General features: G+C 32.9%; 1 protein-coding gene, 1 long non-coding RNA gene and 1 other non-coding gene across 9 annotated transcripts in view; 1 reads left to right on the forward strand and 2 right to left on the reverse strand.

Moving 5' to 3' along the window:
* Window positions 1-719, reverse strand: part of LOC100809118 (MATH domain and coiled-coil domain-containing protein At3g58370) — a 3,825-nt gene extending 3,106 nt beyond the window's left edge. Inside the window, exons 1-2 of one of the 3 annotated variants that reach the window (XM_014773705.2) lie at window positions 588-689; window positions 247-376 (exon numbers count right to left, since the gene is read on the reverse strand). In XM_014773705.2, coding sequence (XP_014629191.1) covers window positions 247-376; window positions 588-648 — 191 coding nt within the window. In that variant the 5' untranslated portion in view covers window positions 649-689. Of the gene's footprint in view, window positions 1-246; window positions 377-587 lie in introns of all 3 variants that reach the window. The other 2 variants (XM_003520400.3, XM_014773706.2) reach the window with 2 other exon arrangements.
* Window positions 720-17,097: 16,378 nt separating this feature from the next.
* MIR10186D (microRNA MIR10186d) lies at window positions 17,098-17,224 on the forward strand. Its single transcript, NR_161676.1, has one exon. It is a non-coding gene; the product is annotated as a microRNA MIR10186d (primary transcript).
* Window positions 17,225-36,614: 19,390 nt separating this feature from the next.
* Window positions 36,615-44,968, reverse strand: LOC106798078 (uncharacterized). 5 transcript variants are annotated; one of them, XR_003266493.2, is made up of 4 exons: window positions 44,581-44,968; window positions 43,182-44,499; window positions 42,839-42,897; window positions 40,060-42,581 (listed from the first exon to the last, which is right to left on the reverse strand). It is a non-coding gene; the product is annotated as an uncharacterized lncRNA (long non-coding RNA). The 5 variants fall into 5 exon arrangements; XR_005890713.1 differs by adding an exon at window positions 36,615-36,964 and having other exon boundaries at window positions 40,513-44,499; XR_001387490.3 differs by having other exon boundaries at window positions 42,839-44,499.
* Between the last annotated feature and the right edge of the window lie 15,980 nt (window positions 44,969-60,948).

Genomic DNA, 60,948 nt, shown 5'->3' on the forward strand with positions numbered 1-60,948 from the left:
AATTTTTCTATTAACTTTTTTTACTTTTTCTTCATGTTAATCTACTTTCTAATTGCTTATTTTTTTTTTTAAAAAAAATCTACTTTCTAATTATACGCAAGAAACTAGGCAAGATATTTTTGGTCTTTTAAAGCAGAATAAAACAGATATTCATAATCAATCACTTGTTATTTGGGAAGGAATATTTCATTGCTACTAAAAATAATGGGACAAAGGGCAAAAATTTCTCAAGTAATGAAAACAGACCATTTGTATCCCCCAGCCTGGAAAACATTAGTCTCATACTTCTCCACTCCTGTGTTCATCAATTCGGAATATGATTCAATTTTGAACAAGTAATGAGCTGGTGGCAGATCTCTCCCAGATCTAGAAATACCTGCATATATAATTGACAATCAATGTTTTTGTCATGAACTTACAAATCATAATTAAGGTATGTATGTGTGTGTATATATATATATATATATATATATATATATATATATATATATATATATATATATATATATATATATGTATGTATTAATAACATAATAATTAATAAAAGGAAACTTGGGGTGAGGAACTGATCAAAAAATTATGCATACTACCAACTTTATTGTGAGAACTTGAAGTTGGCTTGCAGATCTCCAGATCAGACAACACCATTTTCTCAGATTAAAGTGTTAAAGTTGAGCAATTAGGAAGAGGTTGACATGCCATTATATAGAAATATTTTAGGAGACATTTGGCATTTGTTTGTTTGACATTTAATAAAAAATTATTACAAACATTAATGATCGTATAAATTAAGAATGACGAAATACTATAATTAAAGAATGACCAAAGACTTGAATTAAACTCCTAAAAAAAAGACTTGAATTAAAGAAAGACCCAAAACTATAGTTACAACTAATTCGTATAGCTGTACGCGTTCTCATTATGATGTATATATATCACCTTTCTTTATTATATATGTGTTTACACCTCTGGTTGATTTTAAGAAAACAAAAAAGAACTACTTAAGGCATTGATTAGGACACTTTAAGTATGTTGGGACTCTTGTACGTGTTAATTAGAATTTTATTTTTTCTTATATGAAAAAAATTACTGATCAAGTCAAAAATCTATTTTGTTTCAGAATTAATCTTTACGTACGTCCCCAAAACACTAAGGATAAGTTGCATTTGAACTTTTTATGATTATTTTAATAATAATAATAATAATATTAATAATAATAATAATAATAAAGATATTTTTTTTTGGAAATGATATATATATATATAAGAAATTTAAGATATACCATTATAATTTTTGTATTTTGAAATGACCTCTTCTATTATTTTTTTTCAATTAATTTGTTCGGTTATTAATCCTTGACTAAAATGGTGGATTAAAGTCCCTTCAGTCTTTTTCACTCTCAAACCTTCTTCTCCCACGACACTAAAAAAAAAAAAAAAAAAAAATCCTCCCACATTCGAGTAAAAATATAATCACACGTCCTCCCAATTTCTATTCAACCTCTCCTATTTCTCTCCCTTTTCTCCTCAGTTATCAATTCATCCATCAAATCAAACTCAAAGCCTTACCTGAATTCTTCTGCCAAACCATTTCTCTCCTCTTCTCCTCAGTTACCAATTCATCCATCAAATCAAACTCAAAGCCTTACCTGAATTCTTCTGCCAAACCACAACGCCTTACATTCTTTTCAAAATGTTGTTAATGCTATCCTTTGCATCACAACAACACTCCAAACACTAAATGGATCCTATTTGACAAAGGCATTTCCTACACCATCCTCAAAATCAATGACAACGGTTCTCAAGGTCGGTTCCAAGGTTTGCATGTTCCTGAAATAATTTTGGCTTTCGGGTTTTCACTATTTTGTTCTAAACTTCTAGAGTTATGTTTGAGTCTTTACCACAATTTGGTTTTCGTGATTACACTTATTATTAGAAAGAATATTTTTAATACCGTCTCTTTAACATTGATTTTTAATAAAATTGATGTTAACAAAAATACGATAACATATTTATAAATAACACGAGTTTATTATTGTTCCGTGAATGCTAATATTGATTTTTTTTTTAAATTGATGTTATTATGTGAATGTTAACATCGTTTTATGCATAAGATGTGTTTTTTCAAAAATTATATCTTCCTCCCACATGTTCAGTTTCGCGGCTGTCAATCTCCTTCCCTCTCTTACGCCCTCTCACATTGACGTGACGAAACCCCCTTTTGCCCTCTCGCACTGACGAAACCCCCTTTCATTTCTCTCGCCTCCCACACGTTCATTGTGGCAAACCATTTCTTGCCTCTCGCACTCAACAAACCGTTTCGTCTTCTCGCGACTTGAAGCCCTATTTAGTTTCGTGGCTTGTTTCCAAGACGACACTTCTTTCCCGAGTTAGTACCTCTATTCCTAATTGAAAATGTATTCTCTGAGCAACGCCTTTGCTTTTTCTCTGAGCTATATACTTGGGTGGTTGCATTTACATTTTAAAGTGTTTGAGGTGACACAAAGCACGGGCTGGAAGGGTTTTAAGCTAAACTAGAGTCGAAGGAGCTAAAGCTCATGGTTCTTTAATCTTAATCACAAATTTTGTATCTCTATCATATCATATCCATGGTTTGACGTATTAACTGACTCATATTCCTTCATCTTCCTGGATTCTCCACCCATTATGCTAGATAAAAACTAAAATGGGTAACTATAAAGTTTTTTTTTTTTTCCAGTCTTACTCCATACAAAAGTTGTATTGATAGAATACCGCAGCAACCGCCACAAGCACGACCCAAAAGGAATGTGCAAAGACCCACGTACCTGCTGGATTACATAGAAGAAACTGCCAAAAACCGTTAATCATGCATGTTGTATGTGCTTAGCAGTTTGTAATAGCATTGTTAGCAAATATTAGGCTGCCACATGTCCTTTTATATGTCCTTATATAGGAGTTTCATGTTAGACATGCATGATGTGCATGCTTAGCAGTTTGTAATAGTATTACTAGGAAATATTAGGCTGCCACATGTCCTTGTATAGGAGTTTCTAAAACTACCCATAACTGGCAGTATTTGTATTTAAAAAGCACATAAAGCCATGAATAAAGGCAGCAGAAAAAAACTTATTTCCGTACTCTTGTAAAACTCTTGCTTTTTATTCTTGGAGATAGTCTTGGTCTCGAATTCAAGACAACACCCTCTATCATTTTGGTCCGACCTGCCCCCTTCACCATGACCGAACACCACACCCGCTCCAAGACCACCGACCGCCTTGAGGAAGCGGTGCTCCGCGTCACACAAAACCAATCCACCTTCTCCGATACCCACCACAACTTTAAACTCCGCCTCGACGCGATCCAGGAGCAACTCAATGCTCTGCAACTACAGCCTCCACCTACTCCACTACCACCTCCACCACCACCAAACCTTAACCATCCACGTTCGCATATCAAACTCGAAGTACCCGGTTTTGACGGACATGACGCCACGGGATGAATCTTCAAGATATCCCAGTTTTTCGACTACCACAACACACCCGACGAAGAACGCATAACCATAGCTTCGTTCTACATGGACGGTCCGGCTCTGAGTTGGTTCCAATGGATGTTCAGGAACGGTCTAATCACGTCGTGGCAATCCTTCCTTCAAGCCCTCGAATCCCGCTTTGCACCATCATTCTATGACGATCCGAAAGGTGCCTTATTCAAACTTACTCAACGGAGCTCTGTAAACGAGTATCTCAATGAATTTGAGCGTGTAGCAAACCGCATTGTCGGCCTACAACCATCCTTTCTCCTTAGCTGTTTTATTTTAGGTCTTACGCCGGAACTGAGACGCGAGGTACAAGCCTTACAACCTCTTTCACTACCTTAGGCAATTTCTCTAGCCAAATTGCAAGAAGACAAACTTGAGGACCGCCGACGTAGCTATCGTCCTCGACTCCTTAACAACCCCCCACAACCATCCCAACCACCGCCACCACAGACAAACCCCCCACTCCCAACCCTTCTTCAATCTCCCAACCCAACACCCAAGACCCAGATCAAACGCCTCACTCCCGAGGAATTGGCTACCAAGCGCGAACGTGGCTTATGCTATAATTGCGACGACAAATGGAGCCCTTCCCATAGATGCAAAGCTCCTTTCTTTTTGCTCATTGCTGAAGATGATGTGCCTGACCTTGACCCTCCTCCCCAACCACTCGATGATCCCACCTCACCCACAACCCCGGACACCAGCCATGTCCAGATCAGTTTCAACGCCCTCGCCGACACGTCCGCACCAGAGGCTCTGCGTCTCTATGGCCACATTCACCACTCTCGACTCACAATCCTCATCGATGGCAGAAGTACTCACAATTTCGTCCAGACACGTGTGGAAAAATATCTTCAGTTACCCCTGACTGTCACCCCACCATTACAGGTCACTGTTGGCAATGGTACTACCATTCCATGTAACCAACTTTGCCAGCGCACTGCCTTACAGATTCAGGGACAAACGTTTTACGTTGACCTTCATGTCCTTCCCATTAGTGGCGTCGATATTGTTCTCGGTGTAACATCCCAATTTTCGTAAACTAGATTAAAAAAGATTGTTCTTTATAAATAAATAGAGTTTTAAAAAAAATGATAAGATTTTATAAATAAATAAATAAGGAGATATAATTATTAATTAAAATAATGATTTGAGAGAAAATAAAAAGGGTATTTTATTTATTTGTTTGATAGAAAATAAAATAAAGTGTTTTTATAAAATAATAAATAATAAATAAATAAATAGAGTAAATAATAAGTCGTAAATGACCCTAACTATAAATAGCAACATGCTAGGTCAGTTTTCAGACTGACTCCTCATTCTCCTCTACCTCACAATTTCGTTTCTTCTTTCTTCTCCCAAAACTCCCTCTTTTTCCCGCAGGCCACCTAACATGTCTCAGAAAAACGACGATCTCGGGCTCGTTCACCGTTGGATCGTTGTGCAATTTGAGCACTATGTTCGCAGCCCAATTCCGAGCATTCTCACCGATAGTAATTTTGATCTAATGTTTGAGCTAAGAGAAATACTTTTCGCATTGTAGTCTTTTTCTTTCCCGCAAAAACCCAAAACAGTCTTAGTAAAATTACGATCCCGGTTTCGGTAACCGTTGGATTTTCATGAAATTTGGATATGTTGTTCGAAACTCAATTTCTCACACTTTCACCGTTGGGATTTGCGAGATAATATTCGTGGAGGGAGAAAAATGAATCGCATGAAGACAATTAAAGTGGAGGCTTCAATCTCTTCTCCGTCTCTCTGGCGTTTGGGAATTCTATCGGAGCAGTTGGGGGAATAACTGGAGGGATCTCAGGGAACCGCTAGAGATGCTACTATCGCTGGCTGAAGACACGTGAGTCCGCTTAGAGGTAAGGGATGAGTTATTTACAATTGGGAATTAGTGAGAACATGTGTATGGATCCTTAGAGATATCAATTGGAATGAGTTTTGGGGTATTTTTACAATTTTTATTTTATCCTTTTAATTATTACAGTGAATTATATATGTTTGATGAATCAGTTGATGTCCCAATGAAAAATTGCTATGAAATTGATGTGTTCTTGTGTTGAGTGTGAACCCCTTAGAAAAATTAAGTTCTTTTTATTAACGTAAATTATATTTTAAATAACATTATTCAATGACTTATTTTATACAAATTATTATCTTGTTCTAATTTTTCTATGACGATGATCAACATGTTATGTGTATAAAATTATTGTAATACTAGAATAATAAATTAAAGAAAATTGTAAGGTTAATGTCTAGTGGTAATTTCTTTTGATGTAATATTAAATTAATTGTTATAGAAATCCTTTGATTGAAAACAATGTTGTTTAATTTACTATATACATACACATATATATGTTTTGTATCATGCAAATATTATTATTGTGTGATGTGTATGAGTTATAAGGTGTAATAAGTTATTATAATGGTATTATAATATTATAGTGAAGATTGAGTAGTACAAAGTTGAATGTGTCAATTTGCGAGATACATGTAAAAATGAGATGATTGATGTGATATTATGAGATGTTAAATTGTGGGCATGATATTTGATTGTGAATAAGTGTGTGTGTTTGACACTTGATGTGACAATAATTATATTGCGAGCTATGAATTATACAATAACCCGACCAGTGTTATCTTGAGAAAAATGTTGATGCACAGTGTTTAAGAGAAAATGTAGGTTTCCTATTCAGGAACCAGTGTTAAATTGTAGCATAATGTGTTAAACGTGTTTGAAACATGAGTGTGAGGTCGGGGGTATTGTATAATTCATGAGCAATGCTTATAAATGAAATATGTGATGGCAGATTGTGATATTATGAGATGTGAAATTATGAATGAGTTTTGGTTGTAAATAAGTGTGTGATTAATTCTTGATGTGAAATTATTTGTGTTGTAAGCTGTGAATTGTACAATAACCCGACCAGTGTTATCTTGAGAAAAGTGTAAATGCGCAATGTTAAAGAGAAAGCGTAGGTTTCCTATTTAGGAACCAGTGTTAAAGAGAAAGTGTAGGTTTCCTATTTAGGAACCAGTGTTAAATTGTAGCGCAATATGTTGTACGTGTTTAAAACACGAGTGTGAGGTCGTGGGTATTGTATAATTCACAAGCAGTGTCTGTGTGCTAAAATGATTTTAGGGGTTGGACCTGAATCAGGAGGGAGAGGCCCTGACGGACTCTTCGGAGTGTAGGCCTTGGGGGTCACCGGGTTTGAGTGCTCCTTTAAGCCTATGTTGATCCCATATGGTTGGAGCATTCTCGCAAAACATCGTGACCCTGACTGGTCTCCCTTTGATCTTACTTAGTGAGAGTGACCTGACAAACTCATTGTGTGGTGTGTCTTGTTATGTACTCCTAAGCGCCCCAAGGTGGTTTTTCACTGACATGGTACCACATTGCATATAGGCTTGAGTCTTAGCATAACTGTCTCATGTGCTTGCTAATTGTTTATTATGAAATTGAGGTGTTATTATGTCTTGATCAAAGCATGTGATTCTTGTGTAATGTGATTGATGATTGAAAAGTGTGATTGATGGATGAAAAGTGAACTTTGAATGACAAAGTGGTGGAATTACATGAATTACGTGTAAGTAAGTTTTATTTGGTTTATATGATATGTATATCTAATTGTCTTGTTTCTCTATTAGTTAGGAATGTGATAACTCACTCCCAGTTTGTTGTTTGTGTTTGGATCCTGTGATGATCTTGAACTTTGTGTTCGGGGGAGCAGATGACTAGGTGAACTGCTTTAAAGAATATTGTGCTGAAGGACGTCGAGACACAACGCTCTGATAGGATGTGACATTGGGGTATAGGGTTTTATATTAATTCTATGAAGTCTCAGATGGCCTTGTTTGAGCCGATGACTTTATTATTTATTTGGACAAGTTTAAAAATGATGTAGAAGAAAGTGATTGTGAACCTTTTATCCCTTTGAAAGACTTGTATTTAAAAATGTTTTAAAAAAATACTTTTAATTAATATTTGAATTTTTATTCCTTTGTTAGTATATAGATGAGGGGTAGAGGGTGTCACATTTAGTGGTATCAGAGCAGGTCGAACCTTTCGGCCAATGTGTTATGTGCTTATCATATTCTGTTGTGCACTCTGTGCGGTTACTTATGACTAGTTTTGTTGAACATGCTTGAATTATTATTTGTATTTTCTCCTACATGATTAAATGAGACTTAATAATAATGCTTGTATGTGCCTTGCATCCTTAATGTCTGCTATACCATAAATCCACTGTTGAGTCATGAGTTATGAGACTGGCCATCTCTATAATTTGTGAAGTGCGGTTGGACATTATGGCAAGCCATTGGTTGATGCAAGTAGTCTTGATATTGATTGATAATGTGTTAATGAACCTTTATCATCCTGTGTGTATGTTGTTAGTTAGCTTATTTCTCCTTCGATGTGTGGATTAGTGTTGCAAGAACCTTTTGGACCATATATATATCTTGGATGAGTGTGTCCTTCTTGATGTGTAAACGCATGACTACTTAACTCCCTTTATTTTGTGTGTAGTCGTGAATGTAGTAGTTGAAGTTTGTGATTCCTTAATACATCCTTATTAACTATTTAATTCTTACTTCTTATATGTATGTTATATACTTGTTATAGGAACCTTATAATTCTAAGTATATATAGTTGCAGTATGGTGTTCTGCCTTAATTGCATAGATAGTATGATTGTTTGTGATTTTTTGTTCTTAGTGATGCTAATATTCTATAGTTGGAAGACTCATATCAAGTTATATTTCATAAGGAATACTCTTTTGATCGTACCTTTTAATTCTAGTGCAACCTATTCTTTGTGTTGCATGCTTAAGTCAAGTAATTTGATTACACTTGAAAGCTTGAGTTTAATTCATTCGTTGTGTTATGACCCTACATCAAACAATTGGATTACTGATGTTTCTGTCATAATCAAGCGATTGTTAACAGCTTCATATGGGTGTACATTGTGGTCATGTTTTCGTTTCTAGAATTCTTTGAGATATTGTTGTTGATTCTGAACAAGTGATCTTTTTTTTATTCAAAATTATTGTCTTCTAATCAATCGAGTGTTCATCTTGTCATTAGTTGCTCATCTTCCAATCATGTCTTGTTAAACTGCTCGATTTGATGTCATGTGTTACTTTTGTTACGAATAGAGAGAGACTTCGCCCTTGTTAATCACGTTAAGATTTTTTGAGAGGAAACACTTGAGTATGCATTTTCCTTGTTACCCATATACGAAAGTCAAACTTAGTAAGTCATGTACTTGTGTTCCTTGAAGATATGCTTAGTTACCACCTAAGTGCAAGATGGAGAATCTTATAAGTGTAGTACTCATAAAAACTTGTAACCGTAGTTCGTGAGAAATATCTAGTATAGAGTTGTTCGAGAACATAATGTAGTTGGAAAAGTTGTGAAGAATAATTAAGAGGTTTAATGTGAAACCTTAAGAAAAGTGTAAGGTAGTTAGTAAGGCATTAATTGTTACGCATGAAAAGGTTTGAGAGTGAGTGTTCTTGTGTAAGGTAGGTGACCTAAAGGATTATGAATGATAGTTACATGATTAGCAAGATAAATCTTAGTTCTTTTTACCTTAATCTGGAAAAGTTTGTGGATGCTTCAAGGAATACCTTAGTACCTATTGTGGCCTCTATGTGTACCTGGTCATGACCACTATGTGTTCGTGGAATGCGTGACAGGATCTCCTACCCTGAATGTTGTGGTTTCAATTATTAGTGTTTAGTATGTTTCCAATTAAGTTGAATTATGGGGTATACCTTAAGGTTGTTATAGACCCTTGGGAATCATGTTCGTACTAAGAATTTCGTATGCATTTTAGTTAGATGAAGATGACCCTTAGAGTATGCTACATCTAAGTGAAAGATAACTACAAATCCTTCTTGGGCAGAAGTTATTTTGAGATGAGAGGAAACCTAAGATTAAGATGAAATGCTCTTAACTAGTAGTCGAACAAAAAGGTTATTTTAGGATCCATTGGATCAACCCCAACCCTTGTTAAAGATGACTCGAGTGAGTTTAAGCTTTCTAGTGAAATTTATATAAGGAGTAAAACTTAAGTTTGAACAATTTTATAGAAGTGAGAAGTGATTTGTTTTGCTTATTCAGTTAGTATTAAAGTTGAACCGTTATGATTTATTGAAGCAAGACTTATGAGTCAAGTATACGAAAGTGAGAAAGATCATGTTGAAGGAAGAGGCTTAGACTCGAGGGTAGGCAAATCATGTATTCTCGATAGTCATTGTGAATTAGGATTGGTAGAGCATGAGAGACTCGAAACTCATTATTTTTCTTGAACCGTCTGATGTTCGAAAAAGAGTCGACCATGTAATCAGTCCCGTCTCCTTGTGTTTGTTTGTTTGTTTCAAATTGTCATTAGCGTCTCCTATAGTATTATTATACTCCAAATAGTATGTCATTCACATTCTATTATCATTGAGATGTTACTCTTGCGACACAACTTAACTCATGAAAGACTATCATTGAGGGAACGAGAATCACCAGATTTATCGTCAAGTGTAGAAGACTCTTATGATCGAAGTCACAGATAAGTGTTTCAACAGAGCACACAACTTGATATTGAGAATTATATTTGTAATATCTATTTCTTGACCTTTCGGCAAAGTTTCGGGGACGAAACTTCTTTTAAGAGGGGTGAAATTGTAATATCCCAATTTTCGTAAACTAGATTAAAAAAGATTGTTATTTATAAATAAATAGAGTTTTAAGAAAAATGATGAGATTTTATAAATAAATAAATAAGGAGATATAATTATTAATTAAAATAATGATTTGAGAGAAAATAAAAAGGGTATTTTATTTATTTGTTTGATAGAGAATAAAATAAAGTTTGTTTTTATAAAATAATAAATAATAAATAAATAAATAGAGTAAATAATAGGTCGTAAATGCCCCTAGTTATAAATAGCAACATGCTAGGTCAGTTTTCAGACTGACTCCTCAGTCCCAAAACCCTATCTTTTTCCCGCAGGCCACCTAACTTGTCTCAGAAAAACGACGATCTCAGAATTGTTCACCGTTGGATCGTCATGAAATTTGAGTATTACGTTCGCAGCCCAATTCCGAGCATTCCCACCGTTGGGAATTTTGATATCATGTTTGAGCTGAGAGAAATACCTTTCGCATTGTAGCCTTTTCTTTCCCGCAGAAACCCAAAATGGTCTCAGTAAAATTACGATCTCGGTTTCGTTAACCGTTGGATTTTCATGAAATTTGGATATGTTGTTCGAAATTCAATTTCGCACACTTTCACCGTTAGGATTTGCAAGATAATATTCGTGGAGGGAGAAAATGGAATCGCATGAAGACAATACAAGTGGAGGCTCCAATCTCTTCTCCGTCTCTCTGACGTTTGGGAATTCTATCGGAGCAGTAGGAGGAATAACTGGAGGGATCTCAGAGAACCGCTAGAGATGCTGTTATCGCTGGTTGAAGACACGTGAGTCCGCTTAGAGGTAAGAGATGAATTATTCACAATTGGGAATTAGTGAGAACATGTGTATGAATCCTTAGAGATATCAATTGGAATGAGTTTTTGGGTATTTTTGCAATTTTTATTTTATCCTTTTAATTATTACAGTGAATTATATATGTTTGATGAATCAATTGATGTCCCAATGAGAAATTGCTATGAAATTGATGTGTTCTTGTGTTGAGTATGAACCGGCTCTTTTTACTAACGTAAATTATATTTTAAATAATATTATTCAATGACTTATTTTATACAAATTATTATCTTGTTCTAATTTTTTTACGACGATGATCAACATGTTATGTGTATATAATTATTGTAATACTAGAATAATAAATTAAAGGCTAATCGGACTTTTCATCTTATAGCACTGCAATCATAGGGTGTTGAAGTTGTTTTCATTATTCATTTTTGCTAGGCTGTGATGGTAAAAAATGGGACTGTTTCGAATCATTTTAGGTTCTCATCATAATTAATTTTATCAGCATTATAATCTCTATATAATTTCTCTGTCCATGTCCCTTTAAACCTTGATCACATTCTATTTAATAATAGAAAGGGTCACAATTGAAGGCATTTTGAAATTTTTAATTAATAATGACCTGTGATTAACTTTATTAGTTTTAATAGAGTCAATAAAAAAAACATGAGAATTAGCTGTCGCTAATGAATTAGTTTCAGGAGTTGGTTTTAACTTTTCAACTAATGCAAAGTCAGGTTCTTAAGCATATAATGTAGATCATATTTTTTCATCTTTTAGTGTTTTCCTTTTTGTCTGGCTGCCTAATGTTCATGATGCAGCAGCCACCGGCTGAAATTGATGTGGCTGTGAAATTGTTTGATTGGACATCATTGTTATTATAAAATGAACACCCTGCTCCACGTGTAAAGTTGAGTTTTATGGTCATACGAGCCATGCAAATAGGCTGTTCATAAGTAAAACTCATTAGGAAATGAGTTGAACACTTGTCCAAAGGGAACGTCACCCTCTCTGGAGCCAAACAGATTATGCTTAGGAAATAAGTTGAACACTTCTGCAAGGAATTACCCACAGCCTAAGTGATGAATGTTAGTTAAAAAATCCATTTTGCCTAAAAGAATTATACTTTCATAGTCACAAATAATAGTTAGGAAATGAGTTGAAATTGACTGTTAAACCACTACTAGTTAGAAGCCTAAAACTTAGGCTAATTGGAATGGATCCACTTTGCTAAAAATAGAAAGCACCTAACTGTTTATCCAAAGGTATTAAAAAGGAACAGAGTTTATCTCCTTAAGAAGATATGCCAGTTAACTAGTACATAAACTTCATTCTTAATTAGGTTTAATTAGGACTTGAAGAACAAAGTTTAAACCCATGTTATCCTATTCTAAAATGAAATTTAAACAAGAAAATAGAAAAATATTAACCAGTTAATTAGGTGAAGAAACTTTGTTCAAACATTAAGAATTAAATTGTCTCAAATCAAAATCTTTTAGGCGCAACTCTTGGAAGTTTTTATGCAAGTGAAAAACAAAAATCTTCGTATTAGTGTAGGCTCCAAGATTAGAATTAGTAGTTATATTGATTGGTCCTTGACTAAATTGGATTAGTCATTACTTGTTATTAATTTAATTAGAAATAAACTACGATTCTGTTAGTGCGTGAAATAATGAACCATTATTTGGCAATTTTAAACTCTGGTAGAGGCAATCTTTCCTACGTGTTATTAGTGACTAGAGGTGCCATTGATCATATTTATTGTATTAAATTTTATGTTTTTTGTAGTACAAAAACAGATTGTGATTTCTATTGAGTCGGGTTGTTTTAGGTTTTGCGAAGTTGTCAGAGATACAGAATTTTAAATGATTTGCATTAGTTTGACTTTGAACTAGTCTTTAGATATTTTAGTGATTTGATTAATCCTTATCTTATAGGAATTAGATATTGCCTTCCCTTAATGTTTGTATTTATCTAGCGTAAAATGTACGAATGTATTTTAAAATGAATAGCGTTGACAAGCTTAAAGTAATAAATCTCTACTTTTTTGTCCCACATACCATAAATGAATATTTCAAATTATAATCTTACAATAAATCTGTATTTCAAATTCTATGCGTCGATCAATTTAGTTAGAGGCTTGGTGAATGAGGGGAATAAAATAAGAAAAGCTAACATGCACCTGGCACTCGCCACTCGATTTTGAGTACCTAGTATGTAATGGAATGAAATTTCTTTTCTTTGATTTTATTCATTGCAGATTCTTGAAACATATTAAATCTATTTTGTTCTTTTTCCTTCTTTATATTATATGGTCATTTGCGGTCAATAAACTAAAGCAGAGTAATAACTCAAGACGTGCGTTATTGTTGTTTATACACACGATACTAATATTGTAATTGTAATTTGTATGCACTTTTCATTTTCCTCTTCATATCGTTATCACAAAATTTAGTTTAATCGTTGTATTGAATATTGAATTGTTTGTTTGGACAGTTTGGGAAGAGTTTTTTTTTTTTTTATAGTAGGTTCATATGTATAGGTTAAGTCTCTTTTCTTAAATTTGATGAAATTTTGGTACAATACATTTCACTTTGTTCTTTGAGTGCATACTTGATTGTGATGGAATTCATGTCACTGCTTTCATGTCATGTACTTAAAGATCAATGCAAAATGCTGCTGAAATTTTGTCAAATTTAAGAAAAGAGATTTAACCTTTATATATGAATCTACTATAAAAAAAATGTTTTCCTGAATGGGATAGGGTCACACCTTTAATGAAAAAAGTGAAGTTTTCATGCATGAAATAACTTTGTGAGTATCACAAAGTTATTAATTAGATGGATCGAAATTGGATGAGTGCAAGTCGCATGAGACCTACGTATGAGGAAGGTGTTACATTTATTGGAATTTGCCTTCGAAAGAAGTCAACTGAATGAGAATGAAAAATATTTTTGTCATTGTATAAATTGTTTGAATGTGAGACGACAAGTACTACACGACACACGAAAACATTTTTTATGTGATGATATTAAGAAGAATTATACGACATAGATATAACATGGTGAATTGACAAACATGCAGAGGGGATCCCAAATTGAACCAGTTGATCTAGAAATAGGAGATCGATTAGATGATATGATTCGTGATCTTGGACAAGAGTCTTTTCAGCAAGCACATGCCCTTATGTATGATACATTGAAAAGTGATTCAAAGAAGCCTTTGTATCCTGGGTGCAAGAAGTCATTGACACTATTGTCAACGGTGTTAAGTCTGGTTAATGTGAAGGTCAGATATGGGTGGAGTGACAAAAGCTTCACTTCATTACTTAAGGTAGTGTAGGAAATGCTTCCATAGGAAAACACGTTGCGAAAATGTTACTATGAGGCGAAGAAGATTCTATGTCCGATGGGTATGGAGTATCAGAAAATTTATACATGCCCTAATGATTGCATATTGTACAGACTTGAGTATGAAGAAATGCATAAATGCCCCAGGTGTGGGGTGTCATGATATAGAGTGAAGGATGATGATGAGTGTAGCAATGATGAAAGCACAAAGAAAGGTCCCCCAACGAAGATGTTATGGTATCTTCTGATCATTTCAAGGTTTAAGCGTCTGTTTGCTAATGTAGATGCCGCAAAAGACCTTACATGTCATGCAGATGGGAAAAACTTCGATGGAATGCTTCGCCATCTAGCTGATTCCTCCCAATGGAAGAATATTAATCGTTTGTATCCGGATTTCGACAAAAAGGCAAGAAATCTTCAACATGGACTTGCCACTAATGGAATGAATCCCTATGGTAGTTTCAGCACTTAGCACAGTTCGTGGCTTGTTTTGCTAGTAATTTGCAGCTTGCCTCCTTGGTTGTGCATGAAGGGAAAATACATGATGTTGTCTATGATGATATTGGGCCTAAGACAACCAGGAAATGACATTAATGTTTATCTCAATCCCTTGATTGAAGACTTGACAAAGTTATGGGATGAGGGGGTTGTCGTGTTTGATAGGTATCGAAATAAGACATTCAAGTTGTGTGCAATGCTATTTTGTACCATTAATGATTTTCTAGCATACGAGAATTTGAGTGGATACAATGTTAAGGGCCACCATGCATGCCCTAGCTGTGAAGAAGACATAAGCTACGTACAACTGAAACATGGAAGAAAAACAGTATACACTTAACATCGACGTTTTTTAAAACCTTATCACCTTTACCGATGATTGAAAAAAGCTTTTAATGGAAGTCAAGAGCATGAAAGTGTGCTGATACCATTAACTAATCAACAAGTTCTTCAGCGGGTTGAGGACATAAATACTATATTTGGAAGACCCAAACATATGGAAGAAGAGGTTGATATTAGTTGATCTAGATGTTAGACATTATATCAATGTTATGCATGTGGAGAAAAATGTGTGTGATAGTGTCATCGACACGCTTCTTAACATTCAAGGCAAGACAAAGGATGGTTCGAATAGACGTCAAGATCTAACTGAGATAGGTATACGTGACTAGTTACATCCAAGGTCTTATGGTAACAAAATATACTTGCCTCCAGGATGTCATACTTTGTCAAGAAAGGAGAAGACAATTTTTGTCAATGTCAGTGTTGTGTCAAAGTGTCACAGGGATACTCTTCAAATATTAAGAGTCTTGTATAGTTGAAAGATCTAAAATTAGTTGGCTTAAAATCTCACGATTGCCACGTCTTGATGCAACAACTGCTAGTCATGGCGATTCAAGACATTTTTCCTAATAAAGTGAGGCATGCCATAACTCACCTATGCTTTTTCTTCAATGTCATATGTAGCAAAGTTATTGACCCTTTAAAGTTAGATGACTTGGAAAATGAGGTTGCTATTATCTTGTGTCAGTTGGAGATGTATTTTCCTCCTTTATTTTTTGACATCACGATTCACTTAATTATTCATCTGGTGAGGAAAATTAAATCATGTGATCCCATTTTTTTACGGTGGATGTACCCGGTTGAGCGATACATGAAGTTCTTAAAATGATATATAAAGAATCTACATTGTCTTGAAGCATCTATTTTTGAAAGGTACATTACAAAAGAAGTTATTAAATTTTGTTCAGAGTACATTGAAAAGCCAAAATATGTTGGGCTTCCCGAGTCTCGACATGACAAGAGAGTGAGAAATAAGGGTTTATGAGGGCTGCATGTTATAAATTTAGGTCTAAAGGAATTGCCACAAGATCATTTGTATATATTGAATAACAGTAATGAAGTTTTGTCATCCATAGTTTGTCATGAAGCCTTAGTCAAGGAAAGTAACCCAAAAATGGCCAAGAATAGTGTGTTGAAAGAGCATAACAAGACTTTCCTAAATTGGTTTAAAGATACAATCTTTGGTGATGATAATGCTTCTAAAACATTAAGGAGGTTAGTAGATGGACCTAAAAGAAATGTTAAAAGTTGGCTTGGATACGATATCAACAAGCATTTGATCTCTACCAAATCACAAGCAACAAGAGTACAATGCAAAACAATGAGGTTAGTCTTAGGGTTGAATCCCAACACTTTGCAATTGTACATGATGACAATCTTTGCCCAGCGTTTATGCCTTACTTTGGAGTCATTGAAGAAATTTAGGAGATTAATTATGTTAAATTCACTATGTGTGTTTTCAAGTGTAAGTGAGTTGATAGCAATATTGGTGTGCGAATCGATGATTTCATATTTACTTTGGTAGATCTGAAGAAGCTAGCTTATCAGAATGAGCCTTTCATCATGATAGAACAAGCTAAACAAATGTTTTATGTTCAAGATCCTTGTGATGAAAGGTGGTTAGTAGTTTTACACGGAAAAATCATTGGTCTTAATCTTGAAGATGATGATTCATCCCTTGATACTTATCTCACTTCTTTTTCCATACAAATGCCTAACATCAACAGAGAAGAAGAAGTTGATGATGTCTATGCAAATCATAATGATCATGATGAAGGAGAATTAATTAACATCATATAATGTAATCTTTTTTATAGGTTAATTACCCATTTAGTCCCTATAGTTTCCAAAATTATCTATTTTAGTCCATATAGTTAATAAGTGGATTTTTTAGTCCCTGAAATTTATATTTTAATTCCCAAAAAGTCCATACCGTTAAAATTCTTTAACTAACAGAGTTAAAAATTTTAACGGCATGAACCTTTTGGGAATTAAAATGTAAACTTCAGGGACTAAAAAATTTACTTATTAACTATAGGGACTAAAAGGGATAAGTTTGGAAACTATAGGGACTAAATGGGTAATTAAATCTCTTTTTTATATTTACTTGTTTCCATATTTACTTGTTGTTTAACAGGCACATGACTACACTACCGAGCTTTTTTCCTCCTCCTGAGTCAGCATCTTCGTCATCTACGTCGAAGAGGACTAGAAAAGCAACACGGCTCAGATCATTGGCTACCAACCCGTCGGGATGGCGAGACTAGTGGTTCATGTGGATCCTGCCATTGGGAAAGTTTATGGTCCCCACAAAAAGAAATTAAGGACGTATTTGGGGATCGTCGCTCGAGACAAGGTGAATGTTACATTTGTTAACCGAAAAGAAGTTCCTGCAGCTCAAAAGAATTTGATTTGGGAGGACATTCAGGTATTTGAATTAAATGTTGAATGTTATTGTAATTGGTTGTACTAAAAATCTTAAAATGTTGAATGTTATTGACTAACTATTAAATTTATTGTTTGTATCACAAGCTGAATTTGATATTCCAGATGCGTCCTACCAAAGGACGAAGAAGAAAATCCTTAAGACAGTAGGAGAACGAAGAAGGTAGTTTAAGTTAGATTTGACCTCCAAATAGGCTCTAGCACAAGGCAAGGAGGAGGGCGATGACATTGTCTGTGAGAAGTACGATATCAACCAAGGAAAATGGAACCAATTTTGGCAGAGTCGTAGAGACCCTTCATGGGAGGTTAGTTGACTTGCATTGTTTATGAATTTGATAGTTATGCATTATTTTCAAATGCATTTTGTTGACAAGTTCCTGTCTAATTATGACAGGATGTTAGAAGAAGGCTTAGACTATTCAGAAACTAAACACTTCCCCTCACGTGTTGTCTCGTGGGGTTATGATTTACTAGAAGAAAAGTTAATGGAGGAAAAACAAAAGAAAAAATTGGAGCAAGTAGCCTAATCTGGAAGAAAAAAAAAAACAATCGTTGATCCTTCATCTCCCATTAGACAACACACGAAGTGGAAGATGACTCGCACAAAAAAAATATGATCAAATTACATTTGAGGTGGCACGCGAAATTGCAGATAGGATTGTAAGTAATTTTTTTATTTCAATGGTAAATTTTTATAATAACAACAGTAGTCCATAAACTCATGCAGTATTTTGTTGACTGCAGGATTCCTTTGCAGAGCAGTCAGCACAGGGCAACTTTGTCAACCATGGACATCAGGATGTATTGACTGCCACCATTGGGCAACCAGAGCACTCCGATCGTGTCCGTGTTGCAAGAGCCAGTGTGACAATTAGACAATACTTTGGACCAGCTTCAGCAAGCTCCCGCACGTCTATGTTGATCAACCCAGAAGAGCTACATCAATTAACAGAAAATATTATGGAGTAGCTAACACAAAAAATCAGGGATGAGTTGGAGCAATCAATCACTGAAAAAGTGACTCAACAATCGAGGTTTGTCTTTCTGTTGCCTGTGTCAGCATAAAGAGAAGTTGTGTCGATCCCTCGGGACAGGACCCAGACACAGGTGCATTAGACATGTGTGTATTGTATGTTGATGACAATCCTCCTCGCCTGGTTGCCCTTGGAAGAGTTTATGAGGGATTGACAATCGTCCACAACGTCCCTTTGGGCAATGATCAAGTGAAGGTTGGTGTTGGGGAAGTTCGAGATACTGTTGCCCGCGCCCCTGTACCTACTTAAGAGGTTCAATTAGTGGGCCAGATCCTTAAAACCTTTCATGCTTGGCTAACACTTCTTATACAACCTTTTTCAAAATATGTATTTCCTCTTGTTGTGTTTGTTATTATTAAAAAAGGATTTGTTACAAAAAAAAGTGTTGACTGTCATTGACTTATGTTTATTAACTGTGTAGAATAAACATGAACCTGAGGGACCGACGAAACCTATAGATAGGCTAAAACCTGATGACGATCCCCTATACCAGATGACATTGATGATCCCACAGCTTTTCCTTAAGCCTATGTAGGTGTCGTGGGATTCAACTATGTTTGGGGTGTATAATGATGATGTCCCCTTGTACACATAGCATGAAGATCTTTCTGAAATAACACGCGATGGTCAATGTCTCAACATCTTTGTTATGCAAATGTGGATTTTGTAAGTCACTTTATATTATAGTCCATTACATAACTGATTGCTTTAAATTGATGCATAATTTACTTTATTTAACAACAATAGGCATATGAATGATTTAAGTCTGTGATCGGGAAATGCCTTTGTGTATGGATTCCTTGAGCCATAGTCCATACAGAGATTTGGGAAATCGTAATTTAAATTTGAGGATTATATTAAGAAACGAATACAAAATTCACATAAAGATGTCTACCTAGTATCCTACTTGAATGGGTAAGTAAAAATGAACAAATCAATTTAAATAATGTATGCACTATAATAACTTAATGTTCTCCAATGTAGTGCACATTGGATACTGGTCGTTATATGTCCTAAGGACAATGTTGTCATCTGGCTTTGTTCCTTGCACAATACGCCTGACAACTACTTGAAAAAAGTTATTAATAGGTTAGTTGTATTTTGTAATACATTTACTTTATCATTAGTATTTGACATCAATATTTTGATTGTACAATATGCATGCATGTTTCTCTTAACCAATGCTTTGAAGGAATTCAACGATAATCAAGGAAGTAAATCCAAGGCTACTGCTAAATGGATTCTCATTAAAGTAAGTAATTTAAATAATGTTTGATGTATTAAAAATTACATTTATTATTGTGCACACTAATTTTTGGTTAACTTTGAATATCTTATTGAATTTAGAGTAATAAGCAAAGAGGAAACACTAAGTGCGGCTATTATGTGATGCATTGGATGTCAACAATAGTCCTGGGAGGTTTCTAGGATAATTGAGAAATGGTAATTGTTTACTTCAAAACTAATTTGGTTTGTTATACTTGTTATTATACACATGGATTAAGTTATGCTTTATTATATCATGTTGTATTTTACTAATCCAAGACCATTAGAACCAGAGAGAATAAAGATAATTCACATTTAGTGGACAAGATGTTATCTCAGAGTTAAAAATGAAACACTAGGTTTTCAAGGAATTTTATAATGTTAGTTATGTTTAATTACACTCGGTTATAGATGATTTTGTGTGTTGACATTATTATATTCTTTAACTATTTCTTATAATTAATAATAATTATTCAATAAAAATATAAAAATTTATACTATGAAAATGCCTAGATTGGTTTGTTTTTTTAATTTTCAATTTTGGGTAATATTAGAAAAATAAACATGATATTAAAAAAATGCAAAAAACATTGATTTTCCTAAAAACCAATGTTGTGCTACACCTAACAAATCGATGTTGGTTTTTGCTTATTTTACATTTTTTTGGTTTATTGCTTGTTATATGACATTGATTTTCTTAAAAATCAATGTTGTGCAGTGTATGTTAACATTGGTTTTGCATAACTAATGTTAACATTGATACTTTTAACGTTAGTGATTTTAACATCGATTTATAACCGATGTTGAAAGTTCAAAAGAACCGATATTAAAAATATATTTTCTAGTAGTGATTATCATTCTTTTATCACTATAGATTTTATTTTCTTTTCTTTTTTAGAAAAAACCTTTCTTTTGTTTTGGCATATAAATGTTATGCAAAGTCCGACACATGATCCCATGATCAACTCTTCTCTAATTGATTATAACATCACAGACACCGAAATAAGAATGGGTGGGAACTGGATCAACATAATCAGATAGGTATTTTTAGTTTAGTTTAAACAATTTTATTTTTTTGAGAGACTAGTTTTATTGATAGTTGTTTGTTCAGTTGGATATTCACGTCATGAAGAAAACATCAGAGTTTACATCTTTGCAAAAGTAATATGGTATTACTACACCTTTTCTTCAAGTAATATTTTTTAAGTTTTTAAGAACATGCACATTGGGGATTGTTTTATTAATATATTTGTTCCTTGGTTTAAATGTTGTGTTGTTGGTTTATGTACTTTGGTTTTATTTTTTAAAGAAAAAATACTATTGTTGTGTTAATAAAAGATTGAAGTGATGCAAATGATTATATTTTTGCTTGGAATGGAAGGATTTGTGTACAATTAATCATTTATTATCCCCGATTATAGTGAACTCAATAATTATCAGTCTTCTATTCTTTTATAAAATTTCTTAATTTAAGCTTCTAGGACATTCTTTTAGTTTGCCAATTGGGTTTAATTTTCAGGTAATTGGATGAGGTACTAGAGCAACTGACAAAGGCCATGATACATGAATCAACATTCACCTACACTTTATGCCACTAGAGATACTCTTTTTCTCTCTTGCTGAGTGTATTTCTTTTCAATATTGTTTTCCTTTTTTATTGTTTGTTTTACCTTTCTGTGTCATTTCTTGAAAACCTCAAACAAAATAATTTTCTATATGAATGTATTTAGTTCTGATTTGCACAAGGCTGGTGTTTGTTGCATATTTGTTCGTTCAAAATAAATAGTTATGGAGATGGGTTTTATGCACGAAGAGCATGAGAGTACAGTCCCTATCCAAGAAACTCCAACATCTGTACAAATTTGAAGAATAGCGAAATGGCACATAGACTCTCCTTTTTTAAGGTTATCATCATTTACACATTTTCCTTCAAGTGGTTTTTTTCAATTTATTAGGAACGTACATGCTAGGGAGGACTATTTTATTGGTTTGTTTGGTTACTTCTAGATTTGTTATGCAGAGGGACACACCATCCACGTATCGAAGTATTCAAAGAGAGAAATAAGTTTATCTTTACAAGGATAAACTATCCTCAAGAGATGAAAAACAAATAAAACACTAAGGGTTAACCAAGGAAACCAGGAATGAAGCAAGAATTCCTCATACATCTGCGATTAATTTTTTTTCAATCTTTAAGGACATCGTTTTTGGGGTAACCAAATTTTTTTGTATTCTATTGGTTTTGTTGTGAGGTTTAAAAGCTAACTACAATCCATTCATTCACTATTTGCAGGGGTGAAAATAAAACTACAAAAGCCTTTTATTGATCATAAATATGAAGACTTGAAAGGAAGTTTCTATATAACGCAAGGTTATGTCAAATATCCCATGATGAGATTTATTAAGGTGCCTTGCAGATTGGATATATAGACCACATTTAACAAATGAGAGAGGAAAAATCCACAAGAGCTTTAGAAGAATATATAATTGATGAGCTGCAATGATGCAACGATAAATTAAAACATTTAACCTTTAAATCAATTTATTCGTGCATATGTTTGTATATATTTAGTCTTCTTTTAATTTTGTTCCTATGACATTTATACTAATTTAATTTAATATGTTGCCTTCATTAAACTCTTAACAATGTAGCCAATATATTCGAGTCCTATAAATTGAATTTATCTTAATTATTCTAAAAGGTTGAGTTGAGTTGACAACTTCATGTTGTATCATATAAGTTTTATGCTACTTTTATGCATTCCTTTTTTTTATTACTATTTTCATGCATTCCTTGAGTATGGCTTGGTTTTCCTAATTCATGAAATTTCTATTTTTTTTATACTGTAGTTTTAAGTTCATAGATATTATTTCATCACTAATAAACAATTTGACACTGAAATTCAATCTAGATAGTTTAGTTTAGTGCATATATATGTCAAGGTCATAAGGACTCTAACTCTCTACTAGCACATTACTATTTACTAACATATTGAAAGAGTGAAAGCAGCATCATGGAAGCATTTCACTTGGTTGTTTGTTCAAAATCTTCACCGTAACATTTTTTTACTTCTATGTTGCTCATGTTTTCATTGTTTTATGTTAGATGTGAAGTGTTGATAACCTTTAATTTCTTCTTTGCATTGTAATTTTTATAGTTGCATAAAATTACACTTAACATGAAAAGACTTGAACAAAAGTTTGAACTCATTATTTTTATTTATTTAATTAATGAGATTTCAAAGACTAAAAACATAATTTTTTAAAAGTTTAAGGATTGAAAATCTTAATGAAAAAAAGTTGGGGAACCTTGATCAGTCAAGCAAACTTTTAGGAACTAAAAACCATAATGGGAATAAGTTTATAAAAATTGTTATAATAAGGCTCAATTTTGTTGTAATTTAGTTCCAAACATTGTAAATAAATAAAAAGTGTTATAATTTTTTATTTTACCATATCGTGTAAGACCTAAAATTTGTATTTCCCATTAAGATTAACTAACTTTTTAGCTCCTAGACTTTTTTGAAATTTGATTTTTAGTCCTTAAACTTTTATTTTACTGGTCAAGGTCCCTCAACTTTTTTTCATTAAGGTTTTTAGTCCCTAAACTCTTAAATAAATTCTACTTTTAATCCTTGAGATCTCATTAAATAAATAAAAATAATAGATTCAAACTTTGTAATGTGAATATATATACATACATACATACATACACACACACATATATATATATATATATATATATATATATATATATATATATATATATATATATCAATTTTAGCAAAATAAAAACACAATAGAGAAATATATATCAAGGTCCCTCAACGTTTTAAAATTTTTAATGAACATGTCGTCATCTAACCGACAATAGGAACTTAAAACAAAATTTTTAATATATCAAGGATCTAACACAATTTTTTTATTAAGAACCTAAAATAAAATTTGATCATTAAGGGATCTAAAACATATTTTACTCTTTTTTTCCTTACTTCAAGTTTTTTTCGTATATTGAATAGATTTTTTTGACTGATGGCTCATTAATTGGATGAATAAGGCATGACAGGTTCAAGCGGTATATCAAAGGTATAAAATTATAACACTCTTTGTCTTAGACTAACATTTTTTTGGCTTTTTATTTCGTTCTGCATGGCATGTCTTATGTGAGAAACAAGGAAAGATCAAATGAAGTGTACAAGAAGCTGGAAGATGGAATTGGCTTAGCAACCAAGATAAGGTCCCTCCAGTTGAGTTTGCAAAGCTATTTTTCGTTTATTGATCATACAATGATTGTTGTTCTTGTTTCTTTTTTGAAAATCCTTCTATATTTTCTATTTATAGTGGTTTTCTATTTATATATATATATGATACATTTGTCCTTGCCCTTGCAATTTGTTGGGCTAACAGTTGGCCAATAATTCATATATATGGACTTTGTGGGAATTAAAATTCTTCTCTAAAAATTGATTTGTGCTTGATAATTTTTTTATCTCAAGGGTATTGGTAGAAGAGGCAATTAAGATTTCTTCCATCTACAGTTATCACTACTAAAATAAATGTTTTCTACGACAACGAATCTACGACAGTTATAGAAAAACCGTCTTAAAAAAAGACAGTGACATTTTTATAAATAAGTGTAACTTTTCAAAGACGGTTATCTCAAAAATGTCTTTGAAAATGCATTACTACATCAGTTTCGTGAAGAACCATCTTAGAAAATGCATCTGACTTATTCAAAAGGCATGCGTCTCTTTCTCACTCATGCATCATCTCTTTCTCACTCGCGCATCGTCTCTCTCACTGGGCAAAAACCCTAAGCTCCAATCCCGCGAAGGGTCAGAAGCAGAGGCTCCGCATCCAGTCCCCAACCAACCCCTTCTTCTTGGGCTCCAACTACAACCAGCTTGAACCAATCAAAACCCTACTTTCTCCTTTCTCTCTCTCTTCACTGTAAATGACCCTTCTTTGAGAAGAACGAAAACGTAATTTTGATTTGTGTCGAGGAAAGGACAAGTCTTAGAACCCTAACCACACCCCACCTGTTTCTTCCCGTGTGTGTGAAAGCAAAGCAACACGACACGATGATGTTTTACTTCAAAGCGCGCCCCGAAGCGAACAATTTCACCATCTTCATAGGCCTTGACAAGTACGAGAACAAGGAACTCATCAAATACGATTTTCCCGAAGACATCTGGTAACCCTAATTTTCTCATCTCCAATTTTATTTTATTTATTCTTCATTTTTGCAAATTCTCTGCTCCTGACACAGATTATTCACAAGACATAGGGAACATCTTGTTTTAAGACATCAAATTTCCGTTAATTTTATGCCGGCATCAGACCTTGCCGTCGTTTGGGTCTCTGAAATCCACCATTTTCAAAAAAAAAAAAAAACAGTGAGAACTGAGTTTCTCTCTCTCTCTCTCTTCCTTGGAATTTTTCTTCATTTCGATTGGATTTCTATAACCCTAAAATTAACCTAATTGCAATCGCAGGCAGTATCAATCACATGTTCAAGGCCTTGATGTTATTATCTCATTGTAGTTTACTGATGTTTTTTTCAGTTGAAAATGCTCATAGATATCCAAGGCCTCAATCACAAGCAGTATCTTCCTATTAAGATAGATGAAGTGTAGCAGATGAAGATACACTAAAAGAAAGATACATGTAAGCTTTTTATGTTCCCTTATGTAAGCTAAAACTGGTGAGAGTTTATTTCCTTTTCTTATATTCCTGGAGCTTGTTGCCTTGCCATAATGAAATAAGCCTTTTCCTAGCAATAGCAAATGAGCTTCTATCATTTGCTAGATGTTTAACTCTATTGAAAGTATTGTGAACATGAGTAAATTTTTTACCCTACTTAAGATATTTTTTAAGCTTCTATTGTGAATATGAATTTCTTTATTATTATTGGGAAAAAAGTTTTGCCTTCCTGCCTAATCATCTCATTTCTCAATTTGTGTATTTCTGTGTCAGAATTTTAATGTTGTTAATCCAAATATTACAAGATTCATCCAGTCATATGAAGATGATATGAATCCATCGTGGGAACAAAGGTTGGTGAAGCGTTATTATGACAAGCTTTTTAACTAGTCTCCTTTGCAAACATCTTCAATTTTTATTCTAATATTATTTTTACTATAGGAGTGATAATTTTTATTTATTTATTTAAGTAATGTAATATTGGCATTTGATTAAATTAGTTGGTAAGGGAATGTGAACAATCCACATGTATGAGATTTAGAGATGTCTATATATTAGATTTTGCATCCCATTTACCCAATTTGGTCCCTCTTCCATAAAGCATTTTTTTATCTAAATTATATACGAAGTTATTATTGGCATTGCTTCTGTTCATGCCTATATAAGAATGACATTTGTGGGGTGAAGTCAAACTAACCTACTTGCAAATTTGTCTTGTATAATCTCAATATTTTTTTTTTCATTCTTTTTGGGTAAATTTGCTTTATTTTGATTATTTCTCCTAAGAGTTGAACTAAACCTATAATCTCTTTGCTGATGGCAACTAAGACTAAGTAGATATTATCATTATTATTAATTTCAAATATGACATGTACTTCGAGAACTATAATGCATTGTCCTATGGAATGTGAACTTGTTGGGGCCATTCTATAGAAAATTATGTTCATTAAAATTGATGTCATCGTAGCCTACGTAGTTATGTGTGTTTCTGCCAAATAAAATTTTAGAGGATTAGCTTGGGATGAGATAGGGAAGAACTTCAATTACCAGAGTCCATAAAATGTATTTTAGTGTATCATTTTTATGCTTTGAATTTTCAGAAACATGGCATCCACCATGGACTACTAATGTTCATTACCACTCACATTTCATGGGTTATAAATCTGGCTTTCCAGTTTCTTAGTATATGCAAAACCTTGTTCGGAAATAGGATTTAAGCTACACTGTACTGGAGTAGGTCATAAACTTATTGGTGTTAATTTTAAACTGTCAAAGTTTCATCTTAATGTAAGATTACTTTAAGTGATGTACAGAAGCTCGAGCCTTGGAAAATTGTTACATAAGACCTGAGTTGGAAACTACACAACAAAATAAACATAATTTGAAATTGTTACGTAAGACTTGACTAAGATGCTCTGTGAGTCTATGTGTATCTTAATGCTATTGCATTTAGTTTTTACTATTTAGATGTTGTTAAACTACTACATTTTTGGATTGGATCAAAATTTTGTGTCATAAACTTAAAGTAGTAGTCCTTCAATGTTGGTTAGCAGTCCTATTAGGAGTTTTACGGCAAATGAATGAGCTATTCTTTGATGATTATATTTTTGCCTGTAATTTCCCTTTATTGTTGTTGCTTCTAAAATTCTAACTGCATTTTTTATTATTTTCTTTCTATTTTTCCCCGTCTTTGTAAATTATGCCATTTGTTTATAATTTTTTACTTTAGCTATTACCTCATACATATTAGTGCTTATTTATTTCAAACCTCACACATTCTTTTATTTGATACATAGTTTTAAATATTCTTTTTTCTTTTCTTTAATTTATTAGCTATATATCATTGAGTTAACATAGTAAACCTTTAAATACCATTACATTTTCCTTTAATATGTTATGGGACAATGATTTCTTTGGTTTTTTTTTTTCATTTTACAGCTCATTGTTTCATTGGCTGATTTATATATGATTGCGGTGCCATGGTTAGGTTGCACACAAACTATGATTCTAGACTTTCAAATTACACTGCATGAATCAAATAGGCGATGAACTATGCATTCATTGCTAGAGCCATATAGGCATAAGGGGAGTCATGGCTTGTTAGGACTTATTTTTATGCTATTTTATTGATTCATTATTGTTGTACCAGTTTGTTAGTCTGTTAAGTTTTATTAGTCTTTAATTAGTCAATTAGGATTTTGACTAGTCTATTATTAGCTAGTTCATTATATTTTGTTATTCTTGTTGTTATTCTTGAGTTGGTTCAAAGAACTCCTATATAAGCTGTAATTGTCTCATCGATTAATAGTAGAAAAGGGTTTTTATTCAGAAATCCCAATATGGTATCAGAGCGGGTTAAGACCCGCTTGGCTTCCGCTCTCTGATTTCTTGGCTTCTGTTCTCTGATTTCGTAAAAGCAATAGAATTGTTTCTTTTCCTCGTTCGTGATACCATCTTCACACCAAATTTAACCCATTTCTTATTCAAGATTCTTGTCATGGAGGAAGAAACACATACAAAGACCACTTCTCAGGGAGATGAATCTCAAAATATATAGAGTCCCTACTACCTCCATCCTGGAGAAAGTCCAGGAATGGTCCTTGTTTCTCCTCCTCTAAATGCCAACAATTATCACACATGGAGCAGAGGTATGATTAGAGCTTTATGGTCGAAAAACAAACTAGAATTCGTTGACGGTACACTACCAATGCCAAAAAAGGAAGATGCAAATTATAAAGCATGGCTGAGATGCAACATTATGGTAGTCTCCTGGATCACTCGATCCCTTTCCCCTCATATTTCACAAAGTACAATTTATATAGATAATTCCAAGAAGCTATGGAATGAGCTCAAAGAAAGATTTACAAAAAGGAATTATTTCAGAATTTCTGATTTGCTTCAAGAAATACACTCCGTCAAGTAGGCAGAGAGAAGTGTCACTAATTTCTTTACAGAATTAAAGATTTTGTGGGATGAGTTGGATATGCTAAGTCCTACTCCGGATTGTTCATGTACAATCAAATGTACCTATGATTTGATTAAATCAATCCAAAAGAAACAGGAAATTGAACAAGTGATATGTTTCTTGAAAGGTTTAGGAGAAGTTTATGGTACTGCGAAATCAAATATTTTGATGATGGATCCTCTCCCTTCCATCAACAAGGCTTATGCCTTGGTCTTGCAACAAGAAGGACAACTGCAAGGAAATGGAACTAGTGACTCAAAGGTTTTTTTTACCTCTTCAAATCAGTAGAATAATCAAGGGAATTGGAGGCCACAAGGGAGAAGAGGTAGCAACTTTGGTAGAGGAAGAGGTAATGGAATCTTGGGCAGAGGAGATGAAAATGCTGGAAGAGAAAGAGGACACAAATATACAAGCAAACAATGCACATATTGCAATAAATTTGGCCACACAGTTGACCAATGCTACTCAAAGCATGGTTTTCCTCTAGGTTTCAAACCAAGAAATAACTCCATAATTAACAATTTTGTGGCACCCGAGGGAGAACAAAGTCAATTTGAAATTGATAATTCTCTTCAAGGTTCACAAGGTGGAACCGTCACCTCTTCGGGAGTTCAGTTCAAACCTGAACAACTACAACAACTGCTCGCTATGTTGCAGCAGTCCTACACTAAATCAAGTCACTCAGTAAGTCAGATCAGTTCAGGGAATGTTGATGAATCTTCCTCACAACAACAAAATCGCCTTTCAGGTAAATTTCTTTCAAAGTTTGCTATACGTGTCAATCTTCCAAATGGAATTACTTCACTACAAAATATTCTAGTTGTGTATAACTTTCTGAAAACCTGTGGCTGTATAATGTTTTATATATTCCTGACTTTACTTTCAACATAGTCTTTAAACTCCAACTTGTTTGTACTTTGAATTGCAAGCTCACTTTTTATCAATCTTATTGTGATATACATGACATGCCTTTATTGAAGATGATTGGGCATGCTAAATTGAATAAAGGATTGTATTACTTAAGAGCACGAGAGATTCCTGTTATTTCTTGTTGCCTCAATACTAAAATTGATTCTGTATATACAAATAGCTTAAATTCTGTGAGTGAAATTTGGCACTTACGATTAGGCCATCTAACTTTCCTTATGTCAAAATAAATAAAAATAGTGTTTGTGATACATGTCATTTAGCAAAACAAAGCAAGCTTCCTTTTTCTTCTAGTGTTACTATACACAAGCCTTTTGAATTAGTTCACATGGATATTTGGGGACCCCTTGCTACCCCCTCTTTGCATGGACATAAATATTTTCTTACTATGGTAGATGATTTTACAAGGCACACTTGGTTGTTCCTCATGAAATTAAAATCTGAAACTAGAAACCTCATTGAAAACTTTATCATCTTTGTTCATAATCAATTTAATGCTATTGTTAAGACTATTAGATCAGACAATGGTGCTGAATTTGTCTATCCTGAACTCTATAACAAATATGGTATTTTACATCATACTTCATGTGTTGCCACACCACAAAAAAATTTAGTTGTGGAGAGAAAGCATCTTCATATTTTAAATGTAACTTGAAGTCTTCTTTTTGAATCACATTTGCCCAAAATATTTTGGTCCTATGCTGTTACACACGTTGTTCACTTGATAAATAGATTACCTTCACATGTTCTTAAACAAAGGTCTCATTTTGAAATTTTATATGAGAAGCCACTTACACTTCTTGGTTTAAAAGTTTTTGGGTCTTTATGATGTGCATCAACTTTAGAGCAGAATAGATCCAAACTTGATCCGAGAGCTAAAAAGTGTATATTTCTTGGTTTCAAGTTTGGAACCAAAGGGTACATAGTTTTTTATTTGCATACTAGAGAAATATCAATTTCCAGGAATGTTATGTTTTATGAACATGTTTTCCCTTATTCTATAAATGCTGCCACTCATCCCACATCTGTTTCTACTTCCCCAATTGCTTCAGATTTCTTTAACTTTCTTCTTGACCCACTCCCTTCACATTCCTAACCTAGGCCTGAATCTCTTAATCCCATCAATAATTCTAATAACCTCGCACATATTCCCGTTTTATCTGCATCTCAACCTGTTTCACCCGAAGTTGTTCTTGCCACTAGAAGATTTGAAAGACTTTCATTGTTAACTCACTCAATCAACAGGTAATGGTGAATCCTCACCACCAGGTCATACTCTATATCCTTTGTCTTCAGTTCTTTCTTATCATTCTATTTCCCCTTCACACCTTAAATATACTCGTCATCTCCACCACAAATGAACCAAAGACATATAACCAAGCCATTAAGTCTAAGGAATGGATACAAGCTATGGAAAGTGAATTACATGAACTTGAGGCAAATAATACTTGGTATCTCACTGAGTTGTCGAGAGGCAAAGTCCCTATTGGTTGTAGATGGGTCTATAAGATCAAACATCATGATGATGGTTCAATTGAGAGACATAAAGCTCGATTGGTCGCCAAGGGTTACACTCAACAAGAATGAGTAGATTTTTTGGATACTTTCAGCCCTGTGGCCAAGTTAACTATAGTTCGGCTATTGCTTGCTCTTGCAGGTGTTAAAAATTGGGATTTACAGCAATTGGATGTTGATAATGCCTTCTTACATGGCGATCTTCATAAAGAGTTATATATGGAGTTACCATCGGGTCTTGTTCCAGCTGCCCCAAATCAAGTGTGTCGTTTCACCAAGTCTCTCTATGGTCTTAAGCAAGCCAGCCATTAATGGTTTGCCAAGCTGTCCAACTTCCTAGTTTCAATTGGTTTCTCTCTTTCCCCCTTTGATCACTCTTTCTTCACCAAGCAACATGGTTCCTCTTTCACAACCCTTCTTGTGTATGTTGATGATGTCATTCTCATTGGAAATTCACCTTCTGAGATAACCTCTGTCAAACAGCTTCTACATCATAAGTTTTGCATCAAAGATCTTGGCAAACTCAAGCATTTCTTGGGTCCTGAAGTATCTCGGACCAGTAAAGGCATTCATATATGCCAACAAAAATATGCACTTGATATTCTTTTTGAATCAGGAATGCTTGCTTCTAAACCATGCTCTACTCCTATGATCAAAGGGAACAAATTGCTATATGATGATACTGCTCCTCCCTATGACCAAACTGCCTAAAAAAGACTTATTGGACGTTTATTGTATTTGACCATGACCAGACCCGATATTTTGTTTGTTGTTCCACATCTTAGCCAGTTCATGCAGTCGCCTAGGCAACCTCATTTTGATGTCGCTGCTCGTGTCCTTCGATATATTAAAGGTTGTCTTGCTCAAGGTCTTTTCTTCCCAGCAGATTTTGACTTACAATTTAAGGCTTTTAGTGACTCGGATTGGGCAACTTGCCCTACCACTCGTCGGTTTATTATTGGACACTGCATTTTTCTTGGATCATCCTTAATCTCTTGGAGATAAAAAAAAAACAGACTACAGTTTCTCGTTCCTCTTCTGAAGCTGAATATTGTGCCTTGGCCTCCACCACTTGTGAGCTTCAATGGCTAACTTCATTGCTACAAAGTCTTTATGTTCCCCATATCACTCCTACTCTTCTCTATTGTGATAGCCAGTCCGTAAGGCATATTGCTTCTAATCCTAGTTTTCATGAGCGCACCAAGCACATCGATATTGACTGCCACATTGTCCGCGAGAAGCTGTAAGTCAAATTATTCCATCTTCTGCCTGTGTCTTCTTCCCATCAAATTGTTGACTTCTTCACTAAGCCTTTGGAAACAACCACTTTTTAGAACTTGATGTCCAAGCTGGGAGTGTTATCCATCCACTCTCCAGCTTGAGGGGGGGTGTTAGGACATATTTTTATGCTATTATATTGATTCATTATTGTTGTACCAGTTTGTTAGTCTATTAAGTTTTATTAGTCTTTAATTAGTCAATTAGGATTTTGACTAGTATGTTATTAGCTAATTCATTATTTTGTTATTCTTGTTGTTATTCTTGAGTTGGTTCACAGAACTCCTATATAAGCTGTAATTGTCTCATCGATTAATAGTAGAAAAGGGTCTTTATTCAGAAATCCCAATATGGCTCCTACAAAGTTTTTCAAAATTATAAACATATACGTTTATAATAATATATTTCCAGATACTTTTGTGCCTTTGGACACTGCCACATGTGATGACACCTAGAGGCCAGAGTTGTGTATATACCATTTTTTTCTCCTCTTTCATATGTTGTTTCTATGTTTGTTTGCTCCTTTTCTAGTTCATTTTAGACAAATTAGTCTTGTAATAAGTATGTGTTTTCATTTGTAATTCTGAAACACTACTTCCCCTAATGCAATTGGCTCCCTTAAAAACTCAGCATTCTCAATTTTGTGAATAAAAAGCAAGAGTTGTCACTAAGAGTTTGTAATTCCACTTCTCTACATGTCTTAATAGAAAATCAATATCTTTTTATGTGTTTCCAAAACACATATATATGTTCTGGAACATATGATATCTAAGCAATTCTACCATGAGCATGTATAATGCTTAATTTATATATTTACGAGTACAATCAATAAGTAAGAACTCTCACTTTTAAGTTGTAATGTTCATTTATCTTTCTTTAGTTGTTGACTTGTCATTTTTAACTAATTGAATTCTTCCTCATAATGTTTTAAATTTAATGTGACTTATAGATTCTCCAAGCTGACTTCATCTATCCCTCACACTGGCTTCTTATGAATCCATGATCATGGTTATAATAGGACCTTGAAACCAAAAGGCCTCGTGTGAAGCTCTATGTTGATAAAGAGATAAGAAGGAAAAAGGGAGATGCTTTGGTTACATATGTTAAGGTAATTGTTTCCCTTATTGTCCTGCCTGTGACATATAGTTGTGGATGTAATAGGGTTTCAATTATGTTTTCATTTGCTAGGAATCTTCTGTGGCCTTAGCAATTCAAATATTGGATGGAACACCTCTTCACCCTGGTGGCAAGATTCCTATGTCTGTCAACCAAGCTAAATATGAGTAGAAAGGTAACTGTTATTGGATTCTAAATATTTCCTATGACAACTTTTGGAAAACCATGTATTAAATTAATAATTTAGTATTTATTATGCATGTTTTTGCTTGATGGAGCTTTCTTTAATATGCAGGAGACAAGTTTGTATCCAAGCATGTAGACAATAAAAAGGAAAAGAAATTGAAAAAGGTGGAAGAAAAAAATGCTTGGATTGGGTATGTTTGGTCTCCCTAAATTTTCAAGTTGATGTTTTTTGGAATATGATCCCCTATTCAATCTTTGATTTAGCCTAATTTCCCCCTTTTCATTTTTTTTGAATTAAAATGCAATATTGATTTACCTTCTGGAAATATTTTTACAAGAAATTTCTAGATGGTGTAAGTGGGTCAAGTCTTTACTTGTGTCAATAGATTCTTTGTTGTGTACTGAGAAAGGTTATCAGATTGAGATTCAAACTGTGAATTGTTATGGGCTGCTTCTTGGCTATATAAGGTTATAATTCTACTCTGTTTCTGTTTCTTTTCTCCAGGAATTCTATGGTGGGAAAAAAGACTTGGCCAAGTTTATGAGTGGCGTTGAATCATTTATATGTTTAGTGATGCCAACAAGTAGCTCTCTATAGATTAAAACAACTCCTGGTATATATGTATACATTATTAACTAACAATTTTATTATTTTATATTATATATTAATATTAACTAGAGATGCTTGCTGTGACACCCTCTACCCCACACATATATGTACTAATAATAAAAGAAATAATTAAAAAAATTAAACTTAATTCAAGTTTTTAAAACATATTTAAATACAAGCCTTTCAAGAGGGTAGCAGGCTCACATTCACCTTTTTAACATCATCATAAAACTTTTCTAAACAAATAATAAATTCACTTCGGCTCAAACAAGGCCGTCTATAAAATCCTATACCCCAATGTCACATCCTATCAGAGCGTTGTGTCCTGACGTCCTTCAGCACATGGTTCCTTAAAGCAATTCACCTAGTCATCTGCTCCCCCGAATACAAAGTTCAAGATCATCACAGGATTCTAACACAAACAACACACGGGGAGTGAGTTATCACATTCCTAACTAATAGAGAAACAAGGCAACTAGATATACATATCATATAAACCAAATAAAACTTAGTTACACGTAATTCACGTAATTCCACCACTTTGTCATTCAAAGTTCACTATTCAATCATCAATCACATTACACAAGAATCACACGCTCTGATCAAGACATAATAACACCTCAAATTCATAATAAACAATTAGCAAGCGCATGAGACAGTTATGCTAAGACTCAAGCCTATATGCAATGTGGTACCATGTCAGTGAAAAACCACCCTGGGGCGCTTAGGAGTACATAACAAGACACACCACACAATGGGTTTGTCAGGTCACTCTCACTAAGTAAGATCATAGGGAGACAGTCAGGGTCACGATGTTTTGCGAGAATGCTCCAACCATATGAGATCAGCATAGGCTTAAAGGAGCACTCAAACCCGGTGACCCCCAAGGCCTACACTTCGAAGAGTCCGTCAGGGCCTCTCCCTCCTGATTCAGGTCCAACCCCTAAAATCATTTTAGCACACAGACACAGCTCGTGAATTATACAATACCCATGACCTCACACTCGTGTGTTAAACACGTACAACATATTGCGCTACAATTTAGCACTGGTTCCTAAATAGGAAACCTACACTTTCTCTTTAACACTGCGCATTTACACTTTTCTCAAGATAACACTGGTCGGGTTATTGTACAATTCATAGCTTACAACACAAGTGATTTCACATCAAGAGTTAATCACACACTTATTTACAACCAAAACTCATTCACAATTTCACATCTCATAATGTCACAATCCACCATCACATGTTTTCACGTATCTCACAATTCAACATATGTTCTACTTTACACTTTTACTCAATCTCAATAACAATATTATAATCTCAAGGCAACATATTATTCCATAATTCATCACATATTTCATTTATAAACACTGCTCATGAATTATACAATACAACGACCTCACATTCATGTTTCAACATGTTTAACACAATTGCGCTACAATTTAACACTGGTTCCTAACTAGGAACCTACACTTTTTCTTTAACATTGCGCATAAACACTGGTCAGTTATTGTATAATTCATAGCTCACAATATAATTCATGTAACATCAAGTGTTAAACACATCCACTTATTCACAACCGAATATCATGTCCATACTTTAACATCTCATAACATCACATCAACCATCTCATAACATTCCTAATGATATTCATAAGGTACAACACACACATGTTCATCAAATTTAATCATAATATTCTCAAACTCCAACACTTAATAATTTTTGGAATTATACTATAACACTCTACAATATTATTTACATAAATTATTAATATAAATAACTACCTCTCTATATATAATCTGGCATACATCATATTGAATCACAAATATCAAAGTAAGCTTTCAATGTACAAATTCTAAATAATTATATGAACACTTTGGTCAATTTCAATTATGATATTAATTTTTTAAATTATATATAAAAGCCTAAAAAAGCAAGAAAAAGAGAAAATACAAAATCAATATCTCTCTCTAAATTTTTCCTTACTTTATTTCATCAATTCATATTAATTAGAAAAATGCTCGATTTATAGGGTTCACGCTCAACACAATAGCATATCAATTTCACAACAATTGGTCTATCAAACATATATAATTCACTGTAATAATTATAAGGATAAAATGAAAATTGCAAAAACACCCAAAAACTCATTCCAATTGATATCTCTAAGGATCCCTACACATGTTCTCACTAATCCCCAATTGTGAATAACTCATCCCTTACCTCTGAGCAGACTCACGTGTCTTCAGTTAGCAATAGCAGCATCTCTAGCAGTTCCCTGAGATTCCTTCAATTATTCCTCCGACTGCTCCGATAGAATTCCCAAACGTCAGAGAGACGGAGAAAAGATTGAAACCTCCACTTATACTGTCTTCATGCGATTCCTTTTTCTCTCTCCACGAACATTATCTCGCAAATCCCAACGGTGGAAGTTTGCACAATTTAATTTCGAACAACATATCCAAATTTCTTGAAAATCCAACAGTTAACAAAACCGGGACCATAGTTTTAGCGAGACAGTTTTGGGTTTCTGCGGGAAATTAAAAGGCTACAATGCGAATGGTTTTCCTATAAGCTAAGACATGATTTTAAAATTTCCAACGGTGAGAATGCTCGGAATTGGGTTGTGAACCTGGTGTTTAAATTTCACGACTATCCAACGATGAATGAGTCCGAGATCATCGTTTGTCTGAGACAGGTTTAGTGAGCTGCGGGAAAAAGAAAGGGTTTTGAGAGGAGAAGGGAAAAAAACGAAAATGAGAGGCAGAGGAGGAGGCTGAGGAGTCAATCTGAAAAACCTAGCATGTTGCTTTTTTAAAGTAAATTTTCAAACAAATATAACCATTTTACTTTAAAATTAGTTTGAATCAAAATCAATTATGTGCATGCTCACTCAAACATCCAAACATAAAATTGGTTCACTTTAAAATCAATTCTAATTAAAATCAATTTTATAGAATCATATTTATTCAAAAATCAATTATTGCATTTCAAAAATTGTGCAAATTATTAAGAATGGAAAGCGGCTTGGGAACATGGTTATACATGAAGACAAACATATAATGGACAAGCATTTACTTATAGTATATATCTTTATTATTCATGATAGTGATCATTCAGTATATTCAGGATCTTATAACTTGAAAATGTGTGTGCCCCCATCACTGTCCAACTCTTGGTTCACATATATGCATAGGCCCACTGATATTCTTGTTCTCTCCATTAGTAAAGCCACATTATGTACTTTTTCCTCTAATAATTTACTTAAAAAATAATCTAAGAGGATGCATGTGATCAATCTGTTTTTATTATTTAATCTTTGCCTATATTTCTATGGAAAGTGACAGATAGATAAATTAACTTTGTTTGCAGGTGATCATTAAATTAAAACAACAGTCTCTTGTCTCTCTTCTAATTGAGGTGATTATTAAATTAACTTTTTTCACAAAAGTTGTTTGCAAGTAAATGCCAACCACTAATTATTAGTTAAGAGTTTTCATAGATGAAAATATTTTTTTTATATGGATAGATGAAAAGAAATTAAAGACAATGATTACTAATAAGTTTTATTCTCTATGATATATAGTTCCCTAAAGGATCTCAATATTCAGGGTCATTTTTTTTTTTGGTTTTCCTTAAAAAGAATTTCCAGAATCAACTGTACATTATGAATGAAACATATTAGTGTGTGAAATTTTGAATGGCAAGTTGATGGCCCCTTAGTTGTTTTCTAATAATTTGGAGGTGTAATTTTGTTGCAGGAAATTTGCCATAGAGATCTTAAGCTGGAAAACACACTTCTAGATGGAAACTCAACACCACGACTTAAAATCTGACTTTGGTTACTAATAAGTTTTACATATAAATTTTCCCTTTCCAATCATGTAGATGTGGCTTCACTCATTTGAAACACTAGCAGACACAATTGAGGATGCATTGATCACGTTAGTAGTTCTTTCTATATTTTCTTTCTTCAAGGAATTTTTAAGATTGGTTTTACATCTTGTAATATTTCAATATTTACAGTTATGCAGTTATTGGTGGAGAAATTTCATCCCATCAGTCCTCTAATGTCCTTGTAAGAACTTTTTTTCTCTTAAATTCTAAATGATTTTTTCACTAGTAAGTCCAATTCTAATAGAAGGTTTAGTAACTCATAGTTTCTCTTACAGAAGGTTGGATTGCCATTGAAATCAAATATATCACACCACCATTTGTAAGCACACTTTGAATTTGATGATGGGTTATAGAAGACTAATTTCCTTAAGTTTTGGATGTTATGTAGACTTTGTTATTGCCAATTTTAGTCCTGGTATTTTTTTACTCATAAACTTAATTAGGCAAAAAGGTTGATGTGTGTTATTATCTATTGAACTATGTTGCTCACTATTGTTAAATATTCATAGCAAATTGCCTACCCTATTATTTGAAGTCTTTTTAATGTTATCTACATTACCGTGAGTGGGTAATAAGCCTAGTTGATAGCCAAATATGTGCTCCCTTTCTTTTTCTCCATGAAGAAAATGAAAATTCACTACTGCAAAAAGATGTTTCTACATCAGTTCTACGACACATTCAAAGACGGTTATGAACCGTATTTGTTGCCAATGTCGTGAAAAGTAAAAAAATTTCTACGATTGTTCTTAAAAAACCGTCTTAGAAAAGATGCACATTCTAAAATAGTTCTCAGGAAAATAACCGTCTTAGAATTACTACATTCTAATACAGTCAAAAACCGTCTTAGAATCCTAAATTTATTTTAATTTTTTTTATAAAAAAATTATATTTTAAGACATTTATTTGACAAACCATCTTAGAAATCATCTTAGGATTTAAACATTCTAAGACGATTTTTTAGATAATCGTCTTCGAATATTTTTTTAAATAAAAAATTAAAATAATTTTAATATTTTAAGACGGTTTTCAAAATCGTCTTAGAATGTAAACATTCTAAGATGATTTTTCTGAGAACCATCTTAGAATGTCTTTTTTATAAAAAAAAAAAAAAATCCAGATAACATATTCAATTTCTCTATCTATTTGTTTCTTTTGCTTCATAAATTATTTTATAAAGCAATTTATTTTATAAACCATAATTAATTCATTATAAGACATTATAATTAAGATATAGATATAAAATAACACGAACTAATAGAAATGAATTTCAATAACAGAGAACCCATTTGGCTATGATCAGTGACTAGTACACACGTTGTATGTTTCTTGTCAAGGTTTCATTTATTAGTTAACATAACATAATTGTTGACATAAAGCATAAAATATTGAAAGAAGTATATAATAAACCATAGACTAAACAGTTAAGGAAAAATATAGGGCAAAACTATAAAGATAATAAAGATAATAAGTTCATATTATTCAAAATACTACTACTATAAAGATACTAAAGAGGAAAAAGGGTATAATAAAATGACACTAAGATTCTCACATGCGTTGCTTCCAACAATCTACACGATATAGCTTCCCATCTCTTACACCATTTTTAATCCATGCTTTTTTCTTTCCCTTCTTAATCCTCTACCAATTTCTACATACCTCTCCCAACCAAATCCAATCCTAGCTTAGATAATTGAGCAACTTTTTCTAGAACCACTCTATTAATTCTCTTTTTTCATTACACCCTCCAAACCCCCCAACCAGTCTCCCTTTTATAACTTTCTAGTCATTCACACACACACACGTAAATTTTTATAAGCAATCACAACATTGAGTAGGCAACAAAATCACCTTAGAACTAGTAAATCATAAAGTAATGCTATAAGTGTGGAACATGGCAAGTAGCAAGTTATTGTATAAGTAGGAATTGTCAATTGATATAATTAAAACTTGAAAAAGAAGCAAAGATTACAGTTGATAATGGGATGACCAAAGATATGCAAAGATAGTGTAGGGAATTGCCAACTATCCATTTGAAATATAAAACAAAATGAAAGCAGTAAGCAACACCACCACCACCATTTATAAATTGATTAACAAGGTAATGTAAATAAAAGGATTCAATTGTATTTCATGTCCAGTTCATTTCCTCTATTTACCATTCACACATTTTACAAATTACTTTTATTTTTATTTTCATCTTTTTCTGTTTCAATTAGTCTCTTTCTTTCTCTGTCTCTCCCCACAAGGCATAAACAAATTTCTATTAAGTTGGCAAAGAGGGAAAGGGGGATAGTCCACTGAAAAAAGAAAGATTTCCTAGCAATATAAACTTATTTGCTAGTAATCAAGTGGTCTTCACCTGTCATCCTGAAGCTTTAGAAAATATGTCTTGTTATATAGATATGACACAATAGTAACAAACACAAAACCTGCAACAAAAGTCCAAATGGAAGATACAAAATCCATTAGAAAACACAGTATAGTACAACAAGTAAAGAGTAAAACAAATTCAGTTAAAATACAAGTGAAATGTGTTAGACTCAAAAGTCCCAAAATTAAAAGAGCATAACTATAAATTATATCTAGGGTAGCAAATTCAAGGGGCCAAGGTCCATTGCACTGAAAACCTAACACAAAACAAAAGAAGATTTTGAGACTCAATGAAAGGGGAGGGGAGCCACATCCAGGAGAAAGATAATGGGATCCAGAGCACATCCCTATCATAGAACAAAAAATGTTCTAATAGGATGAATACCTTATCATAGAACAAAAAAAAAATGGTAACAACAACATTGTTATATAGCAGCCTCATTATTTTCCTCAACGAGTTGATCTACTGGTGTATCTTGATAGCAATCAAAATGAACTTGATTAAAGGTATGAATAGAAATCATATTTCCTATCTATTGTACCTGAGGAAGTCTTTAAAAACCACTTGAATTGCAGTATGATTAGTAGTTCAAATTTACATGTTTGTCAAATTTATTAAAAATTCATGTTTGTCAAATTTACATGGGTAATGCAGTTCAAATTTGAATTGCGGTTAATTAGTAGTTCATAATTATTATTGTTTTCAAAAAGTGCAATCCATGTTATATAGATATGGCACAACAATAACAATTTCAAAACCTGCAACAAAAGTCCAAATGGAAGATACAAAATCCATTAGAAAACACAATAGAGTAAAACCAGTATAGAGTAAAACAAATTCAGTTAAAATACAAGTGAAATGTGTTAGACTCAAAAGTCCCAAAATTAAAAGAGCATAACTATAAATTATATCTAGGGTAGCAAATTCAAGGGGCCAAGGTCCATTGCAGTGAAAACCTAACACAAAACAAAAGAAGATTTTGAAACTCAATGAAAGGGGAAAGGAGCCACATCATAGAAAAAGATAATTGGATCCAGACCACATCCCTATCATAGAACAAAAAAATGGTCTAATAGGATGCATACCCTATCATAGAACAAAAAAAATGGTAGCACTAACATTGTTATATGGCAACCTCATTATTTTCCTCAGCGAGTTGATCTACTGGTGTATCATGATAGCAATCAAAATGAACTTGATTAAAGGTATGAATAGAAATCATATTTCCTGTCTACTGTACCTGAGGAAGTCTTTAAAAACCATTTGAACCGTAGTATGATTAGTAGTTCAAATTTACATGTTTGTCAAATTTATTAAAAAACCATGTTTGTCAAATTTACATGGGTAATGCAGTTCAAATTTGAACTGCATGTAATCTAATTGCAGTTAATTAGTAGTTCATAATTTGAACTACATGTTTGTCAAATACACATTCAAAGAATGTTTCTACTATTTCCTTAGAATCTCTCAACTTTTTCGAAAACAATATGGTTCCAATTTCTCTGTCATTTTCTCCCTAAGAAAAATACCTTTTTCAATAAACTGCTATACTTCAATTTTATTTTATAAAAAATCATGTTAAGTAAAAGCATCAATAAAATCATTTTTAGTTTTTTTTCCTCATGCATCCTCAAAATATATAACAACCTTTAAAAAAATAACTACATCATAAGCTTCTACATGTATGTTTTCAAGGAGATTAATTGTAAAAATGTATATATGCAAAAGGGTGATTAATTGAACAATGTATTGACATTGCTCTATATTTCAAACATTAATCTAAATGAGGGACATTGTGAGTAGAGTGTAAAAAAACATGGTTTTGTAGATTAAAACAAATGCCATTGGAGCTAACGAGAAGAAACAAAGAAATTAACAGAGTCTTCCTTATTAGTTTTGCATATAAAAGGGGTTTCTGTTGGTACACAAGATTAATGTATTGGAGGAAAAGACCTTAATTTGAAGTGAACATGGTGTCCAAACCTGTGGCCAACTCAATGCTTTTTCTGAGGATTGTTGCTCTCATAGCCTCAGCTGCAATGTGGCCTTGCTATTTACTAACAAGGTCAAATTTGATGATGGAACAAAGTTAAGATTTCAAGATTTCTATTCATACTAGTAAGAAAACCAATCAAGCTAGCTAGTGTTGATAACCATAGTCATTTGTTCATGATGATTATCATATAATTGAAATTTCAATGTTGCTCTACTATGTGTATATATTTAGGATCTTGTCTAATGTACTTGTCTACTATATATATATTTAAGTTGAGACTTATGCTAGGCACAAAATGATATTTCATTTCTACTATACCTGAGGAAGTCTTTGATTTCATGGGAGATTCATGATCAGTAAATTAACCATTTGTAGAACTGCATCAAATTCAAATAGGAATACAAATAATCATTTCATACCGAGTCTAGAGCAGTGGGACTAATGTCTAAATGTGGCAGACTTAAAATAATAAAGAAGAATACAAATAATTATTAATTAACTTTGAAATCCTATCTTACTAGTAATTGCCATGCCTAGAAGTCTTCATCTTCCATCATTCTTCAAATTGGTTGTATATATTCATATCTAATCTTATACTAACTTTTAGCATTTGTCTAATAGCGTAACCAATAGAAATTAAGAGGTAAGAAATATTATCTACCTCTAATGTTGGGATCCGCCCCATAGTCTAACAAAAGCAAAACACAATTCTATTTTCCTTGAGATGCCGCTATATGCTGATTTTGTAAAAATAAAAAATCAGCACTATGAATTAGAGGGTGGCAAAAAATAGACAAAGCTTGAAAGATAATAAAGTCTTCGACAATACTAGATGTATTATATAAATGGCAGCTACCCTTGTATGAACCAACCAGTGCACCTTGCACTAGAAAATTTAACCAAGTTGAACATAGAAGTTGAATTTTTTAGTGCTCAAATAGGTGCATATTAACCTTGGACTAACCTGACCATCACGTGTATAACAAGCAACAGTGACCATTTCATGTAGATCGGTCCAATCAATAACTTGTCGATTAGGAATGCTCTATGTGCGAACCTTAGCATCCAAAGATCCACTAATGAAGTATTTATCATCTATAGGATTAAACTAGATGCAAGTTACTGTGCCAGAGAGAGAAGATTGAGGCAAAAGGCTTAATTAGCAAAGAACAAAAACAGGGGAGGAAGGGAATGAAATTGTTTTCATTGCTAATAAATCTAACCCACCCTAGTGAACATTAAACAACTCTTGTACAATTAGTCCTATCTGGGATAAAGATGATATTTGAATAAAATGCATGTGTGCCACTATGTGGTTATCCGATCCTCAAAGACGGGGTGTATATTGAAGTATATTGAATAGGGATAGGATGAACTCGAAATCTAATTCAATGTTTGGTAGGGAAGAAGCAGAAGAAATATGGATAAAAAGTAAAAACAAATAAAAGTGTAAGAGTGTTCTGCCATTTTATCATAAGTATCCCATATGATTTCTACTCAGATCATAGGAGAGTAAAGACAAGAGCACTGCAACATGTAATCACTGAATTTACTCACCATAGTCACTGTGTGAAAATATTTTCAAACAAGACTTCTTGGATAGATGCCACAACCACATAGTTTTGTCCATTGAAGATGAGAGCAAGTGCGGACCAAAACGGGGGGAAATATATGAAAAGGATGATAAAAAAAATAAATGCATTTTGATTCAGAATTCTAGAACACATTGCACCGCTTTTTTTTTACAAATATTCAAATTTTAAAGATTTCAACAAACATTAATAAAAAATCTCTTAATAAAAATAAATACCCATCCCCCAATTACCAATTGAAAGAGCAAGTCATTTGAAACCCCATGAAACAAGTAGACCTTGTCAATCAGAGAATAAAAAAGATAATGTGAAATGCTCGATTTGATGGCTTTAGGAAGAGAACCCAATCAAGATATCCTCTGTCACATAACCATATATCCACCCAACCTGGTAGCAAGCCAATGATTATGAGCAAGAGAAGAAATATAAAAATGAGAAGACTACTTTTTCAAAAAGAATTTACAAAACCTTTTGTGTTGTTGCGAAAGCGGAAGCACAAGTGGCACGGTGGGTGAAAGCGGAAGCTGTGGAAACCCTAACTGACAAGAGGTTAGGGAAAATAGAAGCCCCAGCCCCAGTGACAGCAGAGGGTAGGATGCCAGCAACAAATTCAAACACCTGAACGGCACAGGCAAAGACGGTACCTGAAACAATGATGACACCTGTGATGGAACCATCCCTTGCTGGGTCTATTATTATGGTTGTTGTTCTTACTGAGGTTGAGGTTGAACATGAGGAGGTGGCGGTGGCAGTGGCGCTGGCGGTGGAGAGTGAGAGGGAGAGTGAGATACAAGAAAGTTAGAGAGTGAAAGGAAGAGTAAAAAACAAGAGGAGAGGGAAACAATGAGAAACATGAGAGGAGAGACAAAGAGTTTTAAAATAAAAGCACTAACTTCTAAGATGGTTTTATGAAAACTGTTTTGGAATGATAATCATTGTAAGACTATTTTTACAAAACCGATGTGGAACGGTTTATTCTAAGACGGTTTTCGTAAAACTGTCTTTGTTGAACAATCTCGTATTTACAAAATTTTCACCGCATGACATTCTAAGACAGTTCCACATAATCGTCTTAGAATGTACGTCGTAAAAATAATTTTTTTAGCAGTGATTCCATCCAACCATTAGTTTTTATGTTTGACTGCTTTTTTTTATCCATATTTCTAATAGTTAAATTTAATCATAAAATTTTTTATTTCATTTATTTATCCTTCTATATTTTGTTCTTTCTTGGTTGGATAAGACATTATTTAACATTATAATTGAGTTATGTCGTCATGTTGCAACCTGAGCAAGAATATTATTTACGGTCTGTGGAGCTTGGTAGATCTAGAAATGCCTCATCAATGTTTCCAATTGATTTTTCTTTTGGGGGAGACCACTTATAGGACCAATTCAGTGTAAGTTCTACTATTTTTTTTTTGTTTAACTATTTTTGGATATTCTTATTTGTCCATTTTTCAATCTCTATTAACATTACTTATTAGTTTTAAACATTTTATTTATTGTGCTATTCAACAGGTTTTTATGTTGTTTAGTTATCAGGCATTCTATGTACTTTGCCCAGTTGTTCCATTTGGAAGGTATGTTAATGCTTTTTTTTTGTCTCACTTTACTACTGAAATATCACCAATATGCCCAGTTGTTACATTTGTAATGGCCTTACTAGCTAAATATGTACTTCTAGTTGAGAAATGGATTTCTATTCATTTTAATCATAATTACATGCTTTTAACTTGAAAGTTTTATATTTTTTATAACATGCATTCCGCTAAATATGTATCCAAAAGTGAAGGTAAAATTTGGACATATCAAAACGCTAAATCTTTTATCTTAGAGGCTGTTGAAATGAGCCTTTAATATAGTTTGGATGAAGGTAAAGGCTTAGGGTCTTTATGTGATTGGTACATCTTTACATGAGTCCAGGAGAATAGATATTCAGGTGGGTACTTAAGCGTGAGTCTAAGTAATATGTTGCATTTTGCAATTTGTTTTGAATTATGAATAATGTTAACTTGGTATCGAAATGTTATTTACTTGTATATACAAAAACATATATGATTTTAGGCATAAGAGGGAGAAAGAGAGAAGAGAATGAAACACTAATTTGATATGTTGCCTACCGTTTTGAAGACCACATCAAGAGGCTAATAGCTAAAGTTAAATCCATGGATTGGGAACGAAAATATGAGAAAGTCTTATGGAGGCAGGAAACTGAAGATAAAGCTATAGTTTTGAAAAGTAGTGTTGCTGATGCAAGCATGGCAACACTAAGGAACAAGCTATATGGGTGGTAGTAGCAAGGTAGGCTTGATTTTTTTAGACCCTATATTGTAGCTTGTTGAATTCTTTTTTTATGTTGGGAATTATTTAATTTTTTACTTCCTAGTTTCTTGTTTTCTTTTCTTGTTTTGATTTGAAAGGAAATTGAATATGATATTCATAGATAAATTGAATATGAAATTGAATAAGTTATGATACTGTTGTGAATCCATTTACATATTTAAGCAAGTTTAAATATGTAAACGCACATGCATTATAAAAAGAAATGCATATCAACAAAGCTCCTAGACATTATTTTAATATTTTTTTTAAAAAGACATTCTAAGATAGTTCTTTGAAAAACTGTCTTAGAATAATATCATTCTAAGATGATTCTTAGCTAAGAGCCGTCTTAGAATGATACCCTTTTAAGACATATTTTTTATGGAACCGTCATAAAAAATTGTCTTTGAATGTCTTCTACAACCGTCGTTGTATGTGCCTTTTGTAGTAGTGAAGTTTTTACTCTAATGCTAAGCAATGTGATTAATTGAAAATGAGGTCCTATTATGGGTGTTGTTGCAGCTTCGAAAAATCCTCCTCTTTTTATCCATCTATGTTACATATGGCCAACATATTAAATGATAAGCAAGGTTGCTATGGTTCAATTATATCTAGTTTCTTGGTTGGTATCAAGCAAATTATGCCATATCAATAGCTTTCTTTCATTAAGATAAAGACAAAGGTTTGATACTCTATTTATTGTTGTGATATTCTTATAATTGCAAAATTAAGAATTGTCTATATGTATATTGAGTAAGTGTTTTTCTTTTGCTTAATTTATAAAAAAAATCATTCCATTTGAGATGCAGGGAATTCCAAGGTGCTTGTTTATAACCTCGAAAGGAAAGTATTATTATGGTTCTATGTCCTTTGTGGTTTTTCTGGGAATGAATTAATGTTGATTTTTCTTCTTACCAAAAGATCTATGAAGCTTAATAGTTTGTTGCCAATGAAATTTCCACTTCTAGATCCAAGAGATCCATTTCCCTTGAAGCTAGGTTGCACCTCTATACTTATTCCTAATTGAAAAGCAATTGAAGAGCACAAATCATGAAGTACAAGTTTGGCCTTAGTTGGGGCATAGGTAGTGGCCTCTCAGTGGTAGTTGATTTCATACTTTAATCTGTGTAAGTAATAATGTGTTCATTCCTTTATGTTTATTCTTTTTTTCACCTGTAGATGATCCTTTATATTTTACTTCTAAAAAAAACTGTACAAAAGTCTTGCAGGTTCCACACAAAAGTATGAAGACATGTATTATCACCATCCAACCAAACTAAAGATGAATCACATAAATCTCATAAATTTGAGTTGACACCCGAAGGTTAAGGCCCTTAATTAAAATTCCCACTTGTTCATATTCTACATTCATATTTATAGAGAAGTAAAATAAAAAGGAATCATGTTAATTCTAAATCTCAATAATCAATGTTAAATATACAATAAGATAATATGAAATCCTAATCTTAAGAAAACAAATCTTAACGAGATAAGATCATCATCATAATAAAGGAAATAAATCCAAAGATAAGATAAAAAAATATATCCTAATCATATTAACTCTAAATCTCAATAATCAATGCTAGATATTTGATGATATCTTCAAATATCTTTTGATAAAGTCCAATCTTAAACTCCCTAAAAAAACCTATTAAAAGTGTAATTTGGCAACTAATTACAAATTATGCCGAAACATGCAAAAGTTAAAAAATCTAAGTGCAGGGCAGCCACATTGAAGCTAGATTTTGACCCCTGAAATGTCAAAATTATACAAAATTGTATAGCTTCCTCTTAGCTTTCAAACAAGGCAAGAATCAGCCAAATGGGAGCTCTGTGGAGAAAGTTATGGCCTGTACACAAAACCTGTATTAAGATGAAAAAAATTGCAAAATTAACAAAACTTGACACATGGGCCCTATAAGGTCCAAATCTCACAAAATTCATAAAAAAAAATAGACTTAAATATATTTTTGTCCTTTAAATTTGAATAATAATTTTTATTAGTCCTTAAAAAAATTATTATTAGCCCCTCAATTTTTTGAAAAACTATTTTTGGTCCCTCATTGTTCATAGCTTCACAATTTGTAGTGATTTTTAACCACAAAAATTTATTTTTAAAAAAAATTATGACAATTTGAAATTGTCAAACTATTTCATTCGTATGGTTTGGTGACTATTTCTTTACATAGTTTGATGATTTTAAAGAAGACAAATAAAAATATGAATGCGGCATTGTTGTGATTTTTATATATTTTGATGGTTTAAGACTATCACAAATCATTTTAAACAAATTAAATTAAAAAAACATTTATGATTGTAAAAATGACTACAAATTATGACACCATTAACACAAATAATAAAAGGGACTAAAAGTAGCTTTTAAAAAATTGAGGGACTAAAAAAAAATTATTCAAATTTAAAGGACTAAAAATATATTTAAGCTAAAAAATAACTATTAAAGTATGTCTGCACAAAATGGTAAATGGTAAATAATGCTCTATTAGACACATGCATGTCTTTGGTGGGTGGTTACTATAATTAGAATAAAGTTATATATTGGTGTTATTAATTTTAATTACAATATATAATTATATTTTTAATTGAATTTTTTTAACAATTAATGATTATATAGTTATAATTTAGTGAATATGAATATAGTGATGATTAGGAGGCTAAACAACGAGTATATTTTTTTAATAATTAATGATTATATAATTACAAATAATATTTTTTATGAAAACAATTTTGCCTCCTAAAAATGTTAACTTAATTATCCAATATATTTTTTTATTAATTTTATTTTAATTTCACTCATCACATGTTAAGCTCATTTTGCCATCAATAGGTAGTTATCTAGTATTAAAATAATTATTAAATATTATATTGATAAATTTTAAAAATTATTTAAGAAAATTTGATAAAAAAATAAGTAAGTTATAAATGAGCTAAATAAATCAAGTTCTAGTTTAATATTCCTTAACAAGTTAAATCCAAACTTTTCAATTAAACTTATTAAATAAATAATGAAGCTTGAGCCATCGATTTTTTCAAAAGCCAACCCCAAGTTTCAAGAAGTTGACTTCACTCATTTACACCCTTAGTGATGATACCTCACATATGCTAGTTGACAAAATCTGCATTTTTTATCCCAATGATAAAAATAAAAATAATATTTACCCAAATGATACAAACCAACAATTATTTACATTTATGATACAAATCACTTTGCATAGGTGAGAACTCAATTTCCCCAATCCGATTTCCCATCTCTCTTTTATTTATTTTATTTTCATGTTAACGTTTTTCATTTTTTTTGCAATGATTGTACTACATCAGTTCCCCATGAACAGATGTCTTAAGGCATTTTTTTCTTAAACGCATTTGAGAACCTCAATTTTTTTAATTTATTTATTTGAGTTTTTTTTTTGTAATTTTTTTTACTTATTTATTTAAAAATGAATTGTTTTTTTGTTATTTATTTATTTGAGTTTTTTTGTTTTGTTTATGTTTATTTGAAATTGTTTTATATTTTTTTGGTTTTTTACTTAAAATGAATTTTTTTAAAAATTATTTAGTTGATTTTTTGTTTTTGTTTATTTAAAATTGATTTTTATTTTTTTTGGTTTTTAATTTAAAAATGAACAGTTTTTTTCATTATTTAGTTGAGTTTTTTTGTTTTGTTTATTTTAAAAAAATAATTTTGTTTGGTTTTTTATTTAAAAATGAACGATTTGTTTTTGGTTTTATTTGTTTAGTTTTTTTAGTTTGGTAATTTATATATATATATATATATATATATATATATTAAATTATTAAAAACAGAATTTATGTAGAATAGCATTTAAGAAAAATCTATTTATTTAAATACTTACTATAAATATAATTTGGTTAAATATTTGTGAAAAATACATATATTTAAGTGATGTAATTATGTTACCAAAACAAATTAAATAAATGAAACACGTTCAATTTATATAATTTGCATTGGTGTAAAACTATGAGTACTTTAATATGAATTAATCTACAATAATGTTTTTAAAAAAATAATTAATCCTTAAATGAAAGCAGACAATCTTACTTATGTGTCATCCCTCCCAATATTTATTTTCCCAAATCCTTAGTATATAAACGGTAATCCATAAAATGAAACAACATTACACCCATGAAATAAAATAACATTACACATAAAAAGAAATATAAACAATAAGTCATTGATGAAACCCACTTGATGACATGTAGTACGCACAAAACACAGACTGTTTGATAAGAGGTCAATTCTCCTTTGAAAACACCTAGGTCAAATATGAACCACATATGGATATACAAAGCAAATTTGTGAATACCAAAATTATTGTTAACCTGAAAGGCAAAAACATTACCTTCACAACATTGTGCAGTGTAATATTCAAATAACATTTGGAGTGAGGAAGAAAGGGACAAAACACAACTGCCTATAGAATATATCATTTAGTTCAATAAAAATAAATAAACTTTATATGAAACAAAAAGTAAGAAGTTAACAACAAGGAGTAACAAATTTATGTCTGACAAAACTAAGACAAAACCAACATGAATGTCTGTCATATGTTGGCTGCAATCTTGACCTTTTATGATTATCCATTTCATGGTGGCATCAATAGTCCCCGTAGGATCTTGAAATTAAAACTCTCACGAATGAATATCCGAAAAATGGAAATCAAATAGTTAGAGAGTGAATTAAAGTCGATTACCTTGAGCGTCACTCTCATGTCGCCAAAACCGTTGAGGGTATAACTTGATAATGACGATCGTTAAAGGTACATGATCAAAAGTATAGTCAAAGAACCCTGACAATGTCCCGTGAGGTGTGTCATCAACATCTACCACTCTACAATTATACGAATTCAACAATTAATTGAATGTTTAGTGATAACTGACCTTTGGATCGAACGAAATCTAAAGCACATAACCATGGATTTTTGTTAAATTCACGTATGGTTACTTGGTGGGGGCACATTATGAATTCTTGAGCTGGGAGTGGCTCCTTAGATTGTCGATACATCATGGCAACTTGTACGGCCCCGGCCGGACCAAGAATAAGTGTTGTTGAATTGGAGGATGATTGATTAGTTAGCCGAACAAAGGATGGGAGGTTTGAGTCATCAATGTCGAGAAGCTCCCATGGATTGTTATCCATTATGAATTAGACTTTATGAGAAAAATAAATGGTTTGAGAATGATGAGATAGGGTGAGAGGAGCAAACAAAGGTGTTGAGTTGCAGCTAACCCCCCTGCTGTATATAATAGGTGATCTATTGTTTTTCACATGACTGATACTAATAGCTAAGATCGCGCCAACAATATGAAAGATTTAGATTGAGTCTTAATTAATTACGTTTGGTTTGCGCTATTTGAAAGCATTAATGTTTAGTCTAATCATCTCGTAGAAAGCATTGTACAGTCATATCGTCTCGAAACATCCAATGAGAGGTAAAAATCGTATGAGAAAAAGTAACATGGGGTCACATCCTTTTTCTATCACAAAGGATAGAATTTATGACAGGTGAACAGTAACCTTGTTTACGTGAATGCATTATGGGTTGTTGATTTTCGTCGGTACCATCTTGGTCACTCATTTTCTGACACAGAGGACAAAGCGCTACAAGATTCCTGACGGGTGAACAGTAACCTTGTTTGTGTGAATGCATTATGGGTCATTGATTGTCATTGGTGCAATCTCGGCCACTCTTTTTTTTGCACAGAGGATAAAGGTCTGTAGGATTACTGATGAGTGAATAGTAACCTTATTTACGTGAATGCGTTATGGGTCGTTGATTGTTGTTACCGCAATCTCAGCCACTCCTTTTATAGCACAAAGGACGAAGCTATATAGGATTCTAATAGGTGAAGAATAACCTCGTTTATGTGAATATGTTACGGGCTGTTGATTATTGTCAGTGCAATCCGGCCACTCCTTTTTTGGCACAAAGGACAAAGCTTTGCAAGAGTCTTGATGGGTGAACAATAACCTTGTTTACGTGAATGCGTTATGGACCATTGATTGTCGTCGGTGCAATCTCGACCACTTCTTTTTTGGCACAGAAAACAAAGCTCTGCAAATTTCAATTTTCAATTTTAATAGTATGCACTAATTCATGTAAAACTATTATTACTTAAATAATGTTTTTTTAAAAAAATAATTAATCCTTAAACAAAACCAAATTTATCTAGATTGATGAAGACGAATGATGAATTGCAACAACAGAATTTCAATGATGAAACTTAGGTAAGCATCATAATCCTCTAGGACTAACACGATTAAAGTAGATAATTTTTAAAAAGAAAGCAACAACATAATTCCAATTATGAATTGCAAGTTTATTCTAAAAAAAGTGACAACAAGAACTTTGTGTAATGACTACACAGAGTAATCACACATCAGAGTAATTATCTCATCAACCATTCTTGGTTTGTGCAGCTGGGCAAGGATTTCCTCTAGAAAACACCCAAAATTGCATACAACTTAATCAAACCTTTCGTATTATATTCTGAATAGATGAAAAAAAAATTCCAACATCATTGTCATGTTTGAGCTCCATATAATGGTATGCAACACAACCATCACCTACGTAGTTTGGTTGACAATAAAAAACATGTATTAATATTTTGTAGCCTCTGTTGGCGTAAAAAATTGTTTTCCTTAAGGCAACAAGCAACATGTCCTCACTTATTGTGATGATTTTTGGATCAATGGGGCATTTAAACACTACCCCTTCATCTATTGGAATCATGTCACCATTGCGATACAAAAGAGAGAATACATTCTCCATGTTTTAAGCAAATGTGTTCAATTGCATCTAACCTCGCTACTGCTATATATATATATATATATATATATATATATATATTAGGTGATCTACTATTTTCATGTGACATATCAATGGCTAAGATGGCACCAACAATATAAATGATTTATATTGAGTATTAATTTATTACGTTTGGTTTGTGCTATTCCAAAAAATCAATGTGTAATGAAATCGTCTTTTAGAAAACAGTATGTCATCACATCATCTCGATACAATAATCGTCGGGTCAAATTGTCTCGAAGAAATAAATGTTCAGGCAATTTGTATGACAAAAACACATTCTTTATAGTTCATTCAAGCAACAAGGACAAACTGACAACGAACATAATATGACATAATTAACAAGGGTAAGCAATTAATGTTGTATGTGTCCACCAATTCCACATCTGGGTGGTTGTCTGTTTCTTGCCAGCTGTTGATGTACTCGATCATGTTATTGTGGTTCAACTTGTTCATCATGAACAACACTTGGTTCTTCCTGCACGGAGTCATTAATGGAAGAATTGCCGATAATACTTTGGTAAAAGGATGCAAATGAAGGTATGGGCATACTTTGCATGTATGCATAAACAAACTCTGGTGTGTGAAGATCTGTACCCATGAGATAGCTCATAAATTCTTCTTCGTTTACATTGAAGAACTGTAGATTGTACCAATAATCTTATTGATGATGATGAGGTTGTGGCTTGAACTCATATGATTGAGCATGTGGTGGTAGTCCTTCATCATGTATGTTGGCAGCCACTAGTGGACTTTTTTGTGGAGGATGTTATTCGGTTTCCATGTCTAGAGTTGAATGAGATGTCTAAGTGACAAAAGTAGCCATCATGGATTGAAATCTTCAAGTTATCGCAATGAATTTATTGACATGAAAAATATGGTAACGAAATATTATTTTAACCAAAACACCTGACACAAATAAGAATCTAAGTGACAAAAGTAGCCATCATGGATTGAAATCTTCAAGTTTCACTAATATTTTCCTATGTTTTGCCACTTGGTTCATGCATTTAAGGGCCGAATCAATACCCAAAAGTTGTCTTAATAACTTTACTGACATGAAAACTATGGGGATGAAACATTATTTTAACCAAAATAGTTGATACAAATAACAATCTAAGTGCCAAAAGTTGCCCTTATGAATTGAAATCTTCAAGTTTTAGTAATTTTTTCCTATGTTTTGTCACTTGGTTCATGTGTTAGAGGGTCGAATCGAGACCCAAGAGTTGTCTTAATGGCTTTATTGACATGAAAATATGTGAATGAAACATTATTTTAACCAAAACATTTGATACAAATAACATTCTAAGTGCCAAAAGTTGCCCTCGTGGATTCAAATGTTCAACTCTTACTATTTTTTTGTTGTTTTTGGCCACTTGACTTGTTTTGTCTCACTTACAGGTCCAATTTATTCCAAACCCTTATCTACTCACATTAGGGAATCAAACACTTTATAGCCTCACATATTCACGCCAGAGAATCCAATGCTCCAAACCCTAATCCCAATCCTAGGTGGTAACACCTTAACCCTAACCACTTACCCTACATATAAGAAGAGACAAAGCCTTTTCTGTATAATGTTTGTCGTGCTCTTCTTTTTCTCTTATTTTATTTCAGAACCTTGTTTACTCATGTTAGGGAATTCAATGCATTTCAAACCCTTATCTATTCACGTTAGGGAATCCAATTGATTTCAGACCTTTATCTACTCACGCCAGGGAATCCAACGTATTTTAGACCCTTATCTATTCACGCCAGTGAATCCAATTTATTTCAGACCCTTGTCTACTCACATAAGGAAATCCAATATATTTCATACCCTTATCTACTCATGTCAGGGAATCTAATTTATTTCAGATCCCTATCTACTCAAGTCAGGGAATCCAATGTTATACAACCTCATTTATTCATGCTAGAAAATCCAATGCTCCAAACCCTAACCCTAACCCTAGCTCGTAACACCTTAAGCCTAACCTTAGACCTTACACTTAAGCGGAGACAAAGCCTTTTTTGTCTGATGTTTGTTGTGCTCTTCTTTTTTCTTAGTTTATTTCAGACCCTTATCTACTCACGTCATGGAATCCAATGCATTTTAGACCCTTGTCTACTCACGTCAAGGAATCCAATGCATTTCAGACGCTTATCTACTTAAGTCAGGGAATCCAATTAATTTTAGATCCTTATCTACTCACGCTAGGGAATCTAACGTACCCTAGACCCTTATTTATTCACGCTAGTGAATCCAATTTATTTCAAACCCTTATCTACTCACGTCAGGAAATCCAATGTATTTCAAACTCTTATCTACTCACGTCAGGGAATCTAATTTATTTAAAACCTCTATCTACTCACGTCAAGGACTCCAATGCTTTACAAACTCCTCTATTCATGCTAGAGAATCCAATGCTCCAAACCCTAACCCTAACCCTAGGTCGTAACACCTTAACCCTAACCCAGACCCTACACTTAAGAGGAGACAATGCCTTTTTCGTCTAATGTTTGTTGTGCTTTACTTTTTCTCTCAGTTTATTTCAGACCCTTATCTACTCACATCAAGGAATCCAATGCATTTCAGACCCCTATCTACTCACTTCAGGAAAAAAATCCAATGCATTTCAAACCCTTATCTACTCACGTTAGGGAATCCAATGCATTTCAGACCTTATTTACTCACATCAAGGAATCTAATGCATTTGTTAAGTCATTGGCAAGTGCATCATATTGTCACAAGTAGTAAAGTACTCGGAAGTCCGAGTGTCGAATCCACAGAGACTTCGTTTGTACTTAGATTAATGCAAACCCAATTTACAAGCAAGAGATAAGAAATTTAAAATAATAAGTAAAGAAAGATAAAAGATAAGGTAAAAATTTAAAAGAAAAGATAAAAGATTTAAAGATAAAAATAGAAGATAAAAAAAGATAAGATAAGAAAGATAAAAGATTAAGATAAAAAAGATAAATTCAAGATATGATAATGTTGGGACCTGACCTGCCTTGTTTGCCTAGGATGTATGTTTTCATGATTTTTCTTTATCAATTCAAGTGAATTTATCCTACCCACATCTATTCATTTACTTTCCCCTGATGCCTCACGATGACAAGCCTATTTTATTTATCTATCTCCCAAATGCCTTTGAAAAGATTCAACAAATAAAATGCATGAAGTCTAAATTCTAGATGTTTGCAAAAATGCATGAGCATAAAATTATCATTCTATGTCTAGCAATGATTTTCTCATGATATCTTTTCTTTTTCTTCTATTAGAAGTTACCCTCTGTCGAGCGTCTAACCCCTAAAACTAATGCATGCATGCCTTCTTTAAATCTTATTTAGAAGTTACCCTTTTCCGAGCACCTAACCCCTAAAAGAATGAAAAGATGAATAATGCATGAAAGATAAACAAAAAAGATAATAGGATAGAGAACATTTGGTATTGCATTGATAAATAGTGAAGAGTACATCATACATCGCTTGGCTTTTTAGGCCTGCCAGGCCCTAACTAGGGGTTTAGCCTCTCATGGCCATTGAGGACTTTACACTGGATGGGGTATAAGAACTAATGGAAGAAAAATTGGTGAAAGAAGAAAATAAAAAGAAGGATTTCCCCTATTTGAGATGCTCAGGCTTAAGATGTATTCATTAGAGAGCTCTGAGTCTTTGGGGTTGTGTCTTTTCTCCTTGACTTGACTCTCTTTTTATAGCTGCTGGAGTGGACTTGGGCTTGACTCCCTTTCTATAGTTGTTGGAGTGGACTTGGGTCTGATGTCAAAAATCTTTCTTATTTATATTTTTGATATTTTTTGGATCTTTTTTACTTTTAATCCTTCCTTTTCATATCTGCAAGCCATAAATAAGAAAAATATCAAATCTTAATATTTAAGCAATAAATAACTGCTAAATAAATATTTTTAAAGATATTTTCAATATATTTTTATTATAAAAAAAATAGCTCACATTTAGCAGTTATCAGCATTTCAGACCCTTATCTACCCACTTTAGGGGAAAATCCAATGCATTTCAGACCCTTATCTACTCATGTCAGGGAATCCAATGCATCTCAGACCCTTATCAACTCACGTCAGGGAATCCAATTAATTTCAAACCCTTACCTACTCACACCAGGGAATCCATCATATTTCAGACCCTTATCTACTCACATCTAAGAATCCAATTTATTTCAGACTTTTATCTACTCACGTCAGCAAATCCAATTTCTTTCAGACCCTTATTTACTCATGTCGGGGAATCCAATGTATTTCAGACCCTTATCTACTCACGTCAAGGAATCCAATTTATTTTAGACCATTATCTACCCATGTCAAGGAATCCAATGTTTTACAGCTTCATCTATTCACACCAAGGAATCCAATGTTGCAAATCCTAACCCTTACCCTAGGTCATAAACCCTTAATCCTAACCCCGTACCCTACACTTAAGAGGAGATAGAGCCTCTTTTGTATGATGTTTCTTGTGCTCTTCTTTTTCTCTCACTCACAAGTCCAATTTTTTTCAAACCCTTATCTACTCATGTCAAGGAATCCAATGTATTTGTGACCCTTATCTACTCACGTAAGAGAATCCAATTTATTTTAGACCTCTATCTACTAACGTTAGGAAATTCAATTTATTTCAAACCCTTATCTACTCATGTCAGGGAATCCAATTTATTTCAGACCCTCATTTATTCACCCTAGGGAATCCAATGCTCCAAACCTAACCCTTACCTTGACCCTAGGTCACAATCCCTTAACCCTGACCCCTATATATAGAACTCATATCCACCTTCGTTGAACACATCCATACAACACTTCCTTGCTCTTTTACTTTCTTCCAAGTTTGAAAACATAAACCTTGTGTCACATTTGTTTCTCTATTCTTTGTCTATTACACAATATGTCTTCCTTATCAGTCAAATGATTAGTACACTATGATGGTCAAATCATCAAAACAAATGAAGATGATACTTTTCAAAGCCCCAACCCATTGTTCTTTGAAACAAAGCGAGGCCTCACACTTGAGGCCTTGAAAAACAAAATCCACCAATGCCTCCGTCTTCAACCATTCCATCAAGTATGCAATATTTCATTATGATACCCATAAGTAGTGGGGAGTGGAATGCTAAAATTTACAACAGTCAACTTGTTGACATCGAAGACATGAAAGGTATGATTTCAATTATTCGCCAAACTGAGATTCTTCATTGTTGCAAATTGTATACAAACATCGAGCACAATATAGTTCCCACCCCAAACCTTGAACTAGTACTGAGTTTGTTGCAAGGTATGCATCAATTTCTTTCTAGTATGGTGGTGGAGAAGAAAACATTGCTAATGAACCACAAGGAGGTCAACCAATAGAAGGCTTCATCATGTTCCATCATCTTTTTTGGAGTTTTAGACAGTGTATCAATGGGTTTCAATATTGCAAGTCCATATTTCAGGTTAATGGAACATGGTTGTATGGTAAATATAGGGGGACCCTCCTTGTGGCAATTGCACAAGATGTCAACAATAAAATCCTTTTGATAGCCTTTGTTGTTGTCGAGAGTGAATCAACGAGAGCATGACTATTCTTCCTCCAAAATCTAAAAAGACATGTCACCCAAAACATGTTATGAGTTTGATTTCAGACAGACATGAGTCAATCAAAAGTGCCTACTCAATAAGTGATAGTGGGTGGACGATACAAAATTCTGTGCATGTGTTCTATATTCAACTCGTTACACAAAAAATTAACTGTCAATATAGGTGAGTGCCAAACTTCTTTCTTTTCATATTAAATGCCACTTCATTTTATATTATTCACAATAATGAAATTGTATATTTATAACTACTCAGCATATGCAAAGACGGAGCATACATTCAATTACTACTACAACATGTTGAGGGTGGAAGCAGATGTTGGCTGAGTAATTAATTGGCTCAATGAGATTCTGAGAGAAAAATAGACTCTCGCATGGGATGGTGGCTAATGATTGGGGCACATGATTACCAATCTTGTTGAGTTAATTAATTTCATACTAAAGAAATCAAGAAATCTGCTAATAGGTGAGCTAGTAAAATCCACATATGTAAGTTGTAATGCCTTGTTCAACAAAGGAGGGAGAAAAGTTGTAACAATGCTTGCATCTGGCCAGGTATATATGGAAGTACTAAACAAGGTCATCAAAGACACACTTAGAATGGCAAACACTCACAATATTCTTGAGTTCAATCGATGCGATGCACGATTCTTGGTCCAAGAGACAATTAACCCGGGGGAGGTTTGACCCGCTAGAGATTTCAGGGTTAGGCTAGATGAAAGGTGGTGTGACTGTTGCAAACTCTAGAAGTTGCACATGCTTTGTTCTCATGTTGTTAATGCTTGTAAGCATGTTTATCATGAGTATAGACACTACATACACCTCATGTATATGTTGGAAAGTCTCTCCAACGTATACAAATGATTGTTTGGAGAATTATGCAACGAAACCTATTGGCCACCATGTCACAAGCCAATGATCTCCCCCAACCTAGAAAAGAAAAGAAATACTAAGGGTTGTCATGTCTCCACTCGTATCCACACCGAAATGGATATTCGAGAACCAAATAAATCAAAGCGATGTTCTGTGGGTGGCATCCCAGGTCATACAAAGAAAATTTGCCCTCACTGTGTAGGCTTAAACCAACAACACTAAATGTATGCCATATTGTTTTTATTTGTAAAATTTTATTGTATTAATTCAAATTTAAATATTTTACTTCAATTCAATTTGTTTCTATATTTTTAATCTTCTTTTGATTGTTTGCTACATTAATACATGCTCTTTTTATTTTTATTATCATTCATATTTTTTTCACTTATTTTAATAAGCTAAATGTTTTTATTAAATTAAAATTTGAAAATCAAATAAAATTAATTTTATCATTAACTTATTTTTTTTTCTAATTTAAAAAGTGAGTTTTAAAATTTTATTCAATGTTACTCTCTTCTCAGTAATTCAAAATATTTGATATGTATAAATATCATAAGTGATATCATTTCATAGGAAAAAATTTGATGAACATTCACAATGTTATTATCAGACATTTAGGGAGAGACAAAAAAATAATTCTAAAAAATATAACTTTTATATGATTTACGATATGATAACAAAACAAATATGTAAAAAAATAAAATATGTTAATAAGTAGGCAAAAAAATATAAGGATTGAGTTTGGTTTATAATCAGTTATAGATTTTATTTTTAGTTTTGATTTAATCTATTCAAAAGTTTAACTTAGTCTATTAATCAATTTAAACATGTATTTTATATTCAAGTTTTTACATAAGTGTAGATAAATTATATTCTTTTAAATTAATATCGTAAACCAAAAAGTTTAAATAAATTAAAACAAAAAGACACTCAATTTTTTTTTAAAAAAATTGTAACTAAGAAAATAAAAAACAATTTAAAAAGACAAAAAACACATAATTTTTTTAAAAACAAAGGGTAACAAAAAATTAGAAAACTATTTAAAAAAACTCAAAAAAGAAACAAAAAATGAAAAAGAAACCTAATCTAAATTGTGTTTGAAAAAAATGCCATAGGACATCGGTTCCCCAAGAACCAATGTAGTAAATCCGTTTAGAAAAATATAAAACATATTGTGAAATCAGTTCCCTAGGAACAAAAAATAAAATAAAA

Source organism: Glycine max, chromosome 3 (genome assembly GCF_000004515.6).
Source record: "Glycine max cultivar Williams 82 chromosome 3, Glycine_max_v4.0, whole genome shotgun sequence".
NCBI classification, from domain to species: domain Eukaryota; kingdom Viridiplantae; phylum Streptophyta; class Magnoliopsida; order Fabales; family Fabaceae; genus Glycine; species Glycine max.